A 72089-nucleotide genomic window follows, 5' to 3' on the forward strand; every position below is an offset into this window, starting at 1 on the left:
CGCCTCTTTTGAGGCCTCAAAAAGTATTCCTTAAATATCCACGCCTCTTTTGAGGCCTCAAAAAAGTATTCCTTAAAAATCCACGCCTCTTTTGAGGCCCCAAAAAAGTATTCCTTAAAATCTGCGCCTGTTTACTTACTTACTTAGCTGGCTCTTGATAGAACTTTCGTTCCATGAGTCGAGCGTAAAAAAGATTTCCAGGCGCGTCGGTCTTTTGCGCTGTTTTTCCAATTTAAAAGACCATATTCGGCAATGTTGTCTTCCACTTGGTATTTCCATCTTATTCGTGGCCTTCCCCTTCTGCGTGAACCATCAGCTGGTTCGCGTTTATATGCCTTCTGGGCTAGGGCATCTTCATCCATTCTCACAACATGACCTAGCCAACGTAGTCACTGCAGCTCAATACGTCTAACAATGTCGATGTCCGAGAATAGCTGGTACAACTCATGGTTCATTCGACGGTGATATTCACCGTCAACGCAGATCGGCCCATAGATCTTTCGGAGAATTTTTCTCTCAAACACTACAAGAACTGCCTCATCTGCTTGCGCACGTACCCATGCTTCAGATCCATATAACAGCACGGGTAGTATCAGCGTAGAGTGTGAGTTTGGTGTGGCGGGAGGTGGACTTGCTTTTGAATTGTTTGCTCAGACCATAGTAGCATCTGTTGGCCATTACTATCCTTCTCCGAATTTCAAAACTGATGTCATTCGTTTTTTTTTATGGCGGTACCAAGGTATATAAAATCTTTGACTAACTCGAAGCTGTAGTTCTCAAGTTCCACAGTTGGTCCGAGTCTACTGGACGTCTTGCGCGTTGATACCATCAGCTTGGTCTTCTCGCCGTTTACTGCCAGACCCACTTTGGCAGACTCCTTATCAATTTGTTCAAAGGTGACTGTTATCGCTCGTAATGTTCGAAACATTATATCGATGTCATCGGCGTAGGCGAGTAACATGTGTTGTTTGGTGTACAGAGTGCCATTTCTGTTCACATTGGCCTCTCGTATGACCTTTTCCAGCAGGATGTTAAAAAGGTCACACGACAAACTGTCACCTTGTCTGAATCTTCGTTCGGTATTAAAAAGCTTCGAGAGATCCTTTCCGACTTTAACTGCTGTTAAAGTCGGAAAGTTATCCTGCATAGCCGTATTCATTTTGCAGGAATGCCAAACGCAGACATGGCTTTATACACCTCTGAACGGATAGGGAATGCGGTTTTATAGTCGACGAATAGGTGGAATATGTCGATGTGTTTTTCGTGGTTTTTTTCAGGATTTGGCGCAGAGTGAAAATCTGGTCGATGGTGGATTTGCCTGGTCTGAAGGCGCATTGGTATGGTCCAATAATGACATTGACCATTGTCTTCAATCGTTCACACAGCATGCGGTATAGCAATTTACATGCGATGGGAAGGAGACTAATTCCTCTATAGTTGACGCATATCGCTTGTCTCCTTTTTTTGTGCACGGGACACAGGATGCTGAAGTTCCAATCATTGGGCATGAATTCTTGCAGCCAAATTGTACTAATAAGCTGGTGTATGCTCCTTATCAGCATCTGACAACCAGTCTTGAAAAGTTCGACTTGTAATCCATCGGTACCTAATGCTTTACTATTCTTCAGCCGACTTAAAAAATCCACGCCTCTCTATTAAGGCCTCAAAAAATAATTCTTTCAAAATCCAAGCCTCTCTATTAAGGCCTCAAAAATAATTCTTTAAAAATCCACGCCTCTCTATTAAGGCCTCAAAAATAATTCTTTAAAAATCCACGCCTCTTTTGAGGCCTCAAATAACAAACAAATATTGCGTTAGATGGCGTTGTAGCCAGTTTTAAATTCGACTACTCCCTTCAATTTGAATCTTCAGATTTTTTCCTGTTTTTAACCATTTGTACAAACTGCGCTTCAATTGTTTGGCGTATTTATCTAAAAATTAGAATTAAACCGCAAATCCATTTGGGAAGTTTATTCACCGTCACCAAATTTTTGTTGTCGCCAAATTAATATTTAATTATAAAAAATAATACAATTATTTATAAACAAAAGCATTCACGATTAAAATACATCTGCAAATGTTTGGAGACTGACAAATATACAAAACAGGGCAATGACTAATCAAAACAATTACCGTTGATATGAATGATATGCAAATGATTTGTCAAACAGATTTTAAAACAAGGTATCTTATAAGGTCTCAAAATAGTATTCTTTAAAAATCCACGCCTCTAACAAGGCCTCAGATATCCCCTGATGCTCTGATACTCCTTGCAAAAATTATGTTAAATAAGGTTATTCAAGGTTATTTGAAAACGTTCCTATATATTGACTTATTTTTGGAAGAAAATTGTCTACTTAGCAAAAAGAAAAACAATTTCCAAAACTCTGGTATAAATACAACAAATATTTATCAACTCATCAAAATATTATTATTATTATTTCCAATCAAATTAATACAAAAGCCAGTTATTTATTCATATCTATCCACATACATCCATCAATGGCATTGTTCGAAATTAAACCATTTAATTCATTGCTAATTTCAATATAATATAAAAAAACAATAACAATATTTTTTCTTCTACTTCGAATAATTTCCATAACAAAGAATTCCAGAGAATATTTCCAATGAATAATAAAAAAATAATAATAACTATGTCACTAGACATCAAGTAGCCAGCCGATGAAGATGATGACGACAACGATGATGATTTGAATATTTTTGTTAAGTATTTGGAAACAAATATTTGCATAAATACTCGAATCAAGAGACCATTCTATTTAATCAACATAAATATTAGTCGTTGAATATAATTTAACATCATTTTTTTATCGATGTCGATATTATCTTTGGGAGGAAACAAATAATTGTGCTGCAAAATACATATCGGATTTTTAAAGAATTGTTTTTGAGGCATATTTAGAGGCGTGGATATCTAAACCATTATTTTTGAGGCATATTTAGAGGCGTGGATATTTAAACAATTATTTTTGAAGCATATTTAGAGGCTTGGATATTTAAACCAATATTTTTGAGGCATATTTAGAGGCGTGGATATTTAAACCAATATTTTTGAGGCATATTTAGAGGCGTGAATATTTAAACCATTATTTTTGAGGCATATTTAGAGGCGTGGATATTTAAACCATTATTTTTGAGGCATATTTAGAGGCGTGGATATTTAAACCATTATTTTTGAGGCATATTTAAAGGCGTGGATATTTAAACCAATATTTTTGAGGCATATTTAGAGGCGTGATTATTTAAACCATTATTTTTGAGGCATATTTAGAGGCGTGGATATTTAAACCAATATTTTTGAGGCATATTTAGAGGCGTGGATATTTAAACCAATATTTTTGAGGTATATTTAGAGGCGTGGATATTTAAACCATTATTTTTGAGGCATATTTAGAGGCGTGGATATTTAAACCAATATTTTTGAGGTATATTTAGAGGCGTGTATATTTAAACCAATATTTTTGAGGCATACTTAAAGGCGTGGATATTTTAACCATAATTTTTGAGGCATATTTAGAGGCTTGGATATTTAAACCAATATTTTTGAGGCATATTTAGAGGCGTGGATATTTAAACCATTATTTTTGAGGCATATTTAGAGGCGTGGATATTTAAACCAATATTTTTGAGGTATATTTAGAGGCGTGGATATTTAAACAATTATTTTTGAAGCATATTTAGAGGCGTGGATATTTAAAACATTATTTTTGAGACCTTAACGGAAGCGTGGATATTTAAACCATTGTTTTTGAGGCATATTTAGAGGCGTGGATATTTAAACCATTATTTTTGAGGCATATTTAGAGGCTTGGATATTTAAACCAATATTTTTGAGGCATATTTAGAGACGTGGATATTTAAACCATTATTTTTGAGGCATATTTAGAGGCGTGGATATTTAAACCAATATTTTTGAGGCATATTTAAAGGCGTGGATATTTAAACCATTATTTTTGAAGCATATTTAAACCATTATTTTTGAGACCTTAATGGAAGCGTGGATATTTAAACCATTGTTTTTGAGGCATATTTAGAGGCGTGGATATTTAAACCATTATTTTTGAAACGTTAATGGAGGCGTGGATATTTTTTAAGAACAATTGCTGCAATTTTTATTTATAAATATGTAAACCTTATCTTAAACTTAAATAAATTAAAATTTATTTCTTATATTATTATTCGTCTTATCTTAAAAATAACTTATCTAACTTAATGCCAAAAACACAATCCAAATTGGTAACAACACAATATCAGTTTTCTGACGATCCCGTCAATAAATCTCACACTTCTGCACGGGGTTCATACCACTACCCTTGGGACATTGGAATTCCTGAGCAAATCCATCAAAATTCGATAGGGGGCCAATGACGCGGAATTTATCCGGTACATGATTATCGACCGAAGCCAGATACTTCCTAAATGCCGGCGTGATATCATTACACCACAGTTGGGCATAACTGATAAAGAAAAGCTTACGATCGGTGAAACTCACGGGAGGCATTGATTCTCGCACAGCTCGAGGATTTTTGGCCAAAGCCTGTTGCAGCCATTTAACATAGGCGGCATAGGCCAAACGTACCCCACCGTTGTCGGCAATATTTTCACCCTGTGCCGGCATATCGGGCAAATGATGACCATGGAAAATATATTTCTGATATTGAGAGTTGAAGCACTGAGAACGGGCATTGAAATCACGACTTGATTCTGGATCCCACCATTCCAGACTATTACCCTGGGCATCATGATGCCGTCCATGGACATCAAGACCATGCATTAGCTCATGGGAGAGTAAAGCTCCAAGGATGCCAAAATTGAAGGCATTCGCAAATGAGGCATCCCAGGCATAATTGGGTTGCAAGATAGACACAGGAACTTTTACCGCATTTTCGATGAGAACATTCACGGGAGTGGTGGCAATTCTCTCACTCAGATCCAATGGTTGAGGTGGTGCGAAAATAGCACTACGTTTTTGTTTACTACCCAGCGAAAAGAGGGATTTGAGATTTTCAACCAAATCATGCGAATTCACCTGGAAGGGTTTAAATACCGTTTCGAAGTCGTAATTTTTATATGACACGATTTCCATTTTCATTGCTTTAATTTTTTCCACAGCATAGCTACGTGTTTCGGGACGAATCCAGGAATATTGATGTGGCGATTTGAGAGCTTCAATAAAGGTGTCCTTAATGTCCTGCCACATTACATTTACCCCCTGTTCCGTTTCATCCATATTATATTTACGATAGAGCATGTTATCGAAATTCTTGGAGAAGTACGTCTTCATTTGTCTCAGACACATATCCTGCAGTTGATGTTGTGTCTCAGGAATGATGAGCATAAATTTATCAATCAGATGATAGAATATATAATTGGCCACCACACGCTTTGGAGTTTGTTGTAAGGTGCGTATTAGATTTTTCACATACGCCGGACTCCAATAGACCTTAAAGTCGGGTAAGACACCCAACGACTCCAAGACCAATTTTTCAACATTTAAATGGGGATAGACGTTGTGTTGTATTTCTTCAATGGTGTTGAGGGTATAAAGATCGGCCAGTTTATTGACTTTCTTGGAGTCTGCCATACCCGCCGCCAAATTGGTTTCAAATTGTGCCATCTCAGTGGCCACTTGCAGACCCACGGTCTTGTCTAGGCCCAGAAAAATGTATAACTTGTTGGCAATGCTGTTGATGTAGTTCTTAACAAACCCGGCATTGGCAGGGTTCAAGTAGATATCCCTCGATTCCAGGGCCAATTGTTGTTCACTTAAATAGATACGATTTTTGGAGTTATCTGCAAAGTCCACGCTTATCTCAGCCCCGGTAACGGTAACAATTCCATATTTGTAGGCTATAGCCGCCACAGTAGTTTGCCAATCGAATGTACGTTCATCCCACAACGGTCCCGCCATGGCAGGCATTTGACCAAATTCCGCCATAATTTCCAATAATTTCGCCGTATAGACATGTTTCAAATTCGGCAAATTCATGCATGATCGATAGAAATTTTTTATCTTCTTATCCACGTTGGTATCACGCGGCTCATCGGTGTTCATAAGTAGCAGTATCTTGTGATCTCTCTCCTCACGTAGACTGTGAAATAGACCAGTAGCAGATTTCTTTTTTGCCGCTGCCGAATTATAGGTATTCCAATTGCCACAGGCAAATTCATAGAAATCATCACAGGGGTTCACATTCAGATTCATATATCGAAACATTTCCTGACCTTTGTTGAGACGATTTTGTTCAGCCAATGGATTGGGCACGCTGAGGATGCCACGGACCACATTTACCAGGATGTAAAAAAATAAACCCCAACACAAAAGATTAAAGCTAAACATGTTGGAGGTAGGTAACACCTTCTTGAAACTTTCCCAAACGAATGTGGTTTTCCACCCGAATTCAGGTGATGTTATATAAGGGACTGGCTTCCCGTATTGAATATTGTCCGAACAATTAATTTCGATTTTTCTTTAGCAATGAATAAAATCAAAGATTAATTTCATAAGACAGAAAAAAAGCAACGAGAAACTGGAAAAATGTTTTTGAATTTTTTATTATCGGCATAAACAAAGGACTTTGACCGCGTTTTTTAACGGCAATTTAAATTGGAGCTTCTTGTGAGAAAATGCATATCCACCTCGAATGATTCACACAAGCCAACTCTCTCTCTGAATTGATCTCTTCTCATTAAACTCTTTTGTATTTTATTTTTCTTCAAGAAAAAAATAGCAGTCTCAAAGATCCATAAATTTTTAAACGTTCATGGTCATGACTCAAATTTGTCAAATGTGTCGTTGTTGCCGTTTTCCTGAAAACAAAACTTGTTCTCACGAAAAGGCACACTCCGCACATTCAATGAACTGTTCGCAAAAAAGTTCATTGGATCTTCAAAATTATAACAACAACATTTTTTTTGTTACTGAACTCTTTCTTATTGTTATGACACTGTTTTTTATTTGTCACAGTTCATTGAATTCACTGTTTGAATAATAATTATTTTTTTGTGTACATAAAATTATTGCGAAATATCGATCAGTGATGAAAAGAAGTTAAAATTATTTTCATCGATCAATTAAACTTTTTTTGTTGAGGGAGTGTGTGAGTGAGAAAGAGAGAGAGGGGGAATCAAAGAAGAGCAATAGCCTTAAATGTAAACAGATGTAAAATTTTAATTAAAGGAGAATGACTTATGGTCGTTGGATCCGCAGGAATGTTAAGAATTTGCAAATCCTCTTTGCAGGATTATTGAATTCAATTCAGGAAGTTGATAACAAAAATACAAAATAAAAACGTAATTAAGTTCGCAGCACGTGCTGTGCATTCAAAATACCTTACATTTATATGGGGACTATGTTATTGCATGATGTGGTAGTAGGTTGTTCATGTTCTGAACTCACTTAGAAAACTGGGCTAGAAACTTCAAAATATCAAAATTTAAACGAGAGATTTGTATGGAAACTATTTTAAAAATTAATTGAAAAATTCCTGAAATAAAGGCTTTTTATTCACCAGGAATCCGATAAGCCAGATTATTGCCTCTTCGATGAGAAAATTAGGCCAAAAATATAATATCCAATATCCCGGATGCCAATTTACAATTACCACAATGGGAAAATGCAATTAAAATCTTCAAAATACTGATAATGGCGCTTTGCAAAAACATGAATCCACTTAATTGCAAACCGATTAATTGAAAATTAAAATAATATTCGTTCAGTTTTGCCAACGTTAGTCCTACGTGGTGACAGATTTTCGGAACATTGGCTGATATGCTCAATAAGAATCCCGTGTATTAAGATAAAACCAATTTTGTCGAAAAGCGTGCCACAGAATTTAAACTGAACGGTACCTAGAGATGGGCCGTGGATAAATACCCAACCGCTAAATACCCGGTAAATTGGGTAAATGCCAATTGTGGGTATTTACCATATTGAATCGGTAATACAACATCTTACATCCTATTTTCTGGTTTCTGTTATCAACTCGATTTAGAATGGATAGTTTTACGATACTTTAAAGACGTGGGTAAATACCCGAGTATTTACCCAAAAATTGGGTATAAACTCATTAACTACCGAACCACTTGACAAGGCGCTTACGTGCTTTTAATGTCAAAGCAAATATTGAAATGCAAAATGGGGTCCCTGGGTCCAAGTTTTGATATAGCTCCCATATAACCGTATTCTCGATTTAAAGTATTTTTTGTCTAGTAGAAAAATTTTACGACCAAATTGGCTGTAATCAGGCACAGAGTGTTTTATTTGGGTACCAAATGTCCATGCAAAAATGTATATATGTAGGTCCACGGTTACTAGTAGCCACCATACAAAGGTGCCCCTATTTTGAGTATTTACCCAAAAATTGGGTATAAACTCATTAACTGCGGAAACACTTGACATAGGCGGCCAAAATTTTGCACACATGTTTTTAATGTCAAAGCAAATTTATAAATCCAAAATGGGGTTTTGGGTCCAAGACTTGATATAGCCCCCGTATAACCGTATCTCCCGATTTAATTTATTTTTTGTCTATTAGACACATTTTACAACCAAATTGGCTGTAATTTGGCACAGAGTGTTCTTTTTGGGTACCAAATGTTCATGCACAAATTTATGTAAGCAGATCCACGTTTACTGGACCTGAGTCTAGAATTTATTAGAAATTTCGTTGAAATCGGTTCGTATTTAGATATAGCTCCCATAATATGTTCGTCCGAATCTTCCAAGGTTTGTCCGATTGAGACGGACATGACCGTGATGTGTTAGATCGCACCTAACACATCAAACTCGACGTCGAAAAGCTGCAAACACAACAGATGGCAGAATCCTACTCTGCTCAACTTACCCACCTGCTTGACGAAAGCACTTCTTGTCCCGATAATAGTATAGAAGCACAATGGCAAAGAATTGCCCACTCCCTACAAACTGCAGCAAAAGCAACACTTGGATATCAAAAACCACCATCAAGAAACCCATGGTACGATCCGGAGTGTCGTAATGCTAATGATCTGAAAAACGCAGTGTGTAGGGCAACCCTGCAGACAGGAGTAACACATAACGCGATGGAGAACTGTCGGGGGAAAGGAGAGAGGATAAACTTATTTTCTAAAAAAAGAAGAAACAACAAGGAACACGTGAGCAAATCGAGATGTACAGAATGAATCCAAGAAATTTTACCAACGACTAACGCACCAAACCGGAGGCTTTGGTGCAGGCACATCATACTGTAGCGATGAAGAAGGAAACCTGGTGACAGACACATATAGCGTGTTGAGGAACTGGAAGGAGCATTTTGAAAAGCTTCTGGTATCAAATAGTGACGGTGAAGAAGATACCCCAGAACCAATAAGTGATGACGCTGATCAGGAGCATGCACCAGCTGATTAGTATAATTTGGCTATAGGAATGTATAGCCAATGATTGCAACTTCAGCATCGTGTCTCCCATGCACAAAGAAAGAGACAAGACGATTGTGCCAATTATCGAGGAATTAGTCTCCTTCCCATTGCATATAAAGTGCTATCCAGCGTACTGTGCGAACGACTGAAGCCAATGGTCAATGACATTATTGGACCATACCAAGGCGGCTTCAGACCTGGAAAATCCACCATATACGTTCGGCATTCCTGCAAAATGTATACGGCTATGCAGGATAATTTTAACTGGGACAAGGTCAGCAGATAAAGTCGGAAAGGACCTATCAGAGTCATTTAATACAGAACGAGGGTTCAGCTTCCGGCTGGAAAGGGTCGTAGTTTCGAACTTTAATGAATTATACATTGAAATGGAAAAGATTGGGACTGAATGGGTTAAGAAAATGACGTTGATAAATCCTTTTATCTGATATTAAATTCCGATTTCAACGATAACAAAACCATTTAACCGTTATATCTGTAAATTGAAGAGGGGAATGTATTTCAAATGAATTATTTCAAATATGAATGCAGGCTCTTTGAGGTCAATAATTCATTATATTTCAGGACCAAACTCCTTGGTTTTGAAAAATATGTCATTTATTTTTGTTTTGAATCAGAAAACTATTATAAACATAAATAAAGGTTTGGTTCAGATTCAGAATTTGCATACAAAATGTATTTTTACTTTGTTACAAAAAAAAAAAAAAAAAAAACGGATTGAAATGCAAATTAGAGAGTTTTGACGAAATGTACATTAATAACCCAAAACAATTGCGGGTTTTCGGTGATGATGCAGTTTTTTGGCAAATGAAAAGGAAAAGTTGTTAAATTAAATTTGAAAATTTAATTTCAAATCAGTTGAGAAAATATCATTGAAAAATACGGTCAGGATTTTCTCGGAGGGACAACAAAAATGGGTGAATTAAAATGGGGAGTTGTAATGTTGGCGATAATGATTTATCCCATGGCAGTGCTACCGGCCAGTTTATATGTAATTTCGGGTATTGGCAGCCGTTTACAAAAGGGCGCCCAAATGTTAAAATATATGAATATGTCAGTGGATCCATGTGAGGATTTCTACGAATTTACCTGTGGCAATTGGAATCGTTATCATTCGGCAGCAAAGGGTGATGCCACTTCGACGGGATTACTGGAGAATTTACAAAAATCCTTAAGTGAAAAATTAATGGAGATTTTGGTAACCCCAGAACAAGTAGATACCATGGTGGATCGTAAGGTCAAAGATTTCTATAGATCATGTTTAAATTTGGCGGCATTGAAAAATAATTATGCTTTGAAATTACGGGAATTAATTGCGGAATTTGGTGAAATGCCAGCACTGGCGGGCCCAGCATGGCAGGAACAGCAATTTGATTGGTTGGAAACGGTGGCTAAAATTTCCTATAAATATGGTATCGGTATTCTCACCCCAGCCGAGGTAAGCATTGATTTGGTGGATACCCGGGTAAATCGTTTATATATGCGAACTGCAGATTTATCCCTGGGCAATCAACATGTCTATTTGGATAAGAGCAGTTCCCAGCTGCTGCAAGGTATTACAATTGTGGTCTATTCCCGTCTCATCGATTTCCTCGGCATGGAAGTGGAATTGGCCAAGCGTACTGCAAAGGAAATAATTGATTTTGAAATATCCTTGGCTCGGGGTATTGAGGATGTCAACACTGCCACGGATTATAGAGATGTTATTGCCTTGGATACCATCGATTCCTTGCAGCAGAAATATGCAGGATATCTAGATTTGAAGAAATTGCTGTATCTCTCCTTTGGCAGTCTACCCAATCTGAAAGTGTATTCCAATCCGAAATATTTAAAACATCTCATTGAATTAATGCATGTGACACCTCGACGTGTTGTGGCGAATTATATTTTCTATAATCTCATTAGGAAATTCCTGGTAGAAGTACCCAAGACCCAGCAGAAATTACAAGAAAATTGTTTGAAAGGTATGAAACCCCGATTCTTTAAAATATTCGATAATATGATTTATCGACGTTTTATGTCCCGCGAAATTGAGCAAGGTATCCATAGTATGTGGGAGGAAATAAAACACACCTTCAAACAAAATTTGGCATCGCAGAAATATCATTGGATCGATGGCCAAATACGCCGCTATGCCATTGAAAAAGTCAATGCCATGAAAATGGATATTGTCTCTTACAAGGATTATGATTTTCAATCCTCCTTTGGTGCCCTAACTGTCAATAATCACGATTATATTGAAAATCTGAAATCTCTTTATGCAGTGGCATCCAAAAATCACCGAGATTCTATAACAAAGCCACCCAAACCCACCGAACTTGGAGAAGAGTTATCCACCTCACCCGCAAATATTCTCAATGAAAATATGGTCAAGGTTCCGGTATCCATGCTACAACCCTACCAAGTGTGGTCCACACAATTCCCCAATGCCTTCAATTATGCTGTCCTGGGTGCTTTACTCTCCCATGAACTTATCCATGGCTTTGATGATGCCGGTCGGGGTTATGATTTACATGGCAAACCTCTACAATGGTGGGATCTACTCTCTTCCATTTATTTCCAAGAACGTTCCGAGTGTTTCAATGAACAATATCACGGTTATGTTTTTCACAATCGCCATCTACCCTATATGTCTCAAGATGAAAATATTGCCGATAATGGTGGAGTACGTCTTGCGTATAATGCCTATTTGAATTGGTATCGTGATGCGCTGCAAAAATATCCCCATCAAATATCAGAAACAATGCCTGGCCTTAATTTTAGTGATAAAAAGCTATTTTTCATTAGTTATGGTCAGCTGTGGTGTGGGGATATCAATCCTCTTATTCGCCAATATCAAGAGTCGACAGATGCCCATGTACCGGATAAATTTCGAGTTATTGGTCCTCTATCAAATTTTGAGGAATTTTCGAAGGAATTCCAATGTCCACCCGGCAGTGGTATGAACCCCATTAAGAAGTGTGAAATTTATTAGTTTAAGTATTTATTTTTGTAAGTTCATTGGATGCCATTGTTATTGTTGTATTAGTTCTTAATTTAATTATAAGTACTATTTTATATATTTAATAAATTAAAAAAAACGTTTATTCAAAATGCGAAAATTATTTTTTTATTAGAAATAATTTTAGGAAGGAGGGCTTGAGAAAATATTTTTTCTACAACAAATACAATTATTCTTTAAAAATGCACGCCGCTACTAAGATCTCAAAAAACTATTCTTTAAAAATTCACGCCCATATTAAGGTCCCAAAAAAATCTCTAAAAATACACGCCTATATAAGGACCTCCTCAAATATTCTTTAAAAATCCATGCACATATTAAGGCCTTTTTAAAAGTATATGCCTCTATTAAGACCTGAAATAATTGTTTTTTAAAAGTCTATCTCGACAAAAAACATTATTTAAAAATCCACTCCTATGTAGCCCTCGAAAAAAAATTCTTTAAAAATCCACGCCAGCTTAGCCCTCGAAAAAAATTCTTTAAAAATCCACGCCAGCCCTCGAAAAAAATTCTTTAAAAATCCACGCCAGCCCTCGAAAAAAATTCTTTAAAAATCCACGCCTCTATGAACGCCCCATAAAATATTTTTGTGTTTAATCCACGCTCTATCCCTCAACAAACTATTCTTTAAAATATGTGATATTTATCTAAATGTGAATTTACCTAATTCTATGCTCAATATTGTACGTTGTGCAAAATTTGGTGTCAATCTGACTAACATGAGGAGTTTGATGCCCAATTTATTTAAAATCGGTTGAAAATATATATGGAAGCTATCCAAATATGTAGAAATTTCAACGAAACTTGTCACAGGTTAGGTTATACTAATTTCAGTACGTTTTGTACCTATCAGCCTATTGGTTCCTTGGTGCGTCAATTACTTAAACTCAATCTTTAATAAAAGGGAGCTATATCTAAATCTCAATCGATTATCACGAAACTTGGCACACATCATTCTGGACTAAATTCAGTACGCTATGCGAATCGAAAGATATATGTGGACTTTTGTGCACCATTTACATTAAATCAGACGAAAATATATATGGGAGCTATATAAATCTTGACCGATTTTCACGAAACTTGACCGACATCATTCTAGGCTCAATTCAGTACGCTATGACAAATTTCGTGCAAATCGAAGGATATATAGGGACTTTGGTGCACCATTTACATGAAATCGTACGAAACTATATATGGGTGTTATATCTAAATCTGAACCGATTTTCACGAAACTTGGCAGACATCATTCTAGGCTCAATTTAATACCTTATGCCAAATTTCGAAAGATATATAGGGTCTCTGGTGCACAATTTACCTTAATTCGGACGAAAATATATATGGATGCTATATCTAAATCTGAAGCGATTTTTTCCAATTTAAATAGGTTTCGTCCTTGGGCCAAACAAATGACCTGTGCCAAATTGTTCACGTAGCGAACATGGTTTTTAAATAATAAAGATAGTGAATGTCTTGCTGTGGGTCTTTTGTGTAGAAGAGAGAATATTTAGTTAAACAGGGATCTATTTTTGTCTACAGTCCACTTGAGATAAGAGCATTTTCTTGTTGAATATTTGTACACTAGAATAAGATAGGAGTTTTCTATTGCCACATGTGGTATGTTTGGGTGAGATTACGGGGAGTAATCTTCACTACAGACTGATAAGCATGTGTAGGGTGCTTGCCACATATGAGATAAAGAATTGTGTGTGTCCACTCCATGTGTTATGGCAGATGCACTCTCTCTCTCTCTCTTTTACACATTAGTCTTAGATAGGTTATGTCATATTGTAATAGTTAGTTCTTAATAAACACTTTTTATTCAAATAAATGAGTGTGTAAATGCACAGCAAAGAAGAAACATACGTGCTATCACTCCGCGGACAATATCCGCGTAAGATCACTCGTTTTTTATTGGTCCTTCGAGCCGGATCAGTGACCGATTGTGGAGGAAATTGATGCTGAAGAATTTGCCTTAAATGTCAAGGAAATTCTCTCAGCTTGGAGGAAATCCAAATAGACAAAAAATAATAGAAAAACAAAATGCTGAGTCAAAAGGAGACTGCGGCAAGGAACAAGGCGGTGAATGCGAGACATCATTTCCGTAGCAGAGAAGAAGAAGGAGAAGGAGATGCAGTGGAAGTACGAGGCAGTACATTGCAAACCTTCAGAATGCCGAGTCAAAAGGAGACTGCGGTGAGGAAAATGGCGGTGACGGCGAAATATTTAGCCAGTGAAGCTTCAAGTCTGAGCATAGCGGCTGCAGATGAAAATAAGCTAGGCAGAGCTTCGGCACCGACCCTGGAGTGGGAGATAACAATCTTCTAAATAATATTAACATTTTCGCAGAGAATATCGATCGACTATCTGCGACTGTGGTACCGAACCTATATGACTTTATAGAAAGTGAGGGACGCAGCCGATGAAGTAAAAGGCGATCCGGTGGTGCGGGATCGGTGGATGGAGATATTGGAGAAGAAATCCAATATGGCAGGAGGTTTTAGGCCAGTCCAAGAATAAATGGGCAGCCTTCAAAGAGCATTGGAGGAGAAAAGCCGTGACGTGGCGGAGTTACGGGCAAGGAATAAAGAGCTAGAAGTTGCTCTAAAAAATCGGAAGACGCCAATGGTTGCCTTCTAGAAAGGGCACAGGCAAGTTATAAAAAGGCAAGAGATAGATACATTGACTTGTACTTTCAAGATCTCAAGCTTAAAGGTGAATTGGTGGCGGCTGCAGAGAAAGCCCAGGCAGCAGAAAAATCCTGGGAAGAAGAGAAAAGGAATCTGTTGAAAAAACTGGATCTTTCGGAGAAGAACCGTCGAGCAGCAGAGGCCGAACGAGATTAGTTGGCCATAAGAATGATTGCCAATGACAATTAGGAGCGGAATAAATTAGCTCCAGTCGAGTTGGCCATGAAAAAGAACCATGCGGTGGCTGGTGCGGAGAAACCAGTTATGGAAGAAAATCATTATTTAAAGATCCACGCCTCTTTAATGCATACAAACTACTCTTTAAATATCCAAGCCTCTAATAATACTTAAAAATTGTTTTCTATAAAAATGCATGCCTGTAATAATACCTCATTTTTTCATCAAAAATCAACGCATCTATATAGACCTCAAAAACAAATTCCTTAAAATACCCAAATCTTTATTGAGGCCTCAAAAAATAATTCCTTAAAAATCCACGCTAAATAGAGGCGTGATGGCCTCAAAAATAATTCTGTAACAAATCCAAGCCTCTAATACAAGTTGAAAAGGTCCCAAACAATTTTCTTCCTCAGATAATTTTTCAAAAAAACCATAACATACCCCCTTAATAGTGCTTTAAGCCAACCTTAATCATAACTGGTTTCCTGAAGGGGGTTATTGATTCCCAAACCCATAATAAAGTCATTTTACATAATTCAAATGAACGAATTAATAACACAAAATCACCGAATGAACAATCAAAAATCCATTAATCGGAAATGAACAGATTAATGAGATATCATTTAAGCTTATTAACACTACTCGCTGTGAGACAATGTTTATTGGAATGGATCGTAACTAAATAAAATAAAAATAGGTCAAAATCAAATATTACGGAAATATTTAATTTTTATTTCAATATCCATTTTTAATTGAATATTTTTTGTTTGTGAATTTATTTTTATACACCACAGGCTAGCTTGATATTGAAACGACGACCCACCTTACTGGCATTAATTAATTAATGCAGCATTAACATTAATTTCAAACTACCGCTTCGATATTAAATAATTAACATATTTATTACTTTTTTATCGCCTAATATTTTAAAATTCTGTGTATTTAATTATCATGTTAAAAAGGGAGGTGGGGGAAGAAATAAATAATTAACAATAAAACTTATTGAATAAAAATAGTGAACAAAAACCAGTGGCTGAAGTGATTTTTACGCTATGTTTGAAATGTTAAAGCGAAACGCATAACTATAATTCTGAATGACGTAGTCACCTAATAAACCAGTTTGTTTTAAATAGAGGTCAACACGAAACTAGAGTAAATAAAATGTGAATGTTCATTCATGCCGAATAACAGTACATACTTACATCGATGTTGACAACTTTTACGCACCTGAAATTGAAAAAAAAATATTATTAAAAATTATTTCTTATAGCAAAAATATTATTATAAATCAAAAACAATAATTCTTTAAAAATCCGAATTAAAAAAAAAAATTCCTTCAAAATCCGCGCCTCTATTAGGGCCTCAAAAATAATTATTTCCCCTCTATTAAGTCATCAAAAAATAATTCTTTAAAACTCAGGCCTCAGAATTTTATTTGTGTGACCTTCAGGGTCATTGCCAAATATGAGTGATTTACATAGAGCTGAGATTGGATGAAATCCTGGGATTTCTTTTTACTATATTGATATTCTTTTTTTTTTTTTTTGTATGTGAATCATATTTTAAAGTGGTATCTCATGCTCAGATTGGTAAATCCACCGTACAGATAGGCGTACTTTATTCATGGGACTTTCCCCAATCTTTATGCGATTCTTGTGTTTTTGTTATTATCCACACAAATAGTTGTCTTTAATTATTAATAAGCAATATTGTTTTTTTTATATTTTTTAATGCGTTATTTAAAAAGCGGCGTATATGTACGTGTCTATGTTGTAAAATGTTTGCGTAAAAAATAGGTCCACGAATTTTGATAAGGGAACAAAAAAAACTATAGACATAAAAATTCAATAAACAATTTACACAACAACAAAAATATAATAATAATTATATTTTTAGCATCATTTTTGTTGTTGTTGTTTTGTTCATAATCATATAAACTGTTGTTGTTGCTTTGCAAAACTTTCTAAACAGTCGATTCTGTATAAGTGAAATTTGTATTTAAAAAAAATCGTTTTTGGGTCCTTAATAGAGGCGTGGATTTTGAAAGAATTATTTTTGAGGCCTTAATAGAGAGGCGTGGATTTTTAAAGAATTTTTTGAAGCCTTAATAGAGAGGCGTGGATTTTTTAAAGAATTATTTTTTAAGGCCTTAATAGAGAGGCCTGGATTTTTAGGCAATTATTTTTTGAGGCCTTAATAGAGAGGCCTGGATTTTTAGGCAATTATTTTTTGAGGCCTTAATAGAGAGGCGTGGATTTTTAATGAATTATTTTTTGAGGCCTTAATAGAGAGGCGTGGGTTTTTAAAGAATTATTTTTTGAGGCCTTAATAGAGAGGCGTGGGTTTTTAAAGAATTATTTTTTGAGGCCTTAATAGAGTGGCGTGAATTTTTAAAGTATTATTTTTTGAGGCCTTAATAGAGAGGCGTGGATTTTTAAAGAATTATTTTTTGAGGCCTTAATAGAGAGGCGTGGATTTTTAAAGAATTATTTTTTGAGGCCTTAATAGAGAGGCGTGGATTTTTAAAGAATTATTTTTTGAGGCCTTAATAGAGAGGCGTGGATTTTTAAAAAATTATTTTTTGAGGCTTTCATAAGGCGTGGATTTTTAAAAAATTATTTTTTGAGGACCCACACAAGGCGTGGATTTTTAAAAAATTATTTTTTGAGGCTTTCATTGGATTTTTAAAAAATTATTTTTTGAGGCTTTCATAAGGCGTGGATTTTTAAAAAAATATTTTTTGAGGCTTTCATAAGGCGTGGATTTTTAAAAAAATATTTGTTGAGGCTTTCATAAGGCGTGGATTTTTAAAAAATTATTTTTTGAGGCTTTCATAAGGCGTGGATTTTTAAAAAAATATTTTTTGAGGCTTTCATAAGGCGTGGATTTTTAAAAAATTATTTTTTGAGGCTTTCATAAGGCGTGGATTTTTAAAAAATTATTTTTTGAGGCTTTCATAAGGCGTGGATTTTTAAAAAATTATTTTTTGAGGCTTTCATAAGGCGTGGATTTTTAAAAAATTATTTTTTGAGGCTTTCATAAGGCGTGGATTTTTAAAAAATTATTTTTTGAGGCTTTCATAAGGCGTGGATTTTTAAAAAATTATTTTTTGAGGCTTTCATAAGGCGTGGATTTTTAAAAAATTATTTTTTGAGGCTTTCATAAGGCGTGGATTTTTAAAAAATTATTTTTTGAGGCTTTCATAAGGCGTGGATTTTTAAAAAAATATTTTTTGAGGCGTGGTTTTTTAAAAAAAAAATATTTTTTGAGGCTTTCATAAGGCGTGGTTTGTTAAAAAAATTATTTTTTGAGGCGTGGTTTTTTTAAAAAAAATATTTTTTGAGGCTTTCATAAGGCGTGGTTTGTTAAAAAAATTATTTTTTGAGGCGTGGTTTTTTTAAAAAAAATATTTTTTGAGGCTTTCATAAGGCGTGGTTTGTTAAAAAAATTATTTTTTGAGGCGTGGTTTTTTTAAAAAATATATTTTTTGAGGCTTTCATAAGGCGTGGTTTGTTAAAAAAATTATTTTTTGAGGCTTTCATAAGGCGTGGTTTGTTAAAAAAATATTTTTTGAGGCGTGGTTTTTTAAAAAAAAATATTTTTTGAGGCGTGGTTTTTAAAAAAAAATATTTTTTGAGGCTTTCATAAGGCGTGGATTTTTAAATAATTATTTTTTGAGGCGTGGATTTTTAAATAATTATTTTTTGAGGCGTGGATTTTTAAATAATTATTTTTTGAGGCGTGGATTTTTAAATAATTATTTTTTGAGGCGTGGATTTTTAAATAATTATTTTTTGAGGCGTGGATTTTTAAATAATTATTTTTTGAGGCGTGGATTTTTAAATAATTATTTTTTGAGGCGTGGATTTTTAAATAATTATTTTTTGAGGCGTGGATTTTTAAATAATTATTTTTTGAGGCGTGGATTTTTAAATAATTATTTTTTGAGACGTGGATTTTTAAATAATTATTTTTTGAGGCGTGGATTTTTAAATAATTATTTTTTGAGGCGTGGATTTTTAAATAATTATTTTTTGAGGCGTGGATTTTTAAATAATTATTTTTTGAGGCGTGGATTTTTAAAAAATTATTTTTTGAGGCTTCGGCTTCCTCGTTTAACCACAATCATCATTATGGCGAAATACCGGCCACATGCCACGTACCTAAATCCGGAATTGCCTGTACACTTAAAAGCTGATAATAATGAATGGAAACAAGTTGATATTGGGATTATTTAATTTCCAATTCGAATAAATAGATTCAGTATTAATTTTTCAACAAAGTAGCAAAGACCTTTTTTTAAACAAAACACGGGAGCGGGAGAGGAAATTTAAAATAAATTAAAAAAAGCGAAAATAAAATTGAAAAGAATAATTGAAATATAAAACAATACACGTGGAAAATATGTTGGAAATTTTATGGAAATATTTATTCGTCTACATATTATCGTGTTATGCCATACAAGGATCACCGATTACTTCAACATTCAATGAAAACGAAAAATTCGATCTAAAAACCAATTTACGTTTAAATAAAATTAATGAAATCAAAAGTTACTTAAATGATTCCGTGGATCCTTGTGACAATTTCTATGAATTTGCGTGTGGAAATTATGCAGTGGCAACGGAAAATAATTCCATCGATGGTACAATGCTTAATGTTAATTTGCTAATGGGCAAATATGATGAGTTATTGAGAAAACTGCTGGAGCAGGAAGCAGAGGGAGAGAACGACAATTTGGTGGATAAACAACTGAAACAATTCTATAAATCCTGTGTTAATATGATGACGAAAAAGGATATGTGTATTAAGCAGCGTAGGGATTTCATAAATAGTGTGGCTAAAATGCCTGCCATGTTGCGCGCCATTTGGCAGGAAAATGAATTCGATTGGTCCAAAACAATTGCGGAGATTGCCCATACAACTGGCGAATCGATAATATTACGCATTGGTGTCATCACTGATTTCCTGGATAATTCCAAGGCCCAAGTGGCCATAATGGAACCCGATTTTGCCATGCCGGCAATTAATCTATTTAAAGAGGAAAGCTATGCGGAACATAAAATTTATTATATGATTAAAATTTCTGCTTTTCTGCAAAATATTCTCGGCGTGGAGGAGAACTTGGCCAATGAAGTGGCTCAAGAAATTGTGGAGTTTGAAATTGAGTTGAGTCAGGGGAAAATCAACAAACATTTGGGCCTGCAGAACAGTGAAATTTATCAGGAACTTATGAGCTTGGAGGAGCTCATGGAGAGATATAAGGCGGATTTAAATATATCTTCCTTGTTAGAAAAGGCTTTGGATTTCCTCCCATCCCAGCTCTATGTAAATCATCAATATTTGGAAAAGGCTCTGAAGGCTATACAAAATACTCCCCAACATGTTGTGGCCAATTATATTTTCTATAAATATTTTAGTACCCTGGAACTGCCGTATTCCATAGATGCCGAAGATATGAAACTGAGTTGTGTTTCCATAACTCAGGAGCGTTTCTATAAACAAATGGATAATATGTTCTATCGCCATTACATTCGAGAGGATATGAAGCCTGCCGTGGAATTTATGTGGCATGAATTAAAATCCGCCTTCGAACAACAATTGCGATCTGACAAACTCAATTGGATGGCGGAGAGTACACGTGAATATGCCCTGCAAAAACTCGAAGCAATGCGTTTTTCCATACTCTCCTTTGAGGCGAATAATTTTACCGAAGAATTTTCCCAGCTGCAGCTAAGTGATGACAACTATTTGCAGAACATTTTGGCTTTGCAGAGATTGAAGGGTAATCTAACCCGTTCGGCGGTACATAGCCCACCTCAACCCGATGATGATGGTTATGCTGCCTCCTATGTACCCTCCTATTCACCCATAGAAAATTTACTCAAAATTCCCGTTAGTTTACTTTATCAATACCATCTTTATGCCTCGGCCTACCCGAATGCCTTGAATTTTGGTACCCTTGGAGTTTTCGTGGGCCATGAGATGTTACATGGCTTTGATGATGCCGGCAGGAAATATGATGCCCAGGGGAATAGTCACAATTGGTGGCAACCCCATTGCACCAGCGAGTTTCAAAAGCGGACCAATTGTTTTATGCAACAATATCATCGCTACACCCTGCAAGATGGCCACCAGCTACCCATGATGAAATTGCAAGCGGAAAACATAGCCGATAATGGTGGAATACGGGCTGCATTCAATGCCTATCGGCAATGGTATGAAAAGGCGAAGACCTCAGATCCTCAAGTGGAGAGTAAAGAAATATTGACGGGCCTTAATTATACCAATGAACAATTATTTTTCATAGGTTACGGTCAGGCATGGTGTTCAGCATATGAACCCACCTATTATTCTACCATAGATGCGGTACATGTCCCTGGGAAATTTCGAGTATTGGGACCTTTATCGAATTTACAGGAATTTTCTAAGGCTTTTAATTGTCCCCTGGGGAGTAATATGAATCCTGCAGATAAATGTGAAATATATTAGACATTTTTTATTTAGTTTTTTTTTAGATTTTCTTTATATAAGGTATTTATTTTAATTTATTTATATATTTATATATATATATTGTGTAAATTATAATAATAATGTATAAAATAAGTTAATTCTGTTTTAATTCCGTTAATATTTAAACAAATAAAATGTATAATATAAATAAAATTTGTAGTTTCACATTTCTAAAATCGATGACCCTTCATAAGGTACCTCGAAATATTCGTCGGCGATCCATAAGATTATATTACAATTAAATTACCCAAATAGGGGAATCTCTATAGAAGAAAGATTTTCGAATTTGTACACACATATTCCTAGAAGTCCTACGATATATCGGATAAAAAATTAGATATCTCGAAAACATTTTGGCATTTGTCCCGATACAACAGAATCGCTTCATTTACGATGTTTTGAAAGCTTTAGTCGAATTTTCAATCTGCTCCAAAGTTCCATGTTTATAATGCCTAACTGTTAATTTTTAGAATTCCTACTTGATTAACTATCTGGAGCTTAAAACAGATTTCCAAGTGCGTCGTTCTTGTGCGCAGTTCTTCCAATTTGAAAAAAACCATGTTCCGAAGTGGTGTCTTCCACTTGTTATTTCCATTGGATTCGTGGCCTTCCCCCTCTTCGTGAACCATAAGTTGATTCGCTTTTATATGCTTTTGAGTTGGGTATCCTCATCCATTCTCACAACATGACCTAACCAACGTAGTCCCTGTAGCTCGATACGTCCGAGTATGTCGATATCCGAGTATATATGGTACAACTCGTTGTTAATTCGACAGCGATATTCACCTTCGACGCAGTTCGTCCCGTAGAATTGTTCTCAAATTGCTTACTCAGACCATAGTAGTATCTGTTGGTCAAAACTATCTTTCTCCGAATTTTAAATATATACCATCATCTCTTATTGGTTCTGGGGTATCTTCTTCACCGATACTACTTTATACCAGAAGCTTTGCAAAATGCTTCTTCTAGATCCTCAACACACTGTCTATATCTGTAACCAGGTTTCCTTCTTCAGGAGGAGGAGGTACCTGCACCAAAGCCTTCGGTTTGGTGTTTTACTCGTAGGTAAAATTTCCGGACTTCATTCTGGCGCCTGTATGTCTCGATTAGCTCGCGCTGTCTTTTTTTTTTTTTTTTTTTTTGTAGAAAATTTGATTCTCATCTTTCAGTTTCCCTCGCATTGCGTATTGAATCTGGTGCTGCTAACTACCATTTTTTTCTGCTGCCGCGAAGTCAATCAACCTCATGCCTTTGTTGGATGTTTCTTCATGGATGCTGAATTTTCCGGTGGGGACAACAATATTTTTCCTTACGATTTTTGCATTACAATCTTAAGGAAAAAATTGAGTGTCATGGCCAGAACAGCGTTCTTGCGCTGTTTTTAGGCACCCGTAAAATATGTCTTTGGTCTGCTCATTGTTGACTTCCGCCAGAGAAAATAAAAAAAGGACTTCGTATTATAGCAATTCGCTCATCTACTGGAGTGAATATGCAGACGAGATATTTCATTCTCTCTTTAGTCATAAATCCGCAGTCAAATTCATGTATAATACCCCAGGTGGCACAGCTGGGAGGTCAGTGTCCACAATTGAGATGAAAGAGGGATCAAATTAGGCCTTGGCTGTGCCATGTTAAAACTAAGCAGAGCCGTTGCTAGGTATTTATCATTTCATAGGGCACCAAGAATTCGTAGATGGTGAATATATATTTTGACATTTTCTTTTCCTGTCACTCCTCTCGTGAACATGGAACTTCCACAGAGCATTGCCATCTTATACGATTATATTTTGCGTTAATTTCGTTAACCATTTCACTGTTCTTCTACAGCCTGTCATAAGTAATGGGGCTGCCATCTATTTGTGCTTAGAAATATCTACTCTTATGGCGCTATCTCCTGACAATCCTAGTTTGTGTTATCCTCATTTATCGATGCTAAGATTGTTTAAGGGGCTCCGAATGTATTTCACCTAGAGGGCGATTTAAGCTTCATACCTTCGAATTTTGAATTTTGTTTAGGTGAAGCAGTGTTGCAATTTTTTTGGTGATGGTACTACCTCCCGAAATTCCTAGTTTGTGTTATGCTCATGTATCACTGCTGAAATTGTTTAGGGGGCTTATGATGTATTTCACCTGGTAGGGATTGTAAGCCTCAACTATTCAAGAATCACCTTGGGATTCGAACTCATTAGCCATCGTTTTATAGTCGGACACACTATTCAGCGCATCTGTGCAGTGGCGGAGGCCCTTACTTAGTAAGTGTAGCTATTTTTTAGTATGTCATATTATTTAATTATTTGACTTTAGTTTGACAGTTGTTAGTAAAAAACTTCTTCGCAAAACTATTCTCGATATAAGTCCATGACTTTACAGTGCCCTCAAGCAAAGATCCCGCCTCATTTTCACAGTGGTTGTGGCCCTTGCTTAGTTATTGTTGCCATTATTCTCTCGATGGCGCAATCTCCTAAAAATGTCTATTTTATGTTATCTCTGTACAAGTATCCAACAAAAACGATTTAAAATATTTTTTTTCTCCTCCATTTCAGGTATTTTCATATTCACAGGTGCATTTTCCGGTCGATGTGGCTGTAATTTGGCATTCCGTGTTCTTGGTGAGTATCCAACATCTCCTCAGAAATGTATAGATCCATGTTTTGACATACCCCTCATAAAAAAGATCCCACGACATGCTAGTAAAGTTCGGCAAACTCATTCCTGAAGCTCTTCGATCTTTCGCTACACAAAATGAACTAGATCATTCATTTAGTTCACATAGTTCCATTTAGTTCAATCTTTTATTGTTACGACACGTCATTAATTTGGTCGATGAATAGAACGATCTGGCTGAACGATTGGATCAAAGGTGAACGTGATCAAAAATGAACTGGACTGAAACAAAAGGAACTAGTTGAACGAAAAAATCAAGCACCTAGTACCGATCGTTCCCTTGACATTTTAGATATTCCAATTGTCCTGTCATACTATACTGAAGAAATGTACGTTTTGAGAAAATTGCGGGAAAACAATATCATTCAATATTTAGTGAGTCGTGTCGTTGATTTTTCATTATTGAAAAAACGTTGATGGAAAAACAGTTCCCTGCTTCATTTAAGTTCAATCTCTCATTGGTAAACGTCTGTTAATACGACCAATGAACGAAACGATTGTAGCAAAAGGGACTAAATGAACAAAAGTAAAAATGAACTGAAAGAACGAAATAAACGGTCATCTAGTAACGATCGTTCCTTTTGCTGAATAGTTCCATTGAACTAGTTCGTTAAGGAAAATTATGTCATTCAATAATTCCGTTGATTTATCATTAATGGAAAAATCGATGGGAAAACAGTTCCATACTATATTATAGTTCAATCGTTGATTGACATACGTCTGTTAATATGGTCATGAGCGGAACGATTGTATCAAAAAGTACTAATGAATGAAATAAGGAGCATCTACTACCCATCGTTCCATTTCCAGAATAGTTCCATTGAACTAGTTCGTTACTCAACTCTACATTTTAGATATTTTCATTGTCCTGACCAACTATTCTGTGATGTTAAAAGTATATTGAGAATAGTACCTCCAATACACATTTTTAAGCAGATTACGTTAAAATTATGTCATTCAATATTTGGGGCGACATTTGACTTTTCATGAATGGGAAAACATCGATGGAAAAATAGTTCCATACTACGTTTTAGTTCAATCGTTGATTGGTCCACGCCTGTTAATACGGTCATGGACGGAACGACTTGATCAAAATTATGCCATTAAATAATTTGTGAGGCGTTTCATTGATTTTTCATTAATGAAAAAAACATCGATGAAAAACAGTTCCATAATTTATTTTAGTTCAATCGTTGAATGTCACACGTCTGTTAATGCGGCCATGAAGAGAACGATGGTATCAAAAGGAACTAAGGAACGAAATGTACCCATAAAGTACCGATCGTTTCATTTCCAGAATAGTTCCGTTGAACTAGTTCGTTACGGAACAACACAACGCTACATTTTAGGTATTTTCATTGTCCTGACCAACTATGCTGTGATGTTAAAAGTAATTTAAAATAAATCACTAAAAAATATTGAGAATAGATAAACGTTTTAAAGCAGATTACGTGAAAATTATGTCATTCAATATTTGGTGAGGCATTTCGTTGATTTTTCATGTATGGGAAAACATCGATGGAAAAACAGTTCCATACTACGTTTTAGTTCAATCGTTGATTGACCCACGTCTGTTAATACGGTCATGGACGGAACGACTTGATCAAAAGGAACTAGATGAACGAGAGTAAAAAGGAACTAAATGAACAAGCACATGACATGAAGTAACGAACGTTCCTTTTGCTGAAAAGTTTCTTTGAACTAATTCGTTACGGAACGATCCAGCTCTACATATTAGGCATTTTCATTGTCCTGTCATACTATACTGTGATGTTAAAAATAATTTTAGATGAATCGCTAAAAATGTTGAGACAAATACCTCTAATATACGGGAGAACGATGTTATTTAATATTTCTTGACGTTTTTCGTTGATTTTTCATTAAGTTGTCGATGTGAAAACACTATACCATAAAATATTATTCTGATTGATCCGGTCAGTAGTTATATGTTTGTCTCAAAGATTATGCCATGAATGTCTAAGTAAACACGAATTAAGAGGGAATCCGCTAAAGGTTCATATTATCTGGTCTGGTTTCTTAGATCGTTAATAGTTATTTGGATATATGTGGTAGGGATATGTAAATCGACTTTTTGTATTTAAAATTCTAAAAGACGAAATTGACTTTTGATCTTTGAGGAAATCGCAAAGTCGACTTTTCAAGATCGATTTTCTTCATTAATACTTGATATATTGCCATAAAGCCCAAATTTTCTAACAATTACATATTCCAATTTATTCATATACAAAATACATCTTTAGACGCTTTTGCATTAGTCGGTAAACGTCGAAAAACTATTTTAAGCTGTTTTAACAAAATCGAAAGATTTTGAAAGAAAAGTCGACTTTTTCGACAGAAGTAAAAATGGAAAAGTCTAAAAGTTTCTCGACTGCGTATCCTTAATATGTAGTAATTCTAAAGCTAATACATATATAAAAACATAATATAAAAACGGAAATTTGGAACGTGTGATTTTATTAGACAAAACAGAGCATCTTTATTGATTGTTTATATGGTTGAACTCTATATAGCTTGCAGATCGTATGGTCTTTTTGGACGACAGGTATATGCCTTATCAACTTTTAATGGTAGTATCTAGGATTGTCATGGTTGCAACGGGCAACGGGAAATGATCTCTTCGAGCTATTACCTTCTTATTTGCAGATCAAAATTTAAACATTCATTTTTCGCAGTGAAGTATTCGAGCATATTCTAATTTACCAAAGCTTAAAAGAATCTTCTATTAATCGAAATTGTTTTTAATTGTTGCCTTTATAATTGTAAACATTTTACCAACATTTTTAGTACGGAAACAGGCCCTATATGCCAAAAGTATTTCACTCAATGAAAAATTTCTCATATTAAAGTCAAATGCATGAAAATTATCAAAAATCGTATCAGCATTTGGTTTCTGCATTAGTCAAGAAAGAATCAGACTCAGAAGAGATACAAAACTATAGCACAACGACCTATGTTTGTGAATGTCGAAAGATAATTCAGTGTATTTTGAAAACAACTCAAATTTGTTTACTTCGGTTCAAGGCGGTCGCAAATTCCAATGTTTATACGATCCCTCTCCGTCCGCTACTCATTTCCGTTCGGATCATAGTTGAAGCCGGCTGACAAATGTGGTAAGTAGCCAACGAGAGGTAGGTAGGTACCTTATAAGGGCAGGCAGCAGATATCGACAAGCGAGGACAGTGGTGCCTGAATGCAATCACTAAGCTACAATTTTGTTTTATTATGTAGATTTTCAATTTTATACCTCATTTTGTAAAAGGTTATTTAAATAATATGAGACAAAATCTGTCCATTGCCATATGTGGTATGTTTGAGTTAGACTATGGGATGTAATGTAGACCACCGATGATAATCGCAAACAAAAAATAATTAAAAGTTCATTTATTGCAGAAATGATCAGAAGCAAAGAAATGCGATCGATGCAAAAATTGTGATCTGTGTTAGGTTAGGTTATTATAGCACAAAACAGTGCGATAACACAGTTAAATGCAACTGAACTCAGAAATGAGTTATATTATCAAAATCATATCAGCAAACCCAGAACAAACAAAACAAATCATCAAAATATCGGACACACACACAAAGTATTGTACAGGTTCACTTGTTTATGAATTGAGGCGGGGTGTTAAAGTGCAATTCTAATCAGCGGCTCAAGATGTGTTTTAAAAGACAATCACTGCAAATTTGAATTCAGTTTCCGATTTAGTTTCAAGACGAACACATTTCAAAAAAACGCAATGTTAATACGCTTAAGCGTTCTTCTTCCGCTGCTACTTTGTGTGTGGCAGATACATAGCTCTCCGGTACAAAACAAAAATGAAGCTGCCGAACGTAAAACTAAAGCTGAGGAATTATTGAAATACATGAATAAAACTGTGGATCCTTGTGATGATTTCTATGATTATGTCTGTGGTAATTATGCTACCTATAATCCGGCCACATTGGGCGAACCGGGTACTGGACTGCTGGAGACCTTGCAAAGTAAATTGGATGCGAAAATCAAAACAATTTTAAATACCGATGATAAGGATGACTCAGATGCGGATCGGAAAGTGAAAAGTTATTATCGCTCATGTTTGCAAATAACAGATTTGGCAGAGAAGTACCCGGCAAAGCTGCAGGAGATTATTAAAGAATTTGGTGAAATGCCAGCCTTGGTGGGTGATAAATGGCAGGAGGCGGAATTCGACTGGCTGGAGGTAGTGGGCAAAATTGCCTATAAATATGGTTTTGGAATTCTCATGCAATTGGAATTTTCAACGGATTTTGTTAACAACACCGTGAATCGTTTATATATTTCCGAACAAGATTTCGATTTACCCCGGGAGTTATATGTGGGACCCAATGCGGATGTGCTTTTTGAACGACTACCACCAGCTTATGCGGGTAGATTAACGGAATTTCTTGGCATTGCGGAGGATGTGGCCTTGACAACAGCAACGGAATTTTTACAATTTGAAAGATCCATTGCCAAGGCCATGTTTGATCAACATGCTGGCGACAAGTTAAGTGAAACTTATGTTCTGCGCACCCTAGACGAGGCCCAAGAGAAATTCGCCTCACAATTTGATATAAAGCACTATGTAAAACTTGCAGTGGGTACCTTACCTTCATTGAAAATTTACACCGACGATGATTACATGGACAATCTGTTGGAAGTTTTGAAAACCACCCCGAAAAAAGTCCTGGCCAACTACATTTTCTATCGCCTGAGTAATGCCTTCATTATGGATATACCCGAAACCAAGAACGAACTGGAAGATACCTGTCTGACACGTATGAAAAAATATTTCCATAAAAATTTCGACAATATGGTTTATCGCAAATACAATAGCCTTGAAACGGAGCAGGGGGTCCAGGAGATGTTTACTCACATCAAGGCGGCCTTTCACAAACAACTACAATCGCCCCATTTGAATTGGTTATCGGAAGAGACTCGGCAATATGCCTTGGAAAAGCTAAAGAAAATGCAAGTGGAAATTGTTTCCTTCAAGGATACAAATTTCTCAGAAATCCTAGGACCATTGGAATTTGATAGTGAGGACTATTTGGGAAACTTAAAGAAGATGCTTTCGTCCTATGCCATCTATGATCGTAGCAATATCGGCGATACTCCACGACAAAATGATTATGGCGAACAGTTATCTACCACCCCGGCCTATATTTATGTAGAGAACACGATTAAGGTTCCTGTGGCTATGCTACAACCCAATTATGCCTGGTCTGCCGCCTTTCCAAATGCCTTCAATTTTGGCGTCCTTGGAGCCTTGCTATCCCATGAACTCATTCATGGCTTTGATGGTGATGGTCGTACCTATGATGCTCTGGGTAATAATCGTAAATGGTGGGACTCGAATTCCGATAGACAATTTAAAAAACGTTCCGAATGTTTAATACATCAATATAAGGATTTCATTTATGCCGGTCAACATTTATCCGAAATGCCCAATCAAGATGAAAATATTGCCGATAACAGTGGTGTCCGCTTGGCCTATAATGCCTATCTCTATTGGTATGACAACAGCAAGGAAATGGAACGAAATTTAGAATCCTTCCCCGGCATGGACGAATTCAATTATCGTCAATTGTTCTTTACCAGTTATGGTTATTTATGGTGTTCCGATTTCTATTCGAAATTGCGTTCAACAATGATGGCTATCGATATACATGTTCCGGATAAATTTAGAGTTTTAGGTCCACTGTCGAATTTTGCCGAATTCTCTAAGGAATTTAATTGCCCGGTGGGTAGTAAAATGAACCCGGAGAAGAAATGTGAAATTTATTGAAAGGGAGATATTTTTTAAAAAGTTTTTTTTTATTTTTTTTTTTAAAATAAATAAAAATTTGACAAAAAATTAAATTGTGGTCTATTCAATGCTTTAAAAAAATCCACGCCTATTTTAGTCCTCAAAAATATGCTTTAAAAAAATCCACGCCTATTTTAGTCCTCAAAAATATGCTTTAAAAAAATCCACGCCTATTTTAGTCCTCAAAAATATGCTTTAAAAAAATCCACGCCTATTTTAGTCCTCAAAAATATGCTTTAAAAAAATCCACGCCTATTTTAGTCCTCAAAAATATGCTTTAAAAAAATCCACGCCTATTTTAGTCCTCAAAAATATGCTTTAAAAAAATCCACGCCTATTTTAGTCCTCAAAAATATGCTTTAAAAAAATCCACGCCTATTTTAGTCCTCAAAAATATGCTTTAAAAAAATCCACGCCTATTTTAGTCCTCAAAAATATGCTTTAAAAAAATCCACGCCTATTTTAGTCCTCAAAAATATGCTTTAAAAAAATCCACGCCTACTTTTAGTCCTCAAAAATATGCTTTAAAAAAATCCACGCCTATTTTAGTCCTCAAAAATATGCTTTAAAAAAATCCACGCCTATTTTAGTCCTCAAAAATATGCTTTAAAAAAATCCACGCCTATTTTAGTCCTCAAAAATATGCTTTAAAAAAATCCACGCCTATTTTAGTCCTCAAAAATATGCTTTAAAAAAATCCACGCCTATTTTAGTCCTCAAAAATATGCTTTAAAAAAATCCACGCCTATTTTAGTCCTCAAAAATATGCTTTAAAAAAATCCACGCCTATTTTAGTCCTCAAAAATATGCTTTAAAAAAATCCACGCCTATTTTAGTCCTCAAAAGTATGCTTTAAAAAAATCCACGCCTATTTTAGTCCTCAAAAGTATGCTTTAAAAAAATCCACGCCTATTTTAGTCCTCAAAAATATGCTTTAAAAAAATCCACGCCTATTTTAGTCCTCAAAAATATGCTTTAAAAAAATCCACGCCTATTTTAGTCCTCAAAAATATGCTTTAAAAAAATCCACGCCTATTTTAGTCCTCAAAAATATGCTTTAAAAAAATCCACGCCTATTTTAGTCCTCAAAAATATGCTTTAAAAAAATCCACGCCTATTTTAGTCCTCAAAAATATGCTTTAAAAAAATCCACGCCTATTTTAGTCCTCAAAAATATGCTTTAAAAAAATCCACGCCTATTTTAGTCCTCAAAAATATGCTTTAAAAAAATCCACGCCTATTTTAGTCCTCAAAAATATGCTTTAAAAAATCCACGCCTATTTTAGTCCTCAAAAATATGCTTTAAAAAAATCCACGCCTATTTTAGTCCTCAAAAATATGCTTTAAAAAAATCCACGCCTATTTTAGTCCTCAAAAATATGCTTTAAAAAAATCCACGCCTATTTTAGTCCTCAAAAATATGCTTTAAAAAAATCCACCCCTATTTTAGTCCTCAAAAATATGCTTTAAAAAATCCATGCCTATGTTAGTCCTCAAAAATATGCTTTAAAAAAATCCATGTCTATGTTAGTCCTCAAAAATATGCTTTAAACAAATCCACGCCTATGTTAGTCCTCAAAAATATGCTTTAAAAAATCCACCCCTATTTTATTAAAAAAAAAATCCTGTAATCCCCAAATTTACAAAAAATTTGTTTTTTATCAAATTTTTATTTATAGAAACACAAAATATCCCCTTCAATAAATTTCACATTTCTTCTCCGGGTTCATTTTACTACCCACCGGGCACTTAAATTCCTTAGAGAATTCGGCAAAATTCGACAGTGGACCCAAAACTCTAAATTTATCCGGAACATGTATATCGATGGCCATCAGTGTTCTACGGTATTTGGAATAGAAATCTGAACACCATAAATAACCATAACTGGTGAAGAATAATTGACGATAATTGAACTCGTTCATGCCAGGAAAATATTCCAATTTTCGCTCCATCTCCCTGCTATTGTCATACCAATTGAGATAAGCATTATAGGCCAAACGGACGCCACTATTATCGGCAATGTTTTCATCTTGATTAGGCATTTCGGATAAATGTTGACCGGCATAAATGAAATCCTTATATTGATGGATGAAACATTCGGAACGTTTCTTAAATTGTCTATCGGAATTCGTGTCCCACCATTTACGATTATTACCCAGGGCATCAAAGTTACGACCTTCACCATCAAAACCGTGTATGAGTTCGTGGGATAGTAAGGCTCCAAGGACGCCGAAGTTGAAGGCATTTGGAAACGTGGCAGACCAGGCATAATTGGGTTGTATCATAACCACGGGAACCTTAATTGTGTTCTCTACATAAATATAGGATGGTGTGGTGGATGATTCTTCACCATAATCATTTGGTGGTGGCGTTTCGCCGATATTGCTACGATCATAAATGGCATAGGACGAAAGCATCTTCTTTAAGTTTCCCAAATAGTCCTCGCTATCAAATTCCAATGGTCCTAGGATTTTTGAGAAATTTGTATCCTTGAAGGAAACAATTTCCACTTGCATTTTCTTTAGCTTTTCCAAGGCATATTGCCGAGTCTCTTCCGATAACCAATCCAAATGGGGCGATTGTAGTTGTTTGTGAAAGGCCGCCTTGATGTGAGTAAACATCTCCTGGACCCCCTGCTCCGTTTCAAGGCTATTGTATTTGCGATAAACCATATTGTCGAAATTTTTATGGAAATATTTTTTCATACGTGTCAGACAGGTATCTTCCAGTTCGTTCTTGGTTTCGGGTATATCCATAATGAAGGCATTAATCAGGCGATAGAAAATGTAGTTGGCCAGGACTTTTTTCGGAGTGGTTTTCAAAACTTCCAACATATTGTCCATATAATCATCGTCGGTATAAATTTTCAATGAAGGTAAAGTACCCACTGCAAGTTTTACATAATGTTTTATATCAAATTGTGAGGCGAATTTCTCTTGAGCCTCGTCTAGGGTGCGCAGAACATAAGTTTCACTTAACTTGTCGCCAGCATGTTGATCAAACATGGCCTTGGCAATGGATCTTTCAAATTGTAAAAATTCCTTTGCCGTTGTCAAGGCCACATCCTCCGCAATGCCAAGAAATTCTGTTAATCTAACCGCATATGCTGATGGTAGTCTTTCGAAAAGTTTATCCGAGTTTGGTCCCACATATAACTCCCTGGGTAAATCGAAATCTTGTTCGGCAATATATAAACGACTCACGGTGTTGTTAACAAAATCCTTTGAATAATCCAATTTCATAAGAATTCCCAAGCCGTATTTATAGACAATTTTGCCCACCACCTCAAGCCAATCGAATTCCGTCTCCTGCCATTTATCACCCACCAAGGCTGGCATTTCACCAAATTCTTTAATAATCTCCTGCAGCTTTGCAGGGTACTTCTCTGCCAAATCTGTTATTTGCAAACACGAGCGAAAATAGCTTTTCACTTTCCGATCCGCATCAGAGTCATCCTTATCATCGGTATTTAAAATTGTTTTGATTTTCGCATCTAATTTACTTTGCAAGGTCTCCGACAGTCCCGTGCCCGGTTCTTCAAATGTTGCCGGATTATAGGTGGCATAATTGCCACAAACATAATCATAGAAATCTTCACAAGGATCCACCGTTTTATTCATGTATTTCAATAATTCCTCGGCTTTTGTTTTACGATCGGCAGTTTCATTATTGATCTGAACCGGAGAACTTTGAATCTGCCACACACCAAGTACCAGCGGAAGAAAAAAGCGGAAGCGTATTAGCATTGCGTTTTTGTGAAATGTGACCGTCTTGATGCTAATTGAGAAACTGAATTCAAATTTACAGTGATCGGCTTCAAAACACATCTTGAGCCGCTGATTAGAATTGAACTCGAAGACCTCATTCATAGACACGTGACCTTTTACAATATTTTGTGTGTGTGTGTCCGATATTTTGATGAGTCGGTTGTTTTACTACGGGTTTTATTGTTAATAAAATTGATTTGTGTCGAGGTGCAAATCAGTGTATTTGTTTTTATACCCTACACAAATATGTTGTCAGGGTATTATAGCTTTGTGCAACCCCAAGAGTTTGTAACGCCGCGAAATATTGGTCCTGGGCCCACCTTTAAGTATACCGATCGTCATATCTTGTTTATTATTTATTTTTTTTTAGTTTGAATCCCATATAGAGCGAACGCAATATCCAATTTTATCGAAACTTTTCACAGGTCTACCTTACATAGATCAAGCTTAATGCTGGGAACCGTTAGTCCACAACTTCTGTTACTTTTCCCACAAAGTGTCGACATTTTAAAAATTGGTTAATCCAATATCAAGATAATGCAATACCTGGTTTGATCCAAAATTTGCGCATCGTAATATTTTTCCAAACCTATATTTAAGGATGGTAAACTCCTCAACCATAGACTGAGGATATATATCTATCGAATATTTGGATTTATCTAAAGAATGTTTATTTAGGACTAAAATTGGATTGAATTTTTCAAACGAATTTTTAAAGAATAATTTTTTTTAAGGACTTCTTGATGGAGTTAAGGAAAATTCCGTCTATAGTTCAGATAAATCTGCAGAAATTTTAAAATTTTTAAATTCTTTACAAAACACCCTTCTCTTGAAAACTTGCTGTCCTATAATTTAATTCCCCCGTAACCTATCCTTTTCAAAATTCATGCCACAACCGATTTTGATTATCAGCGTTCACTTTTCTTTCGGTTTCATTCGCCATTTCTATTTGCTATCTTATCTATTGATTTGAATCATTGCGAATGGCAGCAGTTCTGGCAAAACATCGTTACGTTTGATTGCACAAAACGCTGAAAAAGAACAACCCAAAGCCAGAGGAGAACAGAGGAAACGGTAAGGTTTGTTAAATTCAAAATGATACTTATCATTACTAAGTGGGTGATAGTAGGTTTTGCTTTGGAGGTGGAATGGTTGGGTAGGTAATATTCGGGGTTGTAGCATAGAAAAAGATTTAAAAGTCTTTTAAGTGTTTGAGCCCATAGACTTGCTTATTTATTTAAAAGTGATTTTTTTTAATGGAAAGAATTTTTTCCAAACTCCCATCATAGCCCCTTAGGCGTGGATTTTTTAAAGAATTTTTTCCAACCACCCATCATAGCCCCTTAGGCGTGGATTTTTTAAAGAATTTTTTCCAACCACCCATCATAGCCCCTTAGGCGTGGATTTTTTAAATAATTTTTTTCCAACCACCCATCATAGCCCCTTAGGCGTGGATTTTTTAAAGATTTTTTTTCCAACCACCCATCATAGCCCCTTAGGCGTGGATTTTTTTTCCAACCACCCATCATAGCCCCTTAGGTGTGGATTTTTTAAAGAATTTTTTTCCAACCACCCATCATAGCCCCTTAGGCGTGGATTTTTTAAAGATTTTTTTTTCCAACCACCCATCATAGCCCCTTAGGCGTGGATTTTTTAAAGATTTTTTTTCCAACCACCCATCATAGCCCCTTAGGCGTGGATTTTTTAAAGATTTTTTTTCCAACCACCCATCATAGCCCCTTAGGCGTGGATTTATTAAAGAATTTTTTTCCAACCGCCCATCATAGCCCCTTAGGCGTGGATTTTTTAAAGAATTTTTTTTCCAACCACCCATCATAGCCCCTTAGGCATGGATTTTTTAAAAAAAAATTTCCAACCACCCATTAGAGCCCCTTAGGCGTGGATTTTTTAATACATTTTTTGTTCTTAAATATTGTTTTTTAGATATTTACATTAATTACTAAATGAATTTTCCACACCACAACAAAAATTGAATTCCATCCCACCCATCTAATAATCAAATTATACACAATGGCGTATACATTACGACATTAATTATACGGTACCAAGCACAAATTATCGAAACGCCACTATGAAAAACCAAAATAACTGCCATGAAATATAACACCCACCCAACAAGCCACACAAAAATCTGAAAACCCCCCACAAAAAATATCCCAAAAATTAATGAAATGGAAAATTCTACCCTTATGCTTTTTTGGCGTAATCGAAACCGCAATATCGACTATTTAAATGTCATTTGATATCACAATTAATTACATATTCCAAAAAAAAAACTTTTAGGCGAATAGTCGGCGTAATTATAAAATTGAATCAATAATCAATTATCGATAATGTCAAAGACATACAATATGGGTTCAAAGTTCGGCAATTAGTTGGAGGTTAAATGCGTTCTCGTGGTCCTTAAATATTGTATTGTAGCCATAGAGGAATGCTATTAAATCCCGTAATTTGTTGTAGGTATATTTTTGGTAATTGAATTTTGCCAAATTCTCCTTCTTCTCCTCTTTTTTCTACTTTCAGTTTCTGTTGTTGATTTTTTGTTGTTCGTTATTTATGATTATTTTTTGTGGAATGGTATTTTAGTTTTTTTGTGTTTATTATTTACTTTGTTATTATTTGCCGTTTTGTTGTTATTATTATGTTCCAGTCGGTTATTAGATTTTTTTCTTTTGCGTCATATAAATTACCCGAAATGGCAATGGCGTACCATTTTGGTGGTCACACATACAAGGATGCACTCAGAGAATAAGTTGGAAATTTAATACTCTTGGTTTATGCAATAAAACTACTACACTGGTGGCCAAAACTAATGCAACTTAAATTGCAAACTGAATAAATGGCATGTATTTTTTCAGAAATAAATAGATAATTTGTTCACTTTTAAAGAACAAAAAATTATTATTTTTGATTACGGCAGCACACGAGGCATTGAATCAATAAAATCTCAATTTGATCCGTGTTTATACTATTCCTCGAATCCTGAACCTTTGGGAAGAGGTTTTGTCTGTTTTTTTTTTTTTTTTTTTTTTGTGAAACACTTATTTTTATTTTGATATCTGTGATACTACAAAAAATTGTCTATAGGTTGGAGTCATCAGATCTCCAGAAACACCCAAACAATCGGTACACGAAGGGAATCATTGCGTTTTCCAACACATTTGTATAAACAATCTATTACTTCATAAAGCAATCTATTACTTCGAATACAATAAAAAGAAAAACAGTTCGATGATGTCATGCTTCCAAGATTTTCATTTTTATACCTTCTCATCGCAAATTTGTCTCAGGCTTAAATATTAAACTTTAATGTATCCAAGAAGTATTATCGGCGGGACCGACCATTTGATACCCTGAACAACAACCAGCAACCTTTAAATGTCTGCGAAGCTGAATCCCGAGCTCTTGTGTGGCATTGATATTTATAGCCAGTAATCACAGTAGTATAGTCGGACCAATCATATGATACCTTCAGACTGAAATCTGCGGATCTAATTTCAGAGTCTGGGCAAAATATAGCGACAATTATAATTCTAAATAGTACTTGAAAACGTACACTTCAGTATGCGTCAGAAGCAAAAAAAATCCATTGGAGCAAACATTACAATTTTTATAGGTCTGCCTAAGTTTCTCTGGAACTAATACCCGCATCCCTACTCGATAAATATTGACCGATCATTACCAAAATTAAATAGGTTCTTATTTGGCCAGATCTAATTCCTCATGCAAAAACTCGTACCGTTCGGTTGATTTTAATAATAGCGTTCCAAAGATTGGGTGCTACACAAGCATATAATAATACCCCCTCGAAGCTGGATTCTTCGGAAAACCTGTCGGTGGTTTCTTCAGAAACAAGGTAATTTCTTTGTCGATTCATGAACAATTATCCGGAATTCCAAAAACATCCTGAGTGATGAGGCCCATTTAAACCGTCATAGCTATGTCAGCAAGATAAGTTTGTCGCTCATGGGACACTGAAACCCCTAGAGTTATTTTTGAGAAACCTCTTCATCTTCAGCTTGTGCTGTTTATGGCTGGGCAGAGGTAATTAAATTAATTTTTCAAGAATGTGGTTACGACATCAGTTATGGTAAAAAATCGAAATTGGATATTATCTATATGGAAAATGTATACTTTCAAGAATACGATGCTTCGTGCAATACAAGTTAAGACATTCATAGGAAAAATTACCGGACCATGTTATCCTTCAAAGAGGCGACCAAAATTTGCCACCGACATTCTTTGAATAAACACCTTGAGACTTCTTCCTTTGGGATGACGTGAAAAATTCCTCAACAGCGCTGATCCAATACATCAGTGATAAGCGCTGCTTTACATTAATATCGATTTTCGTTATAATGATACCTTGACCATCGTTATAAGCATTTTGCGACGTCGACAGGACATTTCTATAGAAGCAATACCAATAATCGACATATATTGAAAATTTCCAGCGAAAATAATTGCCACATTCTATGCTATCGAAATGTCAAATTTCAACCACTGTGACCACGATCTTATTACTAGGTCAAAACATGGGCCAGGTATTTACAATTTCTGCAATATTTATGGGTTTACCAGAGTATGGACTTATAAATATGCTGCAAAGGTATTTTTTACCGATCCAGAAACCAGTGTGTCAAATTTCACCAACTTCTATCACAAAATTTTATTTTAAAATAATGGTATATTATTAAAATTCCTTACTCACCAAAATCCCAGAATGCCAAAGTATAGCCACTTCATTTAGAAAATGTCGCTAAAAACAAAATTCCTTAAATGGACAGATACTGACAACTAACAAAGAGGCGCCTAGGATCCCTGAAATACGTAGAATGGAACTGGTCCTACCCAAACGTAATATGTCAAAATGTCGGTCTTACCCGAAGAACCCAGAATGTCAAGTTATAGCCACTTCATTTGGAAAATGGCACTAGGACAAAATGTCCTTAATAGTTGCGATGCTGTAATATGGAGACTTCGGAATCCAAAAATCCGGAATATCAATGGAGATGCACCTATATATTCAAGTCGATTTTCACAATCCTACCTAGATACCATTTTTTTATCATTAAAGAAATTTTGCAATGCAAGAAACATATGATGATTGCTTGGTGCCTAGTCCGGGCTGTGTTGCGGATGCATTAACACTTCCCGAAGTTTCCGTCGAGTCACTGTAGATGTGTGTGGCATAGCATTGTCCTGGTGGAACACGACACCTCTCTTGTTGGCCAATTCTGGCCGTTTCTGGTCAATTGCTATCTTCAAACGGTCCAGTTGTTGACAGTAGAAATCAGAATTTAGCGTTTGGTCATATGGAAGCAACTCATAATAAATAAAGGGGATTTTTTTTATGAGTTGCTTCCATATGGCCAGTCCAACCAAATGCATAGCAGAACCTTCCTGCCGTCAATCCTGGTTTGACCACCGTTTTAGGTGCTTCACCGCTCTTTGACCACGACCGTTTTCACACAGGGTTGTCGTATGTGATCCATTTCTCATCTCCAGGCGTCCGTTTAAGAAATGGGTCTATCTCCAGTCATCCGTTTAAGAATGGGTCATCCGTTTAAGAAATGGGTCCGTTTGGCAGATGGAAATTCCATTCCTATTTTTTCTGTTTAGTGGTGTGGCACCCAAACATCGAGCTTCGACCATTTCTCTGGTTTTATTTCATAACATTTTCATAACAAATTTCTTTTTCCCCAACCAAATTCTTATATTAAATATTCGTACTTCAATTCAGTTCACTGAGCTATTTTTTTTCTAGCGGAAAAAATCGAAACTCAATCAGGTATTTTTTCTATTGTTTTCAGATCAGTTCACTGTGGTATTTTTTTCTGTATAAAAATAATCCCAGTTTATTTCGCTGAGGCATTTTTTCCTGTAGAAAACTTTGGACCGTAGTTGAGTTCTCTTAAGTTTTGTTTTTCTATAGATAAAAAATTGCACCTCAGGTTAGTACGCGGACTTATTTGTTTTCTATATATAACCAGTAAGGAAAGTTCAAAAGTCGGACGGGCCGACTATATGATTCCCTTCACCACTTTGGGTACAATATCCTGTAGATAGAACGGTCATAGAATCTTTGGAGATGAAATCGGGCGATTTAATTTCTAGATAAATATTTGAACCAATTGAAAAATCCCATACACATACCATTCTGAAATCAATGAAAAATTGCATGTCAGACTTGAATTCTTTGATGTACCATTTGTTTTTCTAAAGGCGGACGGACAGACGGACATGCGTAAATCGACTCAGGAAGTGATTCTATGCATATTCTCAAAAGGAACCATGGGTCTATCTCGATTCCTTTTGCCTGTTACAAACATATGCACAAAGACATAATACCCTGTACCACAGTGTGGTGAAGGGTATAAAAAAGGGAGTTCAGATACTAAGTAGGTTTTTCTATATAAAAACACTTCTGAACACTCACTGAGCTATTTCTGATATATTAAAAAGATTTCGTATACAAACGATTGTCCTGCAGAATATTAAATATACAATAAAAAAATAAATTATAAGTTATTTTACCTCTTCTTTAAATTCAACAATAATCTCGAGCTGACCTGCAAAAAATAAGAAAAAAATATTCTATTAATCTTATTCCCAGTGTATTCAAATCAATTTTCCCCAAAAAAAAAATATTCCACACATGGTCAAAGAAAGAACGCAACAAATGGCCAAACACCACAACATTAAATGAAATGCAAACGTATTAAAATAACAACAACGACAACAAAATCGTAAAGAAATAAACAAATGAATGCCAGACATGTGAGGGTCTGGGCAATTTCGATTAAAACCATTGCAGAGTCTAAGAATTGTGTGTCAAGTTTTAGTGACGTTTCAAGGTTTTTGGAAGTCAATATAACAAATAAGAAGCAGAAGCAAAAAGCAGCAAGTGTTGGACAATTTGTTTTTGTCGGCAAAATATTAAACCGAATTTGCGTCGCAGAGGTTCCCATATTTATTTTGGGGTTAGCTGCTGACGCAGTAGAATACTTTTTTTCTGTTCGAAGGAATTTAATTCAATTTCGATTGTTTTGCGTAAGCAGGGCAAACACTCGTCACAGATGAATTATTTTCCATTGAAGTCTAGCCTGCATAGTTTCCAAAGGACTGTATACTTCCCGCCCACACCTACGTATCAGTAATTTCGCAAATTAATATTCCCATTAAGTATACGCATAATTTAATGTAATGTATTCTCCGCTTTCCTTTCAATCATAGGTCCCGACGTCATTAACGTCATCATCATCATCATCATCACACACCATAAGATTTTAACAACCGAAACGTGTCCAATAAAGATTTTAATAAACATTACATTGTCATTATAATTCGCACACACAGATACACACACTCACTCACACACAATTAAACATTGTTCAACATATTTAAGATAAGAAGTTTATTGGCTAATTTCAGGTTATGACCAGTGCTGCCAGTTAAATTTCATGAAAAATCGTCAATTTTTCAGAAAAAAATCGGCATAATCGGCATTTGTATTTTTAAAAAACGGCAAAAAATCGGCAGCATATAATTTATAAATAAATTCATATTTTTTTGGTTTATAACAAATCAATATTGTTTATAACATTAAAAAAAAGATAACAAATTCAATTCTGTATAAAAAATAACATAAAAGGTTCATTTTTCTATAAAAATGTAGATTTTTCTAAAATATAGTAATTATTATGTACACTAATGAGATCTTTCAGATTTAGGTATAACACAGGTAATAAGGTCATAAAAATAACTTACAAACTAGTACATATTTTTATTACACATTTTTAGTAATTCATTATCAATTTTGATATTAAAACAATTTGAATTATGAGCTTCTAATTTTAGTTTTGTTTACCTGACTAAAAATTCGTTCCACATTTGCTGTGGAGTGTGGAAGAACCATGATTCTTTGTACAAATTTAGACAAAACTGGAAAAGCTAAATTGGAGTCCCCACGTTTATTTCTGAAAATTTTTTCTAAAAACTTTTTAAATTATATTCTGCATTTTCAAATTTTTTTTCAAAATTCAGAAAGTTTAACTCCCTAAACTCGGAGTCTAAAGATTTTCCTTATTCGATGTAAAATGTAAACCAGACAGAGTACAATGCTGACAAAAAATGCAGATATCTAAGCCATTGAAAACGGCTGCGGCGAGTCGCCGATAGTTATAATGATTTAAAGCTGCCAATTTTATATGTTTGTATGGTAACGCCGTATTAAATTAAAAAGTTAGTCATGATTTAGATTAGGCGAGTTTACTTGCGGCAAGTCTTTGTTTGTAGGAGAGAGGGGAAAGGGGAATAGAAATGAAAAAAAATTGCTCGTACCGACAATTTTCTGGCAATTCGTTTTGTGCATTTCGTATTTGATGACGTTTTATATATATTTAAATGTGAAAAAACAACAAATAGAAACATATTTTGGAAACCGAATTGCCTTGTATAGACGCATGAAGCAAGTTCAAAAGAGAACGACAAGAATTGCCGCAAGTAAACTCGCCTAATCTAAATCAAGACTTAGGCAATTTGTGTCGATTGTTGAAATATCGGCAATTCTGAGGCAAAAATCGGAAAATCGGCATTTTCCATTTTTAGAGTGAAAAATCGTCAAAATGCCGATAAATCGGCAAATATGGCAGCCCTGGTTATGACCCCAATGAAGCGTATAGAAGAGAATACACTTCGGCATATGTTGAGGGTATATATTTGCATAGAAGGCCAACGTCTTCCTCATCCCGAACAACTAAGTGCGGCGAACAAAACAGAAAAACTAATTAAAAGTAACAACTTTTACAACTCCTAATCAGATCTTTTTAATGGATGGATATTCCCCACCCACTTAAAGGCCTTTTCAAATGACAAGGTAAATTATGAATAAAAAGTTTAATTAAATAAGTTCTACCATTAACCCTTTATGCACCTAGATTAACCTTGAGCATAAATGATCATAATCCTGGATTTTTTAAAGAATATTTTTTCTAGGGTTATAGGAGGCGGGGATTTTTCAAAGAATACTTATAAATAATATTTTTGGAGGTCTTTCTAAAGGCGCGGATTTTTTAAACGAATATTTTTGTAGGTCCTTCTTAAATCGTGGATTTTTTAAACGAGTATTTTTGGAGGTCCTTCTTAAATTGGAGATCTTTTAAAGGCGTGGATTTTTTAAACCAATATTTTTGGAGGACTTTCTAAAGACGTGGATTTTTTAAAGATTATTTTTGGAGGTTCTTCCAAAGGCGTAGATTTTTTAAAGAATATTTTTGAAGGTCTTTCTAAAGGCGTGGATTTTTTAAACGAATATTTTTGGAGGACCTTACAAAGGCGTGGATTTTTTAAAGAATATTTTTGAAGGACCTTACAAAGGCGTGGATTTTTAAAGAATATTTTTGGAGGTCCTTCTAAAGGCGTGGATTTTTTAAACGAATATTTTTGGAGGTCCTTCTAAAGGCGTGGATTTTTTAAACGAATATTTTTGGAGGTCCTCCTAAAGGCATGGATTTTTTAAACGAATATTTTTGGAGGTCCTTCTAAAGGCGTGGATTTTTAAACGAATATTTTTGGAGGTCATCCTAAAAGCGTGGATTTTTTAAACGAATATTTTTGGAGGTCCTTCTAAAGGCGTGGATTTTTTAAACGAATATTTTTCGAGGTCCTTCTAAAGGCGTGGATTTTTTAAACGAATATTTTTGGAGGTCCTTCTAAGGGCGTGGATTTTTTAAAGAATATTTTTGGAGGTCCTTCTAAAGGCGTGGATTTCTCAAACGAATATTTTTGGAGGTCCTTCTAAAGGCGTGGATTTCTCAAACGAATATTTTTGGAGGTCCTTCTAAAGGCGTGAATTTTTTTAAACGAATATTTTTTAAAGGAGCTAGCTGAGTCGATCTAGACATGTGTGTCAGTCCGTCTCTCCATTATTATTTGTAAACGTGATACAAGCCACAGTTATGGACCAATCTTCACGAAATTTTGCATGTAGGATGGGTTCTGGCCAATGAAGACCCCTAAAGATCGGTTAATATTTAGGGGATGAAATGGACCAAAAACGTTATTTTTGTCTGATATTCTGGTCGCTCCAGAGGCCGCAATTATGGCCCGAATATCGCAAAAATTTACATGGAGAAGGGGTCAGGCCAAAGAATAAGTATGCCTATTTTGATAAAGATCGGCCAATTTTTAGTGGGTCAAATGGACCCCGACTTTTGTGTGAAAAATTAAAAATTTTGTATTCTACAGCGTATATATTTACCCCTGAAGGACATAGACCCCAGAAGTTGATAGTATATCCAAGAAGAGTGGTTGACTTTTAAATTATATTGTCGTATGAACTCGAATGTGGGAGTAACACTTAAATATTTACAGTGATATTATTTAGTAACCCATTACCACACTAGAAGGCGGAAATATAGCGCTCATAGCTTTGAAATTTATTTTCAGAAAAAAGAAGGAAGAGCAAGAAAAACATGAGCGTGAGCAAAACGAGATTTACAGGAGTCAGAATGAAGTCCGAAAATTCTACCAACGGGTAAAACACCAAACCGAAGGCTTTGGCGCAGGCACATCCTCCTGTAGAGATAAAGAAGGAAACCTGGTGACAGATGTATACAGCGTGCTGATGATCTGGAAGGAGCATTTTGAGAAACTTCTGGTATCAAATAGTAGCAGTGTAGTGGATACCCCAGATCCAATAATAGATGACGGTATAGAGTGTATACCACCTAGCCAAGATGAAGTCAGAATAGCAATCAATCGGCTGAAGAATAATAAAGCAGCAGGTGCCGATGGGTTACAAATCGAACTATTCAAGACTGGTGGTCAGATGCTTGTCAGGAGCATGCACCAGCTGATTAGTACAATTTGGCTAGAAGAATACATGCCCAATGATTGGAACCTCAGCATCCTGTGTCCCGTGCACAAAAAAGGAAACAAGGTGATATGTGCCAACTATAGAGGAATAAGTCTCCTTCCCATCGCATATTAAGTGCTATCCAGCGTACTGTGTGAACGAATGATGCCAATGGTCAATGACATTATTGGTCCATACCAATGTGGCTTCAGACCTGGCAAATCCACCATTGGCCAGATTTTCACTCTGCGCCAAATCCTGGAAAAAACCAACGAAAAACACATCGACACATATCACCTATTTGTTGACTTTAAAGCCGCATTCGACAGCCCTATCCGTTCAGAGGTGTTTAAAGCCATGTCTGCGTTTGGTATTCCTGCAAAATTAATTCGGCTATGAAGGATAACTTTAACAGGTGCAAGATCAGCAGTTAAAGAAGAAGACCAAGCTGATGGTATCAACGCGCAAGACGTCCAGCAGACTCGGACCAACTGTGGAACTGGAGAACTACATCTTCGAGGTAGTCAAAGATTTTATATACCTAGGTACCGCCATAAACAAAACGAATAACATCAGTTTTTGTTGGCCAACAGATGCTATTAGGGTCTGAGCAAACAACTCAAAAGCAAGGCCACCTCCCGCCAGACCAAACACACACTCTACAAGACGCTGATACTACCCGTGCTGTTGTATGGATCTGGAGCATGGGTATTTGCGCAAGCAAATGAGGCAGCTCTTGGAGTGTTTGAGAGAAAAATTCTCCGAAAGATATATGGGCCGATCTGAGTTGACGGTGAATATCGCCGTCGAATGAACCATGAGTTGTACCAGCTATTTTCGGACATCGACATTGTTAGACGTATTGAGCAGCAGCGACTACGTTGGCTAGGTCATGTTGTGAGAATGGATGAAGATGCCCCAGCCCAGAAGGCATATAAAAGTGAACCAGCTGATGGTTCACGCAGAAGGGGAAGGCCAAGAATTCGTTGGAAAGACCAAGTCGAAGACAAAATCGCCGAAAATGGTCTTTCCGATTGGAAAAACTGCGCAAAAGACCGTCGCGCCTGGAAATCTTTGAAATGAAAGTTCTGTCACAAGCCAGCTAAGAAGAGCTTTGAAATTTTCCATGACGATCCAGGTATGGTCAAGGACAACCCCTATCATTTTCGGTGATGATCAAATAGTAATATTGGGATGAAGAGGACCGAAAACGTATGTGTTTTTCCGAGTCGATCTATAGGCCACAAATGAAAGCCGAACATCGCAACACAACTCACGCTGAAGGGAATATGGGCAAGTAATTACAAAGGCTGTGCTGTTGTTGACTTCTTGTTGATCGTCCAAGAGGGTTAGATTTTCGTGGAAGTTGTGTAGGGTATCATATGGTCGGCCCCGCCCGACTATAATGCACCGCTCAATGGTTTAAAAAATATTTTTGAAAGATTAGAAATTATTTTAAAAAGAAAATATGGGCGTGGATTTTTTTAAAAAATTATTTGAATAGTTTTTGAAAATGCACACCTATTGTGAATCCTCTATGTTTTTTTATTTTAAATCCTAAAAATATTTTTTTATATCCACGAATATATATTCTCTATTAAAAATATTTTCATATTCCATATAGAAAGTCAAGAATTCGGTGATGTTTTCTGTATGAGGATCATCTCAAAACCAGAACTTATATCGAATAAACACGGCCAGATTCGGTTAAAAAAAAGAGCCTAAGACCATCAAATTGTCTCTAAAGGTCAAAATGGACCTACATTCAAAATTTTCTGGATTTTATCTCTAACCTCCGTAATGTCAGGTTACCAAGAACCGACATAAAATTGATATTTTTAAACAATTTCATATATCCATAATCCGCAAAGATTGAGAATATATCTGCTTTATTTACTAAACAGATGACTTCAACACCTTATGAATGACGATCACCTGGAAGACCGTCGTCGAATCGTTTAAGAGTGGTAATTAAATTAAAGTTGCTTGGGAATTGAGAGAGTTGGATTTTTACACACGTTTTCATATATAATGAATTTGAAAAGATCTTAGATATATTACATTTCAAATCTGAAACTATCCAATAGAGTGGATAGAAGACTTCAAGACCTTTCCAATTATGCACCGCAAGTAGACCGTCGGCAAACCGTGGATAATGAAAAATAGTCGAAAATTGAATAACAAGTGAAAAAGCGTTATGTTCGGCCGGGTCTAACTTTGGAAGTAGATATACTGATAGGTACTAGAAATGAAAATATAGGGAACATACCAAAAAGTGGACCTATACCGGCATTTCTAAAAAGGAATTATGTAAACCATAAAATTTCAGAATTTTTTAATGGATAATTATACCCTCAGCCTTATGGCTAATGAGGGTGTATACAATTTAATACGGTGAAAATGTGCCTCAACGAAATATTGGTTCTATACCCCATGCTTCTTTGGACCAAATCCGTTTCAGAACACTTAGATTTCATCGAAACTTTTCCTATCTTATATCGGTCCACTCCTTCTGGAACCTCCACACGGGGCTAGGTCTAAATTCGGCTATAGTACATTATTGAACCTTACATTATAATTTTGTATCTCGCTATCCTCCGCAGGAGAAATGATTACAACAGAGTCTTAGAACCAAACTCAAAACGCGGAACAAATCAGATAACTATTTTAATATAAAAAAGGCTGTTATATGGGGACTACCCCAAAAAGGTGGCGAATATTAATAATTTTTGGTAGGGAGATTTGTTACCATATACGACTACTAAATACCAAATTGCACCACATTCGGTTAAAAACTGCGCTCAAGAACACCAAAACACCGAAAATTGAGGGTACCCTTATATGGGGGATATCCGAAAAAATGGACCTATATACATAAATTCTTGTGGGGAGATTTGGTAACACAAAATACTATATTACAGCTAATTCGGCGCAAAAATTCGATCAAAACCACCAAAATACTGAAAATTAGGAGGTACAGTTATATGGGGACTACCAGAAAAAGTGGACCTATATTAATAATTTTTTTTGGAGACATTTAGTACCCAATAAGAACCCAATGCAGTAAATTTTAGCGAATTCGGTTTGGGGGGTACCCTTATATGGGAGCTATGCCTAAACGTGGACCGATATATCCCATCTTCGAACTTGACCTGCCTGCAGACAAAAGACAACTTTATGCAAAATTTCAGCACCCTATCTCATTTCCTTCAGAAGCGTAATTACAACAGACAGACGAACGGACATTGCTAGATCGTCTTAGAATTTTACCCTGATCAAGAATATATATAATTTATAGGGTCGGAAATGAATATTTCGATGTGTTATAAACGGAATGACAAAATTAATATACCCTCCATTCTATGGTGGAGGGTAAAACGGTCCTGGGGGTTTCAAAAAAAATTTAATGTATATCAAATCTATTAAGGTCTAGGATATATCGGATTTCTTTGCTGGAAATAATACTTCTAGACCTTATCAATGATGCCCCGCTGTACACCGCCTTCGAATCGTTTCGTAATAGAAGTTCCTGAAAATTTTCAGAGCATTGGAAATGCCTCGAATTTGGAAAGATCTATTATATTTTATGTATTTACTATAACAAAGGATTTGAAGACCTTACCAATGATACCCCGCTGGTAGACCGTGGTGTAGGGGTTATTAAAAATGTGATATTTTGCAAAACGCTTTCCTAAATATTTTTCAACAGATAGGTGGAAGTTGACCGATATATATTGGTACTGACATGTCTCCATTTTATGTACATAAGTACAAAAACTTTCCACTTTCATTTTATTTTTTGAAAAGCGAAACTTCAAACTTCCACATAAATTGAGAAAAACAAAATCCTCACACCATATCCTTGTCCCTGTCCTAAGCATGCTTAAAGGATTATAACTTTTGGCGTGCACATTCGCACAAAATGAAGTCTCTCATTAGCCAAAACAACAACATCAACAACCTGAACAATCAACCACAACTTCGTTTACATATCAAAGTATATTTTTAGGCGGTTACAAAACATCTGCTCAGCCAGCCAAGTCAAGTGTGAACCGTGCGAACGAAACTTCTTCAATGGGTTGGAATTTTTAATTGAAAAGGGATTTACTTTGGAGAAAGTGTGTCGTGTCTGTCGTCGTCCTTTGCATCTGTCACAATTTATTCGTAAAACTAATTATGTTCCTATCAAAGACATGCCGAATATGGAGTTAATAATAATTTATGTTAATGTGTGTGTCGGTGTTTTGCTATTAGTACACATATTTATGTAGCGGTATGTGAAATATTAATTAATTACCAATGTAATCGAAACTTAGTTGTCTGTTGGATAAGTTTTCTAAGGTTTCGCTGAAATTGTAATTCGTTTGTGATATGATTTCCGCTCGAAGTAGATTACAAATGAGTTAAGCCATTTAGGGTATTTTAAAGTATAATTAAAAATTACTGGATACTAGGTGATGGAGGACTAGTTAATGTGTGTGTGTATGTGTAGTTGAATTACGAACACATATGTTAATTTCGATAATGTGTTGATGTTAGCAGTTTTGTAGTGGGGATTAGATAGCAGGAAATATGGGTAATTAACGGTAAATTAAGAGGGAATACAAAATCAAAAACATTTTTAAAGAACTCCATGCCTAATTTCGGTCGTCGGAAAATATTTTTTTTAAGTCAACCCAGTTTTTGGTCCTCAAAAATATTAAAAAAAAAATCTACTCCTATTTCTGGTCCTCGAAAAATATATATATTTTTTTAAATCTACTCCTATTTCTGGTACTCGATGTTTTTTTTTTTAAATCCTAGAAATATGTTTTCTTTAAATCCTCGCCTATATATTCTCTATTAAAAATAGTTTTTAAAAAATCCATGCCTATATTTTTAATTTTTAAAAATTAAAAAAAAAAACATTTGTAGGATTTTTTAAAAAGTAATTTTCGAGTTCCAGAAATAGGAGCAGATTTAAAAAAAATCGAGGACCAAAAACTGGGTTGAATTAAAAAAAAATCGAGGACCCAAATTAGGCATGGAATTCAATAAAAATGTTTTTGATTTTGTATAAACCAGATTTGAAATATATAAATATTATTCCTTTTTACCCGAAATGGACTTTTTGCCAAAAAAATGGAATCATGCGGAGTCGTTGACACTTTCTTAATGAGTATGACCTTTTAACAAGATTTTGGGTTTTGGAAAATTCCATTTAGGGATGAATCCCCTTGATGAGTATACAAAAAACCCAGAAGGGCTAATTCGCAACAGGCCAATAGGTTTATGTCCTTAACGTTTATGGAGAAATAGCTTCATTTCTTTTTGTGTGGCTCCTTATTTCCTTGAAACGTGAACTAAATACCGCTAGATGAGATTTTTTACTTCCAAATATTCTACAAAAACTTCGCTCCTAAGATTAAAGTTTTTTATCGTCCTTGACTCTAATAAATTTCCTCGTAATTTTGAGGAACTGTCGGTAATATCTTCCTACTTGATCTAGACTTCGTAAGGATAATAGGTGGTGCAAGGTTTGGTTCAAATCGGATATTCCATTCGCCTGATATTGGATTTACAAATATTGAAAATTTTGACCATTTGTGGGGGAGGTACTTGAAGGAGTTGACCAATGGGTCCTATCTTCCTACTTGATCTAGACTTGGTAAAGATAATAGGTTGGACAAAGTTTCATTAACATCGGATAGTCCGTTTGCATGTTATTTTAAAATAATTTTTAGCACAATTTTGATCATTTTGTGGGGGAGGTACCGGAAAGAGTGGACTAATGGGTCACATCTTTAAACTTAATCTAGACTTCGAAATTATAATAGGTTGTGCAAGGTTTGGTTCAAATCGGACATTCTATTCGCCTGATATTGAATTTCAAAATATTGAACATTTTTACCATTTGTGGGGCAGGTACCAGAAGGAGTGGACCAATGGGTCCCACCTTAAAACTTAATCACTTCTTGGTAAAGATAATAGGTTGTGCAAGATTTGGTTCAAATCGGACTATCCATTCTCCCGATATTGAATTTAAAAATATTGACCAATTTTAGCATTTGTGGGGCAGGACCAGAAGGAGTGGACCAATGGGTCCCATCTTTGGACTTAAACTAGACTTCGTAAAGATAATAGGTTGTGCAATGTTTGGTTCAAATCAGATATTCCATTCGCCTGATATTGGATTTACAATTATTGGAAATTTGTGGGAGAGGTACTTGAAGGAGTTGACCAATGGGTCCTATCTTCCTACTTAATCTAGGCTTAGTAAAGATAATAGGTTGTACAAAGATTCATTAACATCGGATAGTCCGTTTGTATGTTATTATAAAATTTATTTTTAGCACAATTTTGATCATTTTGTGGGGGAGGTACCGGAAAGAGTGGACTAATGGGTTCCATCTTCTTCAAACTTGGTCTAGGCTTGGTAAAGGTATTAGGTTGTGCAAAATTTGGTTCAAAACGGACATTCCATTGGCTTGATATTGGTATTATAAATATTGAAAATTTTGAACCTATGTGAGGGAGGTACCGGAAAGAGTGGACCAATGGGTCCCATCTTCCTACTAGATCTGGGCCTGGTAATGATAATAAGCTGTACAAAGTTTTGCATGTTATTATAAAATCAATTTTTAGCACAATTTTTACCATTTTGTGGGGGAGGTACCACAAGGAGTGGACCGATATTCCCCATCATCGAACTTAAACTAAGCTTGGACGAAATATTAAGATGTGCAAAGTTTGTAATGAAATCGGTTAATGCCTTCGACAGTTATCGTGCGCACCAGCCGGCCAGACAGACGGACATGGCTAAATCGACTCCAAATTTTCTGAAACGGATTTGGTCCAAAAAAACATGGGGTCAAAGACCAATATTTTGATGAGACACATTTTCACCGTATTCACATTTTCAAAGTGTATATACCCTCATTAGCCTAAAGGCTGAGGGTCTAAAAATCCACCACACCTAAACTCAAAAACTTGACTTGATCTTGAGGATGTTTTTTTCCCGTAAGAAATTTTCCACTCTCCACACCTTGAGCTGAATTAAGTTGTATATTTTTATTCACGGCATAACTTCCCCTTTGTATGAAGTAAATATCGATCATATACATTGAATATTTAAAACTTTGAATACAACACTTATTAAGAGGTAGTTTATATCCTACATTCAAAGGGGCCTCTACATATAATCGCAGCAAAAATATTCCTTCAAATTTTCGTCGGACACCAAATGTTAATAATTTGTGGGATTTAAACTAGTTTCATTTCGTTTTTCGTAATTGAAATTGAGAAATCTTTAATGTAGTTCTCATGTCCCACGGTAACCTAGTGACACTCACTCACCCAACCACCCAATACTAATAAAGCAGAGAAAATCATGATAGCTGTGAAATAACAAACATAACTGCCAATATAATCACATGTGAGCATTACTTTACGCTTAATATCTTTATATGTATGTTTTTTTCCTCTCCGCCTTCTTCTTATATTTGTTTGTGAGTTATTAAAGAAAAACCACAAAATTTTTGTTTGCCTCCAAGCCAAACCGCCAACCGACCAACCAACCCACGATCCAATTCAAGAAATACCTTTTTCACATGGTGTACTACTGATGAGAAAGTATCATCTTCTCACACTCTTAATGTTATAGAGAGAGAGGAATAGTGTGAGAGCGAGATTGTGTGATATAATTTTTGCTTACAACAACAAAAATTTGGGAAAAACGGTGGCAATACAAAGTGTTTTGGGGAGGGGAATTTGTTGTTGTACCTCGTCTCACTTCAGCATAATTTCGACAACAAAACAACCCCATCTTTTCCGGTGTCACAAACGCACGCACACACACACATAAGCAACCAAAAGAAAACTAAAATCAAATGAAATATCCCTGACTTTCATTATTTTTTTTTTTTTTGCCCATTTAATGATTTTGATTTTCACATCATTTCATCATGGCAGAGGAAGGAAATGACTTTGATAAGTAAGAAGGAGAGAGAGTAACGGGAGCATCTTAAATATTACAACACCATGGTGAGAAACAACAAATGAGAATGAGAAAAATAAATCCATAACTACTGAGTAATGAATCCGGAGAAGAAAAATGCCACCGTACAATACCGTTAGTTAAGGAGAGTATTTATATTTTATGCTATGACTTGCCGTCATCAGCAAATAACGACCACAGCGACAACAACAACAGCAACAGTGACGACATAATGTTTATGTAACAAAACACAGTATCGTAAACTAGCACGTGCTTGCTCTTCGTCGTGTCAATACAATTCCACCACAAACGCAGTTGGAAAAAGGATAACGAAAAAAAAATGACAAAATAAAACTGAAACTCCGAGAACACACACACACACACAAAAGTCGTAATTCGCCTCCAAAGTATGAGGCCGCTTTAAAAAGGCGGTTAACTACCAAAAATAAAAAAGGGGATGACGTCAGACGATTAACTTAAATCACAAGCGGACGCCGAAACACACACAGACACACTCACACACAAAATGTCTGCAATATTTGTTTTTGTTTTTGTTTTATTTCTTTTTATTTATGGAATGTGCCTAGTGGCGGTAGCCTGAATTGCCCTCGAAGGTCTTTTGGCAGTTGGCATGTGAAGGTAGACAATATTTGACATTAGTCATGTGCCAAAAACTATACGAATATATTTTATTTTGAAGGGAGAAATGTTTAGACAACAGACAGAGTTTTTTATATAACATAGTGAAAATATTACAAGGGCAGAAATGCTGTATTTCGTTCATAATTCGGCTTATAACTCCAAAACTGAATTTTGGAGTACAATTAGCAATTAAGCTAGGACTTGTCGATGAGGTCCCATGATACAGTAATACAAATAGCTCCCATGTATATATTCGTCCGATTTAAAGTACTTAATGATGTACTTAAATCCCTGTATATCTTTCGATTTGGACGAAATTTGCATTGCGTACTGAATTGGAAGTAGAATGTATTAAGTTTCGTGAAAATCGATTCAGATTAAGATATAGCTTACATATATATTTTCGTCCGATTTAATGTAAATGGTGTGCGAACGAATTAGAAACTTCTTTCCATAGGAAATGTCTTATTACGTGAGGAATTTGTTCTATAAGAAAAATGACCTCCTCTAGCATGCTTAAACGAGCATATACTTTTCATGAAATCTTGTTTAACCAAATCGCAAATGGCTGTACCATTCTACATTTTAAGTCGACAATGGACTATTGGGATAATCTTTATCTCTAGCCCACAAAGGACCTTATTTTAATTTAAAACTGTCAAAAAGCAACAGCTACCGGAATATCAGAATAATAAATATTACCTTTTGTTGGAAAACCTTAAAATTTTATTGGGTAGAGTGGCCCTGAAAAGTTGGCGGTATATTTCCAGGTTCACCTATAGCCCTCATACAGCAGTTCTTTCCGATATTCGTTTTTAATACGTAATAATTTGGTTCAATTTTCTCTTTTAATCATTTTTTTATAATTTTTGTCATTTAAACCGAGTCCAAGGAGTGTTGAGTATTTTTGTATTGGAAGTCGGTTTTACCGTTCAAGAGTTGTGTTTAATTAAAAATAATCGTAATTAGGAAAATCGTAAATTTTTTAGACATGTGTACATACCACGTATATAAAAAAGTGTAGCATATATTTGTTTATTTTACTGGAAAGATGACTTCAATATCTTTTCAATGATGTCCCGCTGGTAGAATGTCGTCGATGGTGAGGTAATATTAATATGTATTTAATATTTCAATAACACAGTTTGGACTATATGCGACTGTATGTAAACATTTATCTTAGGATTCTGAATAACCCGTAATAAAATCTATTGGAAATACTAAAATTGTAAACGATTTAAATTTATATAGTACTTCATCAATAGGACCATCAATATATCTAAAAGGGACGTGTTTTTCATATGAGGCCTATGTCAAAATGTGGACATATTATAGGCATTTTCTGCAAATACCTTATCCAGACTCCAATTCACAATCCTTTTGTGTTTGAATGCAAAAAAGATAAGGCCTTTCTATGGAGACTATGTCAATTGATCACTCACTCTTTAAATACTCGAAGCTTAAATGACAAATCCGGTAAAATATACCGAAATAGGAGTATATTTGAATTGGCCAAAACCTATACAACCCGTCAGTAAATTGTTATAAATTATATTTTTTGTGAAATCAAAGTTGTACAATTTATTTTTTTCTTATTTTTTATTTATTTCTTTATTATTGAAAAATACAAACATAAAGAAAATAGAATTGAATTTTTAAAATTCAGAAAAAATTCAAGTCGGAAATGCAAGCGGACAAAACATTAAAATTAGAAGAAATAGCCATCCGCAGGAATGTTGTAGAGGGCGGGTTATTCAGTCGACGACCAGAAAAAATTCTTTTATTTCTTAAAAAATATAAAAATCCAGACTTCAATTCGTCAACGTCCATCACAACTGGAGTGTCCTAAAATGTAGGCCTGTCCTGTATTCTGAAGAATCTAAGACCAATGTAAAGGATTTAGATGCATGATGATCTGGATTTTTTTTTCGTGGCAAGGGATTGGGCCAATTCACAAATTTTATAGAATTAAGAAACGCTTCATGTAACATGATATATCAAAATTTATTTACCAAAAATTTCTGTTGTTGTCTTGTTGTTGTTTTTCATGACTAAAGAAAAGTCCTTATTTTTGATGGCGGACCTGATAACTCCTCACTGGAACATCGGAATCCGAAAATTCCAATGGTGTTTAGAAAGAGTACATGTCTGGCTCTCGTATGAACTAGGATTATTGACTTCGCTCTAAAATTAACAAAATGGCGGACCTTTGAAAAAATATTTTTGGAAAATCGCCGATTTTTAATTAAACCAGAAAAATGTTGATCCCGAGAATGGGGGGGTCCCCTTAAGTAAAAATTGAATGTTTTGAAAACGATAATGGGTGTTTAAGGGATACCACGATACCATCAATAGGAGACAATGTTAAATATATATATGTATATGTTAAACATGATATTTCGATCCGTAAGTCTAAACGCCGTTGACTATATTTCGAACTTGCAGGTTCGACATTAACAGTCTATGTTTATGGAGGCTGACATACATTTTAAGGTCCGAACTATTTACCGAATTTTGAGGGTTTTAGTTGATTTTTCTCAACAAAGTGTATGGTAGTAGCTCGTGTTTGTATGAAAATGCTTTTAGAACCACTTCGAAATATGTCCATGTTTTGACTGAGCCCCCATATAAATTAAGGATAAGTAAATCGACTTTCGACTAATCGATTAATCAAAGTCGACATTTGATGTTTGAGAAAATCACAAAATTGACTTTCGATTTTCTTCATAAATATTTGGTATTTTGTCACAAAGCCCAAATTGCCCAAAAATTGCACATTCCAGAACTTTATTTTATCTGTTAACAGCATTTCATATAAAAAATCAACCGAAGTGGACATATATTGGTATTCTGGGTTTTTGGAGGTTAAGAAACACGTTTTCAGAATATTTTCGATATAGGTCCATTTTTTGGACATAGCCTTTACATAAAGGTTCGGCCCTATTTTCAGCATTTTTGAGGTTTCAGCCGCATTTCCCACCAAAGTAACTGTAATTTGGTATTTTGGAGGTTGAAGAAATTTTTTTCTTCAATATTTTTGATATTGGTCGATGTTTTGGCATGGTCCGCATATTTGGGTCCCGCCTCATTTTCGGTATTTTGAAGGTTTTTGTCGGGTTCGCGGATGAAAAACATATTAGAATGTGGAAAATCCAAATATCCATATACCACAATCGATAACAACCTTCCGTATGTACCGATGATGATGGCATGATGATGGCATCGATAAAAGGAAAGCGTTTTGCTATTGTGGAGTGAATTATAACTGAGGAGTATCACTTTTCAGTAGGGATAAGTAAATCGACGTTTAGTTTCCTGAAAAATCTAAAAATCGAAGTCGTCTTTTGATCTTTGAGGAAATCGCGCAAAGTCGACATTCGATTTTTTCACAAATACTTGGTTTATTATCACAATACTCAAATTGCCCAAAAATTGCACATTGAAGAACTTTATTTTACCTATTAACAACATATATCATAATAAAAATTATTTTTTTTTTGTCGATTTTGCATTATTCTACAAAATACCAAAATCGATTTTGAACAGTTTTAACAAAATCTTTAGTCAAAAGCCAAAATCGACTTTTTGATTAGAAGTAGAAATCCAAACCTCTAAAAGGCGACTTTTGCGCTCGACTACGGAACTTTACTTTGAAGGAGACCAGATAGTTATTGGTAAATAAACGGCTCATTTATTATCTGACTTAAAAGGTTATTTTTAATTATTCTTTATATTCTCCTTAAATTTCAAGGTTCCAACTCCAATCATTCATTAATCAATTGTACTAAATTAAGTACTACATAAACACCAAATACTAAATTGTACTATTTTACCACCACTTTTCGTACATTTATAGTTCGAATATTCACAACCTATACATCAATTCATATCAAAATTTTATCTATTATATCATCCATCACACGATGTGTTATCAAAGTTTGCCAAAGTTTCGGGCTAACCCCTATATAACGCAACCCCACCCCCATTATTTAGTGTTTTTGGGATTTTGGATACATTTTTCAATCAAATTGGTTTAATTAAATACTTTGTGCTTGGATTGGTACTTCCCGAATTTTGGGAGGTACCAATTTAACATTTTTGAAGTGTTAAATCTCTATTCAAAACTGTCAATATCAGTGCCTCCATATAACGCAATCCTACAATTTGGTATTTTGAAAATTTCAGGCATCTTTTTCAACAGTCACATTTCTGGTATATTCAAGGTCCTAGCACAACATGATGGATGGTATAAACAGATCGATCCAGTTGAACTAAACATTTTTTTACTTGTTTAATATCTGCTGCGTTGAATTTAGTACTGTTTACTATTTCCGCAACCTTATAGCCCGAACCTCCAAAAATCAAGCATTACTGAATCGACTCCAAGATGTTTGAAAAATGTCATCCTTGTATATCTGCATCTGTTTTCATTACCTTTCGGGCGAGGTTATATAAATTCGGAGTATGAATATTTTTGAACCAAAATTCAATCGATATACTCCTCCTCCCGCCAATTTACCTCGAAGTATCAAATTTCCCACACATAACATACCGTCTATCCTAATGCGTTCTCCAAACAAAAATCCATTTGAAAGGAACAACAGAAAACAAACAAAAAAAAACACCATCTACGAACATGCCAACCACGTATTGAGGGCAATGTCGGCCAACTACAATTCGCAAAACATCTGCATGTGTGTTTGTAAGCTATACAAATAAGAGAATACAAAAAATAATAAAAATAAAATAGATGAGAAAAAACGGAGTCCAAATAGAAGAAAGTACTATACAAAAAAAAAAAAAAAACGAACCAACAACAACAAATTATAATAGTTGTTCTTGTATTTTCGAGTAAGCAAATTCTACTATTACTCCAGCAAATAAAAAACCCCCACACCCCAAGGCTCTTGCTCCTTCGAAAAAAAAAGAAATCAAGATGAATCACGCGATTTTTTCATTTAAGGTTTTGTTCAGACTTTAACCAACAACATTATGTTGATGTTGAATGATGATAACGTAAGTTTTGTAGAGGAAACCAAAATCGAAAAAAAACTATTTTGGTCCGAAAAAAAAAAATATTTCTTGGGGACTTGACTTACTCTTCGAATTCTACCAATAAATTTTTATTATCCAATGATATTTTTCTGGAACATAATTTTCTTTTGTTGAGGTTGTGATAAATTTTTCTTCAATTTTCATAAGATGTTGGCTAAACACAAAATCAATACTTATTTTTTTTTAACTGGTCGATTTTTTCCACCGTTTTCACCTTCAATGAATAAAAGGCGCCTTTTGTAATACAATTTAGAATTTTTTATTGGATTTTTTTTTTAATTTTTATTTTTCAATTCGCCTCAAAACAACACCACTGTGAAAACGTTTTGAAAATTTTCTTTTATCCGAATTTTTTATTTTTTTCTTCTCCCAAACAAATTGCAGATTTTTCACAGGCCTTTTTCGATTTTCCGATTTTTTTCTATATATTATTCGTTTTTTTTTTTGGTCAAGCGGAACCAGAACCAGCAAACCAACCAACAAGACACTTTCTATATTTCTTAGCTTCTTGGTATTAAAGGAATGAACGAAAAGCGAGACGACACCGTATGAACCGCGCGATTACCGTTAACGCTGAGTGTGAAAGTCGAACTGAGTTGCCCAGCAAATTTCTCTGGCAGGCACACACACAAGGGATGACCGACAGAAAAAACCCTTCGTGGATGTTGTTCTCTTCTCCGTATCTATTTTTTCAGTGGGGGTGTGGGAAGTATGTAAAAATTGCGGTAAAATATTTTTGCTCCGCATTCTCAGCAGTTAAGAAGGTGTTTTGTTTAAAAAATGCACATGGTCTAGCGGAGTAGAGCGCATGTGCCAATTACATGTGACAGCTAGCCGTGAAGCGAAGGTGTAGGTTTTGTTTCCAACCCCCACCCCACAATCATCCTGCTCGGTTGTGTTCATTGTTTGTTACGTTTATTTGTTGATAGTTGCAAAACACAGGGTGTCAACGCGGTCGAACTTAGAATAAATGAAATTAGGTCACGTTACCAGTGGCTTTGGCTTAGTTTGTGGTTTGGCACAGTGGGCAGGGCAAAGAAAAGAAAATATTTCTTTTAAAAAATCCAAGCCTTAGACGGCTGAAATCCTTGAAAATATTTCTTTTAAAAAATCCACGCCTTAGACAGCTGAAATCCTTGAAAATATTTCTTTTAAAAAATCCACGCCTTAGACGGCTGAAATCCTTGAAAATATTTCTTTTAAAAAATCCACGCCTTAGACGGCTGAAATCCTTGAAAATATTTCTTTTAAAAAATCCACGCCTTAGACGGCTGAAATCCTTGAAAATATTTCTTTTAAAAAATCCACGCCTTAGACGGCTGAAAGCCTTGAAAATATTTCTTTTAAAAAATCCACGCCTTAGACGGCTGAAATCCTTGAAAATATTTCTTTTAAAAAATCCACGCCTTAGGCTGTTCAAGTCCTTGAAAATATAATTTTTATCAAGTCCTTGAATATAATAATTTATAAAGATTAGGAATTAGTGGCCCCATGATTTGCGTTATCAAAACATGCATTGAATTGGATTTAATATTCTTGATCCGAATTTGTAGGATTTAAAATGAATAGGTTATTCTTATGATAACACAGAATGGTCATTGACCGAACTTCGAAATTCTAATGTGGCAAAAAATTTTGATAACCTATTTACCTGAGATTTTGAGAATTCTTTGGGATCCCAATTTTATATAAATAGCCATAAACGAGTGTTGAAATATCAGTTCTCAAGTTGTCCTACTGGACAACACATTCAAAATCCGCAGCCAAGATGATTCGCTATTCCCTACTTTGTTTTATTCTACTCGGTTTACAACACCAAGGATGGATGCTGTCGACGGGCGATCTGACGCCACAACATTCACCGGATGTAATACAACGCACCAAGTCTGCGGAAATGTTTAAATACATGAATCTGACGGCCAATCCCTGCGAGGATTTCTATCAGTATGCCTGTGGTAATTTTGCCAAACATAATCCGGTGACGGAGGACAGTCCTGCCATTGGTATTGGTGAGGTATTGTCGGAGAAAATGAATGAACGTGTTCGTGGCGAATTGGAAACCGACTATCCCAGCGATACGAAGGCCTATCGGAATGTGAAGAATTTCTTTAAGTCCTGCCTTAAAATTCAACATTCCTTAGATAAGGAATATAATCAAGATCTGAAAAATGTGGTGGAACAATTCGGTGAAATGCCCCTCCTCGTGGGTGAGTCATGGAATGAACACGACTTCGATTGGATCAAGACCCTATCGAAAATGGCGTATACCAGTGGTCAGGAGTTGTTGTTGCACATTGTGGTCCTACCCGATTTCAGTGATAACACAATTAATCGTGTTGTGTTGGGTGAACCTCGCCTACCCATGCAAAATCCCGAAATCTACACCGGCGAGGCCTTTGCCGATGATCGTGAACGGATCATCGAATATTCAACATATTATTTGCAGAACTATTTCGGAGTCAGTGAACACGAAGCAACCCAAATCGCTTGGGAAATATTGAATTTTGAAATCTCCCTGGCCCATGGTATGGATGATCCCAAGGCGGGACATCAACCGGCGGAATTATTTACCCTTATGGACATTGATGAGTTACAACGCAACTATCGGGATATGGGTGATTTAAAGCAACTGATTTACGACACCATGGACAACCGGTCCATTCGTGAGGTCTACGTCCAGGTGGGTTATTTGGATCATGTCCGTGATGTTCTCAAGAAAACACCCAAACGAATTTTGGCCAATTATCTCTATTTCTCATATATGGTCGAGTATCTTGTGGAACCGAAAACCAAAGATTCCGAAGTGGTGGAATATTGTATTGAAAAATCGAAATCCTATTTATATAAAGTTATGGACAACATGGTCTATCGTAAATATATTCCGAAGAATGCCGAACAGATTTTATATCAAATTTGGCGAGAATTGAAAACCGCCTTCCAGGATATTTTATATTCGCCGCGTTTAGATTGGATTCGGCAGGACACCAAGAAGGAGGCAATTCAAAAACTCAAACACATGAAACTGAAAATTCTCTCCTATGAACATCCCAAAGATGTGGAAGAAGTGGAACAATTGGATTTGAGTGACCAGAACTTTGTCGAAAACATCGATGCCATAAGACGAGTCAAAGGTAATAAGGCTCGGGCTAAGCTAAATGAACCACCCCAAGCCATGCAAATGGGTGCAGAGTCATCCACCACACCCTATTACAATCCATTTGAAAATATGGTCTACATGCCGGTGGCTTTCCTACAACCCTATTATGCCTGGTCCACCGATTTCCCCTCCGCCTATAATTTCGCTTTCCTTGGGTTCTTTGTCTCCCATGAATTGGTGCATGGCTTCGACAACAGTGGTCGTAATTATGATGCCATTGGTAATGCCCGTAATTGGTGGGATTCCAACACAGATCAAATATTCCGTGAACGCAGCAAATGTTTCCAGAATCAATATAAGGAGTTGGTGTATTTCGGGCATCACCTTCCCGAAATGCCTTCACAGGCAGAAAACATAGCCGATGGTGGTGGTATCCGTTTGGCCTATGAAGCATATGTGAATTGGTATCGCAAACATACTCAATCGGAGGAATTGCTTAAATTTCCAGATCTACAAAATTACAACTACAAGCAACTGTTCTTCGTCTCCTATGCCCAGGTGTGGTGTTCCAATTATGCCGAGATGTATATTGCCAATCAGCTGGCTGATACCCATACGCCAAATCAATTGCGTGATATTGGGCCCTTGGCTAATTTTGATGAATTCGCGAAGGCCTTCAATTGTCCCATGGATACGTATATGAATCCAACTACGAAATGTATGATTTATTAAAAAAATAAAATAAAATTTTCAGATTTCAAAATAAAAAAAAAACAGATTAATTATTTTCAAGGACTAAATGTGGATTTTAAATGACAAGAAATATTTTCAAGGACTTGAACAGCCTAAGGCGTGGATTTTTTAAAAAAAATGTTTTCAAGGACTTGAACAGACTAAGGCGTGGATTTTTTAAAAGAAATATTTTCAAGAACTTGAACATTTTAAGGCGTGGATTTTTTAAAAGAAATGTCTTCAAGGACTTGAACCGTCTAAGGCGTGGATTTTTTAAAAGAAATATCTTCAAGGACTTGAACCGTCTAAGGCGTGGATTTTTTAAATAAATATTTTGAAGTACTTGAGCCTCCTAAGGCGTGGATTTTTTAAATAAATATTTTGAAGGACTTCAGCCCCCTAAGGCGGGGATTTTTTAAAAGAAATATTTTGAAGGACTTCAGCCCCCTAAGGAGGGGATTTTTTAAATAAATATTTTCAAGGACTTGAGCCTCTTAAGGCGTGGATTTTTTAAATAACTATTTTGAAGGACATGAGCCTCATAAGGCGTCGATTTTTTAAAAGAAATATTTTCAAATATTTTTTAAACGAAATATTTTTAAGGACTTGAAAAGCCCAAGGCGTGAATTTTTTTAAACGAAATATTTTTAAGGACTTGAAAAGCCTAAGGCGTGGATTTTTTTAAACGAAATATTTTTAAGGACTTGAAAAGCCTAAGGCGTGGATTTTTTTAAACGAAATATTTTTAAGGACTTGAAAAGCCTAAGGCGTGGATTTTTTTAAACGAAATATTTTTAAGGACTTGAAAAGCCTAAGGCGTGGATTTTTTTAAACGAAATATTTTTAAGGACTTGAAAAGCCTAAGGCGTGGATTTTTTTAAACGAAATATTTTTAAGGACTTGAAAAGCCTAAGGCGTGGATTTTTTTAAACGAAATATTTTTAAGGACTTGAAAAGCCTAAGGCGTGGATTTTTTTAAACGAAATATTTTTAAGGACTTGAAAAGCCTAAGGCGTGGATTTTTCAAAAGAAATATTTTCAAGGACTTGAACAGTCTAAGGCGTGGATTTTTTAAAAGAAATATTTTTAAGGACTTCAACCATCTAAGGCGTGGATTTTTTAAATAAATATTTTCAAGAACTTGAACAGTTTAAAGCGTGGATTTTTTAAAAGAAATATCTTCAAGGACTTGAACCGTCTAAGGCGTGGATTTTTTAAATAAATATTTTGAATTTTGAAGGCGTGGATTTTTTTAAATAAATATTTTGAAGGACTTCAGCCCCCTAAGGCGGGGATTTTTTAAAAGAAATATTTTGAAGGACTTCAGCCCCCTAAGGCGGGGATTTTTTAAAAGAAATATTTTGAAGGACTTCAGCCCCCTAAGGCGGGGATTTTTTAAATAAATATTTTCAAGGACTTGAGGCGTGGATTTTTTAAATAACTATTTTGAAGGACATGAGCCTCCTAAGGCGTCGATTTTTTAAAAGAAATATTTTCAAATATTTTTTAAACGAAATATTTTTAAGGACTTGAAAAGCCCAAGGCGTGAATTTTTTTAAACGAAATATTTTTAAGGACTTGAAAAACCTAAGGCGTGGATTTTTTTAAACGAAATATTTTTAAGGACTTGAAAAGCCTAAGGCGTGGATTTTTTTAAACGAAATATTTTTAAGGACTTGAGAAGCCTAAGGCGTGGATTTTTTTAAACGAAATATTTTTAAGGACTTGAAAAGCCTAAGGCGTGGATTTTTTTAAACGAAATATTTTTAAGGATTTTTTTAAACGAAATATTTTTAAGGACTTCTACAGCCTAAGGCGTGGATTTTTTAAAGAGAAATATTTTCAAGGACTTTATTTTTAAGAAATATTTTAAAGGACTTATGTAGACGACTTTGGTCACAATAATCTTTTCATAATTTTCAATTTTCCCAAAAAGGTCAATAATCTACATAATGGCATGCATACAAACCGTATGGTATTTTAAAACGACTTACCTCATTGATAACAAAAAAATTACATTCCCCTCAGCCCCCATTCAATATTCAGCAGCATCCTCATAAATTCTTTTGGTGAAAAGGTTAAAGATCAATTTCTCATATTAAAACATTTGCCAAAAACAAGAAATTTCACTAAATCATTTCATTTCTTTTTTCAATACTATATATTGAAATTTGCACAACAACACAAAATCACATAATATTTTCATACACTCACTCACACGCCCTCTCACGTGTAGCCAAACATATTTGCAATTCTGTTAAATATAATTATGTATGCAGCGAGCAGAACAAAAATGACAACAAAAACAAATTAAATTTTAAAACATTTCTTTGTCTTTCAAACTGTGACGTCACAGTAATATTTTTCTATTTTTATGGCAGGCAGGCAAGCAAGCAAACAAACACTAACGCACTACGACTCACACACTCAGGCAAACACACGCGCAGGCAGGATTGCAGAAATCTAATGAAATTATTGAATAAATAGATTTGCCAATATTTTTGTTGTTGTTGCTGTGGTTTACACTTCGCCGACACAAAATAAGCATAACTACATTAAGACTAACAAGATTTAAATTTCCGATTTTTTTTTTATTAAATTAATTTTGACAACGAACAAAAGACGACACAAAAACAAAATGTTTCACAAGGAAACCGGAGGTAAACTAAGTCATTTGCGCGCAAAAATGTAGCGAAGCACACACGATGGCAATGCTGTCATCTGTGAGGTAGTGAGCGATATGGCCATATTTTGTTTATGTCAAAGCTTATGAGCTTTTGTTCAGTGTTGTCATTGTAGCGGTTTTTGTCAGTAGTTTTTGATTTTGTCACCAGATGGCAGTGTAATATCTTTTGATATAAAAGCGTGAATGAAAATGGGAATAAACCAAGAAAAAGGTAAAATGCAATCGATGTTTATGGTACCATATGACAACATAGTTTTTATACTAAGTTTAGATAAAAAGTGTTTAACTATGAAAGCGCCATTTAAATTATTATGATACGTTTACACAAAATGTGTTTTATGACAAATCGTAATTTAATGTAATTGATATACAGTTGCAAAAATAATATAACACCAGCACGTAACCTATTCAATTTGTTTAAAAAAATACCTTTAAAATGGAAGAACGTTTTATGGCAGATGAAAGTAAGATTGTGCTGTATGGGAAAAAAGGTTAACTTAAAAAAGTTGATACACCTTTCTTTTTGTTTTTTTTTTCGCAGCTGTATATGTCAAAAAATTACTAAATGAATTTTCAATATGATATGTTCATTTGATAATAAGGTAAGTTGTTTATTTAATAATGAATTTCTCAAAGGAAGCATGGTACAATAATTACAAGGTAGGGTATGTTTGAAAATATGATATAAATACAACTCTATAGCTGTGGCCAAAAACTTCAAAAATGTTTTTGTGTCAAACATCAACTTCATTTGTTTTTGACCGGTTTGCATTTAAATGTTTGGGTTGGTCTCTGAGTCTTTTCAATTTGTAAGATATATACATAACATATCAAAATATGTATAGATTCATCAATGTGCTTCAAGTTTAATCAAACAGGTGTGTTTGCCCGCAATACAGAGGAGTTGGTGGTGGCGTCGGAGACCGTAATGTGCTTCATAGAAATATTGACTTTAGACCTCATGTTTCTTTGAGCCAAGCCCGTTTCAGACAATTTTGAGTCTTTGGCCGGCTGGCGCACACGATAACTCCCGAAGGGAGTAACAGATTTCTTCCAAACTTTTCACATCGCAATATTTTTTTTTCCAAACTTATTTCATGTTTGAAGATGGAGAATATCGGTCCACTCTTTCTGGTGCAAAACATTTATTTTATAATATCATGTGAACGGACTATCCGATTTGAACAAAACTTTGTAAAACATATTATTTTTACCAAGACCGAAGTTGGAACCCATTGCTCCTTCTGGTACCTTCCCCACAAATGGTCAACATTTTTAATTCTCACAAATACAATATTAGGCGTATTGAATGTCAAATTTGTAAAAACAAGTAAAAAGTGTAAGTCGGCTTATATCTACAGAATCACACACATGTTTTATTATTTTCCATCTGTGAGAGGTACAATAAGTGGTTGCTCTATAGACACCATATTAAAGTATTACGATGTGGAAACAATGGATCAAATAAGTTATTCAATTAGCTTTGTTTATATTTTCAAGGTTTTTAAATGTTAACACTTTTCGAACATGATATATGCAAGGTAATCATATCACGATGTGCAAAGTTTACATGAAACTATGGTATCCCGTTCGCTTCTTATAAGAATTGGTTCGAATCGGATAATATTAACAAATTAATTTTCTGCAAAATTTTGACCATTTTGCATGGGAGGTACCAGATATTCAGGTGGACCGATATTCTGCATATTCGAACTTGATCTACGTTTGAAATAAATAATACGAAGTGCAAATTTTGATGAAAACGGTTACTCCATTCGAGAATTATCGTGACGGATGGACATTTGTAATTCGATTCCAAATTGTCTGAAACGGATTTGGTACATAGAAACATGGGGTCTAAAACCAATATTTTGATGGGGAACATTTTTGCTGCAGCAAAGTGTATATACATACTTTATTGTTCACATTTTTCTCGAAAATCTTACATGAAGAAATCGATACCCGAAGAAAACATGTTTTAAGCAGTATAGTTTAAAGAGGCTACCCTATATCACCCGTACTCAACACACCTGCTTTGAACTATTACTTTCTGTGGAGTTGATGTCCTTCACCCGTCCTTCGTAGTGTTCGGGACAATGTTTATAAAAATACCAGCTTTAAACAAAAACATTACAAAATTTAAAATTAAATAAAATAAAAAAAATATTTTGAATAATCGACAAATGTATTTTATATAGGGATTTAAAAGTGTGGCATATGGGCGTGTATTTTTAATTTAATTTTTTTCGAGCACAAAATATTGTCCTTGGCTTTTATGAAAATATTTTTATGAACCACGCATAGGCGCACGCATTAGTTCACAGTTCATGCCAATCAAGTTGCAGGACAATTCTTCTGTAAGGAATTTTTGTTAAATTTTCACAGCCTCTCTGATGACTTCAATGATACGCTCTGGGCTAGGTTTCTGTACCAGATATTTGAACATACTCAGTTCATTGGAGAGTGTCAAGCCGGGCAGAAGGCCACGCTTCTTAAGCGAAAAGATGGGGGCAAAACTGCAACTGAAAAAGATGCCCTCAACAGAGGCAAAGACGATGACACGTTTACCGAAGTTGGCCGATTCTGATGAAATCCATGATGGGGCCAGTTCTACTACTTCTTGACAGCTGGCATTGAATAGATATTCACGTTGATCGGGTTCCTTGATGTATGGGTCGATGAGGATGCTTTACATTTCCGAGTTAACATTTTCCATGGCTATCTAAAAGCCGCACAAGCAACGCGCCTCTGTCACTTTGACCTCATGTGAGAAACGTTCAACCAAATGCTCATTAACAATGCCATCGGAGGCGGTGAAGAAGGCCAGAGCATGGGAAATGAAAAAAGCGTTTATTGTGTGCTAGTTTTTCCCAATCTGTTAAATCTTGGGGGAGGTCAACTACTTCCGCGGTCCAAAATGAGGCTTCAGCCTTTTTGTACATCTGCCAAATATCCTTTAGCAGGGGTTCAATAGATGGATGAAAGGGAACATCAGGTCGGTTGGCCAAAGACGTGCCAGCAACATTGATTGTAGTAGTGGCTGAGGTATTTTTTGCTGTTGCTTCCTTGTTGGGTACGGGTTCATTCTCGGCAAGAATTTTACGAGGGCTATTCAGACCAAATATATCCATGTTTTCAATATTTGATTTTAAATTAAAGTTTTTGACAAGTTGGTTAGCAGGTTCAAAAAAAAAAACTCAACAATCAAAAAAATATCAACTCTGACGCATTGACAGAAGAGGCCTTGGTATGAAAAAAATTTAAACAGATGTGAGCTGTGCCCTACCTTGTAATTATTGTACCATGAAAGGAAGGACAATAGACAAAACCATGTTCACCATGAGGAGGGCATTCAAAATACCTAAATTTGATCGGGGCTGTCAGTTCTTGATAATGGTCGATTAATATTAGCAAATACACCTCAACCTTTTGGGCTATAACGTCAGAATAAATAAAAATAATAGAAACAATTTATTCTGTTCATTTACCATTCGAATTAGGTATTTCTTCATCCACAAATCATAAATTGCTTCTTACCAATTTTGTAGAATTCATTCATAAACAAACGGATTTTAGAATATATTTTTCTAAACATTACATGCACAGTCACACATTTTGTATACGACTTTGGCATAACAAGCCACAACATGAAAACAATTTAATTTTTGATGGCACAAGCCACCTTGATAAAAAAAGGAATCAGTTGGTAGTTGTGCCCTACCTTGTAATAATTACACCATGCTATGGCCTACCTTGAATAATTGTTTTATGTTACATGAAACTCTGTAGTCAAAACTTTGCAATAGAATTGGATTGAACTATTTATCATCCAACAATTTATTTGCATATTGAATTTTACCCATAGGGCAACACTATTCTAATTGGAGTGAAGTTGGCTGTAGTTTACCAGTCCAATTAAACAAGAAAACAAACTTCAAAACGGGCGCCAGAAAACAGTTTAGCACGAAAGCAGTGTACAAATTGTGTAAAATAATTTTTTAAATAAACTTCAAACGTGAAAAAATATAACAAATAAGACAACATCTAAATGAAATTCAATTAAAACAATTTTCTTCGCCTAAAACAACACAAACAATTTTGCAACATTGAAATTTGTTTTGCTAGAACACATTGCATTGTTGTTGTTCGTTCGCAAAAAAAAGAGAATCCCTCATCTTGACTACTCAGTTGCCATACAACTGACTCTGTCTCTCTCTCTCCCTTTCTCTCCCATGCTCTGACGCGTTCTCACACGGTGTTTGTGTGCCGAGTGTCTGTTTTTTTATGCTATTAACTCTTCTTCGCTGTTTTGGTTGTTGTTAATAAACGGTGTTTTTGTTGTTGTCTTTCGTTGCGCAAAGAAACGAAAAGAAAAACAATAGACCACGAAGTAGTGAAATAAAAGAATTAAATAAAAAACATAAAGCTGTTTTTTATCGCTCGCTGTAGTGTTCTTCGTATATTTTTGCGGTTGTTTTGCACTTGTGTTTTTATTTTGTTCGCCTTCTGATAATTATTTGTTTATATATTGATGTTGAATCTGGCCAACTAAGTGAATCCATGTACGAAAAATTACCAGCTGGACGCCGTGGGGAACATGTACATAAAATTGCAACCAGCCTATAATACTTGGAAACGCGTATCAACATTGCTTAACGGCCTTTGGAATAGACTTAATTTGCCAATAAATTCGCCGCCTTTGTTAGCCCTAACGTATACGCCACTAACAGCCGCGGATAATAATTTGGATAAAAATCGCAATACCTCTGCAACAACAGCAACAACAACGGTTAACACGATTAATTGTAATAAGGTCAATCAAAAGGCAGCAGCTACCAAAGGAGAGGTGAGTTGTTGTTGGTTTTTTATTTTTATTTGCTGTAATTAATGTAAACACTTTCACTGAATTTAATTACAGAAAATTTTTTCTTGATTTGAAAAGAAAGGAAAATATGTTCGATATGTTTATAAATTATTAATGAGTTTAAATGTGTTTAAGGATAGCTAAAAAAAGTTAATTTTTAACCAACACTAAATATAATAGGCTTCGTTTATATCGAACAGATAGATACCAACACCGGCTACGCGACAGAATCTCTTGTTAAATGGAATACTTTTTGGGTGAACGGCCTTCGGCCGGGGATTTAAAACTTTCTCCTATGGACGGATGACAATACCGGCTACGCAACAGAAACTCCTTCTAAATAGAATTTTCGGCTTAAGTCTAGTTTAGGGCCCCCTCCCGGATCGTTTTGAAATTTTTACCACATGTAGTCCTTGGGGCCCTGATTACAGCAATATACTTTTTTTCTTGCGGAAATCGGTATTTCCGGAGATATAGGCCTCCAAAGTTCCGTTGGGACCCTTGAATTTTCACGTAATTTTTGAAAATTCACTAAGGCAATATAGGTATCATTTTAAAGCATTTGAAGCCCTGATTACAAAAATTTAATATTCATATTAAATAAGTTCATACTTTCTGAGATATAGGTCTCAAAAATCCGGTAAGTACCTTCCATGTTGTTATTGTGTAATATTGGTCAAGGCAATATGGGTATCATTTTAAAGCTTAAATACATTCTGTCGCGTTGGCGGTGTTGCCATCTGTCCACAAAAACTATTCCAATTAAAAGGAAATTCTGTCGCGTAGCCGGTGTTGGCATCTGTCCATAGGCCCTATATCTCAGGAAGTATGGACTTATTTGATATGAATATTATATTTTTGTAATCAGGGCTTCAAATGCTTTAAAATGATACCCATATTGCCTTAGTGAATTTTAAAAAAATTACGAGAAAATTCAAGGGTCTCAACGGAATTTTGGAGGCCTATATCTCCGGAAATACCGATTTCCGCAAGAAAAAAAGTATACTGCTGTAATCAGGGCCCCAAGGACTACATGTGGTAAAAATTTCAAAACGATCCGGGAGTGGGCCCTAAACTAGACTTTTGTTTTTGTAAAATTCTAAGGTCCATATCTTTTGATCTACAACAGAAACATCCACATATCGCAACATTTTAGATGGGACACATCGTAGTCTATTATTTGAGTCAGGATTGGCAAGGGACTGCAATGGACCAAGATGGACTTTTAGGGAGTTTATCAAAAAATCGGGGTCCAAACCCCAGTTTTTTGGCTTATATCCGGTTTGAGATAACCCCTTCAATGGGAAGGTATTTTCATAAACTTTAAAATTATAACCGGGTAACCGTACCCGAGCTACCAGGTAACATAAACGGGACGTACACGGCTGCCCCAAGAAAAAATATATCCCCAAAATTAGAATAAAAATACCTACCTCTGAAAAATATTTCAAATCTAATTTTTTTTACTAAACTAGAGTAGTTCCTAGGCATGTTTTAAATTCATATCAGATGAAGAGTTTGGCATGCATTTTTGAGCCTTAGTTATACGTACTTCGGAAAACATTTTTTTCCCACGAAATGTTTGTCTTTAAAATCGGTATATAAAAGTAAATTGTAAATGGTTTTCCGAGTTATTAGTATGTTAAGCCTAATGAAAGTTTTACTTTGGCTCCGTGCTTAGGGAATTTCGAACCACAAAAAGTGATCTAGCACGTAGCACTTTTTTAGCATTTTCAATATGTTCCAGGATTTTTTAAAATTATCCTGGTATTATAATACTATTAATTTAGTTTTGAATATGAAAACCTTGTGAACATTTTAGTGGAATTCCCATATCCGATTTTAAAAACGAATATAATTTATATATATATATATATATATATATATAGGGGAGAGGGGGGCACCTTTGAACACTTTTTGCTTTCAAGCCTTATAACATTTTTTATTTTATAATTTTTGGTGTCTTATAAATTTTAACTAATAGGTACATATGTAACCTTTAAAATGAGTATACATATGACATACTATAAGCTTGATAAATATATTTTATTACTGTTTTAATGGACGAACTCAAAGTG

At 35.3% G+C, this 72089-nt stretch overlaps 6 protein-coding genes and 1 pseudogene across 6 annotated transcripts; 4 read left to right on the forward strand and 3 right to left on the reverse strand.

The window, feature by feature from the left end:
- Nucleotides 1-4308: 4308 nt before the first annotated feature.
- LOC133335855 (neprilysin-4-like) lies at nucleotides 4309-6364 on the reverse strand (the record flags this gene model as incomplete). Its single annotated transcript, XM_061544148.1, has 1 exon — nucleotides 4309-6364. A coding segment is annotated over exon 1 (2056 nt), but the record flags the coding sequence as incomplete, so codon positions are not given.
- A 4029-nt stretch (nucleotides 6365-10393) lies between these two features.
- Nucleotides 10394-12415, forward strand: LOC133335857 (neprilysin-4-like). Its single transcript, XM_061544151.1, has one exon. It carries the CDS (start codon nucleotides 10394-10396, stop codon nucleotides 12413-12415), a length of 2022 nt encoding a protein of 673 aa, XP_061400135.1.
- Nucleotides 12416-19713: 7298 nt separating this feature from the next.
- Nucleotides 19714-21801, forward strand: LOC133335858 (endothelin-converting enzyme 2-like). Its single transcript, XM_061544152.1, has one exon. The coding sequence runs from the start codon at nucleotides 19714-19716 to the stop codon at nucleotides 21799-21801; it is 2088 nt and encodes a 695-aa protein (XP_061400136.1).
- A 6443-nt stretch (nucleotides 21802-28244) lies between these two features.
- On the forward strand, nucleotides 28245-30295 carry LOC133335859 (neprilysin-4-like). Its single transcript, XM_061544153.1, has one exon. It carries the CDS (start codon nucleotides 28245-28247, stop codon nucleotides 30291-30293), a length of 2049 nt encoding a protein of 682 aa, XP_061400137.1. The 3' UTR covers nucleotides 30294-30295.
- Nucleotides 30296-32011: 1716 nt separating this feature from the next.
- LOC133335860 (neprilysin-4-like) lies at nucleotides 32012-34141 on the reverse strand. The gene has a single exon (XM_061544154.1). It carries the CDS (start codon nucleotides 34139-34141, stop codon nucleotides 32012-32014), a length of 2130 nt encoding a protein of 709 aa, XP_061400138.1.
- A 26259-nt stretch (nucleotides 34142-60400) lies between these two features.
- On the forward strand, nucleotides 60401-62461 carry LOC133335861 (neprilysin-1-like). Its single transcript, XM_061544155.1, has one exon. The coding sequence runs from the start codon at nucleotides 60401-60403 to the stop codon at nucleotides 62459-62461; it is 2061 nt and encodes a 686-aa protein (XP_061400139.1).
- Nucleotides 62462-67434: 4973 nt separating this feature from the next.
- LOC133335862 (ribonucleoside-diphosphate reductase subunit M2-like) overlaps nucleotides 67435-72089 on the reverse strand; it is a 7472-nt pseudogene continuing 2817 nt past the window's right edge.

Source organism: Musca vetustissima, unplaced genomic scaffold (assembly GCF_032173495.1).
Source record: "Musca vetustissima isolate MV318-11 ecotype Yass unplaced genomic scaffold, APGP_CSIRO_Mvet_v1 utg19106, whole genome shotgun sequence".
NCBI classification, from domain to species: Eukaryota; Metazoa; Arthropoda; class Insecta; order Diptera; family Muscidae; genus Musca; species Musca vetustissima.

Excerpts from the sequence above, each read along its gene's own strand:
- LOC133335857 (XM_061544151.1), top strand. The coding sequence starts at position 10,394 with ATGATTTATCCCATGGCAGTGCTACCGGCCAGTTTATATGTAATTTCG.
- LOC133335858 (XM_061544152.1), top strand. The coding sequence starts at position 19,714 with ATGTTGGAAATTTTATGGAAATATTTATTCGTCTACATATTATCGTGT.
- LOC133335859 (XM_061544153.1), top strand. The coding sequence starts at position 28,245 with ATGTTAATACGCTTAAGCGTTCTTCTTCCGCTGCTACTTTGTGTGTGG.
- LOC133335860 (XM_061544154.1), bottom strand. The coding sequence starts at position 34,141 with ATGTGTTTTGAAGCCGATCACTGTAAATTTGAATTCAGTTTCTCAATT.
- LOC133335861 (XM_061544155.1), top strand. The coding sequence starts at position 60,401 with ATGATTCGCTATTCCCTACTTTGTTTTATTCTACTCGGTTTACAACAC.